A 72089-nucleotide genomic window follows, 5' to 3' on the forward strand; every position below is an offset into this window, starting at 1 on the left:
GGCAAATTGGCAAGGAAAAGAAGTACTGCATCAAACATTTTAATTCCCATTTTCAAAATTGGAGGATGAATAGGTGATTTGGGATTGATTAATTACAATTTTTAGCCACTATCAATAAGGATAGATCCTTGGTAGAAATTTTCTTTTCTACTTCATTATTGGACTAGGGTTTGGGATTAGGATTCTTCTAGGAGGATCCACTTTCAATAAATGTTGGATGAGATGATAAAATGGGGAGAAGGATACAAGAGGAGGCTTGCAATTTTATGTCATTTGTGAGCTCCACAATAGGACATAAAGCTGAGTTTTTTTAGAGAGGAATCATAGAGGGGACTTGCATGTTTTTCTAAGAATGACCATTTGTAGACCTCAAAGAGAGTGAGGGTGAAGGTGAGACATATTTGTTGGGTATCTCAAGGGGTGATGGGGGCCTTTGAGGAGGTAGAAATATGGGGGTTAACTATCTGTGACACCGCCATTTTTTGTTCCATGTTTTTGTTACCCACCATGATTAGACAAAACACTCTGATGTGGATGTGAATGCTAGGGGATTGGATAATAAATGTCAGGGGGCAGGTTTTGTAGTTAATGATAGGATGAGCTTCTTAATCTTCTAGGTACTCATCTTCCAAGTGAATCAAACTATTCTAGCCATATAAAACTTCACGAGTTGGAAAATTCCAGTGTTTAGGATTCCAAGGATTTTGTAATTCCATGAAACAAATAGGTCTTAAGGAATTACAAAAAAGCATTCTCTATAAATTCTAATGCTTGTCAAAATTTCTTTAGGATGATTAGAAACCATGATTTAGGTGATAGGGTTTAGAAGAGTTTAGAAAGTGGCACAAAAGAAGGGTTTTGATAGATTGTGTGTTATTGAGGTCCCATTGTGCAGTTTTGGAGGTCTCAATTGTAAACACATTTTGGGTTTTTTTAACTTTAGACATCAATCAAAACTTCATAGGATTTGAAGTCTAATAAATACCTTCTTGCCACATGGCCCCACTTTTCCTCTTTCTAATATTATCTTGTTCCTAAAATCTTTCTACTTGAGCTTGCACCTCTCACACAACTTTAGGCAGGGATGTGTGCACACAAAGAAACATATTGGCCAAGGATATGGGCTATGCAAATCTTTTAGCAATTAATGTCTCTTCCATTATGTTTGACTTTGCAATAATAATAGACTACCTCCTCTATCGCTATCACCATGAATGTCATGCTTATAACTTGGGTCTTTTTATTGTGGTTCACACTAGGGCAGTTTTCCACTATCATAATATAAATGGGGGGGAAAAGTTAAAGATAGGAAGTATTTTAGAAAATCCAAAAAAGGAAAATTGAACATTAAAAAAAGAGGGAAGAAACTGAAAGGTGGATATTTGAGATTAAAGATAAAGAGATAATTAAATGGAACTAGAAAAGGAGGGAAAACTTAAGAGGATAGTAAGAGATTTTATTCTCATCTCCATGTTTTCCACATTTTTTCTCTTGTTCTATACATGTTATTTTTAATTAGATAAAAATAAAATTGAAAAGATGTATGGAGAGCCAGTCAAAATGGAGAAAGAGGAAAGAAAAGGAAAAGAAATAACAAGTGTAACATTTCCTACCAAATCTCCATTGTGGTGCTTGCAGATCCTTTTGAAGAAATTTAAAATCTTTCAAATATGTTGCTTGATGCCATTTTTACTTTTTAGTGAGTGCTTTTTGTGTAGTGAATCTTGAAATTTGGAGTCACACATCTATGTGGAATTGGTAAGAAGAACAGATTCACAAGTTTGGGACAAAAAACATCGAGTCGGGTGAATAAGCTAGCAAGCTTCATTTTGTTTTGCTTGGATTCAAACTCTTATGTGAGGTATTTGTTGAATACTTGGTGAGTGCAGTAAAATGTTCTAAGTAGGCCTTCATTGCATGTTCTAGGCATTCTATAGCACATATAGCTAATGAATATGATCATTTACAAGTATAATTTGTCTAAATTGTCTTCAGCATTACAAATCCTACAATATTATAATCTTATGCATTTTTGGCCATACCACATATTTTGAATGGATCCCCAATATATTGAGTGTGTTGTTGGATTAGAGTTTTTCATGCAAAATTTTTAGGCATTGGCCTTACTGTCCATTTTTCTCTATGACTTCCCTTGTTTTCAAATATCTATGATACTGAGACAATATTTTTCCTTTGGAACATGCCAAATGTTCTATGCAATCAAAGGAAACTCATTCAATCTCCACATATGTTTTCCATGTAGAAGTTTTCTTAGAACATCTCATCTATTTCAGACTATTTGAGAGGAGAATAGACAACATATTTGTTAATCCAAACTATCCTCTCTAAAACAACAAGAATGCAAACTTTTTTATAATCTGAAAATAGTTGTGAGCACAATTTGTTCTTAATCAATTGTCAGTGATATCATTGACCATGTGTAACTTTATGTCATATTGTTTTGTATCTTATTCTTGAAGATAAATGATATTGATAATCTCAGAACAAGAAAATTTTGAGCCACATTTTTCTATTAGACTATAAATTGCATTTGTCCTTCTCTCTTGTTGATGGATTTTGGATATTTCTAAATCCTAATTTAGAGTTACTTAATTCTTATTCATTTAAGTCATTTTAAATAGTCTTCAAATAATATTGAACTGTAGATTTTAGCTTTTTGGATTCCTAAATGTTGTTTCCTATCTATGTAGATTTGAGTAAACTTGGAGGCCTTTTTGTTGTTATTGAAGAACTCAATAGAGAAGAACAAGAACTACAAATAATTGCTACATGGGTTCTTGGAAAAGCTAGTCATTATAATCCCATTGTTAAAAAAAAAGGATTATTTTAGTTTCCTTCTCTTTAATTTTAATAATGTTAATGATGTTGTAGTTGAGAACTTTAGGGAATGATCTTGTTGGTTTTCTTGGATATATTAAAGAAGTTAGTCTGGAAAGGGAATCATTCTTTGAATATTTTATATCTTCAGTTTATATTTTTTGCATCTATTCTCTGAAGCTTTAGCTAATAAATCTGAATTGATTTTAGATATTTGAGCTAAAGGCATTACCCAAATTCATTTAGCTAGTGAACTCAAGCTTTTCTGAAGAAGCAGTTAAAACTCTTATCTAGTTTTAGCTTTAATTAGAAGCAATCTAGATGCATAGGCAGTGTTTTACTTTGAAGGTTGAGCTCATATAATTAAGGTAAAAAATAATAGTTTTGAAGTTTTCCTACAAATAAATGAGATTGCATAGTGAGTGCCTTTCTTTGTTGATAGGTTATCATGAGCAATGTTAGTAGTGATATGAAGCTATGTAATAAGCCTATTTTCTTGGTGGGTGACTTAGCAGAAGAATAGTTGCAATCTAATTTGTCTCTAGTTACTGTTCAAGTTGATAAAGAATATCTAAAAGTAGTGGTAGATCTCATAGCAATGCTTGACTTAGATACAAAAGAGACATTTTGTTCACTAATCTTACCTTATTTAAGATTTTTTGAGTATTCTATATTTTGTCTAACTTTTTAAGGTTATAATTGTTAGATATTCTTTTGTTAGTTGACAAGTTAACATTCTCATAGGGGGAAATTTCCTGCACCTATTAATGTTTCTTTTTAGCTATTTAGATTTGTATTGTTGATTTGATATACCTGAAAGTCTAATTTTTTGATGGAAATTAAAACTACAAATAACAAAATTTCTTCCCTATGGGAATGACAGGAATTTTGTATTTCTCTCACTTGGGGTCTTTTGGAATTTTGGGACATCTTGGATTCACTAAATGGTGTTAAAAAAACCATGCACCAATCTTATTATGTGTCCTGGAATAGCAAACAATCAAGAAGCTCAACACTGGAGCCTATACAACATCTTTGCATAGTCCTTTGTATGGAGAAACATATGGACCATGCAATGCAAATTGTAGAAAGTGACACAACATGCAATCACTATCATGCACCTAACTATTAGATAAGCTTTAATTGAAATCAAAATGTGTTGAACTCATTTTACTTGCATTTCAATATTATGTATAGTCAGTAAAAAATGGACCCTAGTTACAAGATCACTTTTTCTATGTCTATATTTCTTTAGGCTTTTCTCTAATTTTGTTGACTTGCACAGGCTTAGGCCTACATACAAAAACCATTTATTTCAATGCTTTACATGTACAAGTCAATAATAGTACAATGCTAGGTTTTTTGGATCATTTTACAACAAAATCAGAGGACCTTTACTCAAAAATTCTTCTTAGCATGAGTAAGAACTACACACCAAAAGACCAAGTTTCTAAATTCATGTCCTCTTTGAAATTGTTTTGTGCTGGGAAGAATCACCATTGTAAATCCATAACATCCTACTCTCATTTTTAGATTGTGGATATTTTCTAGGATATTTTTAGATTGTGGATATATATATATATATAACATTTTGGTCTAATTGGCATCTTGTGTTTTTCTTATAGCTTGTGTTTGAAGAAGTTTTTGAATGGACAAGGGAGAAAGAAGAAAAGCAAGCAAAAAAGAGGCAAAGACTAGCGGATGATGTCATGGATTTACTTTATTCCTTAAAGGTTTTGATTCTTACTTTGAAAAAAAATACTCTAACAAATATATTCTATTTTTATTTTACTCTTTGTACATCTAAGGTACATTTTTGTGTTGTCCTATACATAAAAAAAGTGTCTTGACTAAATTTTTATTTACTTCTTTGATGATTGATTATATAATTTTTTTATTTCAAGAAATTGATGCTTCCTCAAAATAGGAGGAATTATACTTTTTCTTGAAGATTTCCAAGAGTACAAGTAAAAGAGCACCCATTTAAGGAATAATCTAGTGCAAGTGATAAAATCTAGTTCTTATGTGTATCCACTATAAGTAGTTATAAATAAATTTGGGCATGAATATTTAGGGAAATTAGTGATGAAAGCTTTCATCGGGAGATATTTGATGAGTACATTGCACACCTTCAAGAAAAGGTCAAGAAAAAGGAACACAAATGGGATGAAGAAAAGGTATCTAACAATAAACAACCTTATACTATACTTTCCTTTGTTTATTATTTCATGTTACATGTCTAAATTTATCAAGATCTCATTCATTAAATGCTTCAGACCATGTAGGCCAGTCAGATTATTCTTATTTTTACAACAAATTAAATCTTGGTCCCACTAGCTTAGCTTTGCATTTCCCAAAAGTCACAAGGTTTGAATTCAAGTGTGTTCTTGATAAATTTATATGAAGCTAAGCAAGGAAAAAAAAATTGACAAAAAAATTAATGACACCAACTCTTTATATAATTAAATTATTTACAAATATAATATTGTATCCACATAATTATTAGATTGCTAAACAACCTTTTAAGTTTCCAAACACTCAACAATTACAACTTCTGAGCACAAAGCTTACAAGCATAATGGCCCAATGGCATCTTGGCAGTTGCCTCATCAATGAAAGTATTTTACAATTATTGCTTTAGATGGGTTACCCCAAATTTTTAAAATATATAAATAGTAAACAAAAATAAAATAATTTGTAATGTTTGTTTTTAAACAAAAATTGATTAAAAATAATTTAATGTTTTTATTAAAATTAATGTTGGTAAACTTTGTAATGTGACTGTTGGCATTAACATTAGATGTGCTTTGGCTCTACATGAAAAGATTTTCACATGGAGCTATGAGTGGGTGATGCTAAAAATAGGGGATCTCATCCCCAAGTTTCACATGTTTGAACCCAAAAGCTCACATGTGTGCAAACTTTTGTTACCTTGAAGTTGGTAGGATTATTGGCCAGTTCTTAGAATGATATAAAATATCGACAACAAAGGGGAAAACCAAGTCAAATAAGTTGTGAATGAGATTTTCAACTTTAATATATAATCATTTGTGCATATATAGAAAATAATAAGAAACTAGAGTTCCTCAAACACAATGGGGATGCTTCGATTATAAAGAAAGTTGAAAAGAGTATAAACTTAGGCCCAATGAATACAAAAACAAATCAAATGTACAATACAACCTCTTAAGAAAAAATATATAAGGGCACTGCCAATTAGGTCACAAAAGAGATTTAAACAAGGTGGTCATGCAAAAAATGATGAAAGACCAAAGCATTTTGTGATGTAAAACTTTCGACATTTTCTTTCCCAATTTTAACTCTACTATTTAAAAAAATGTATTCCATTGGAGCAATCAACTAGGAGTAAATGAATACTAGAATTCTATTATATTTATGATTTTTACTTGATGTTGGACCTCATCTCTTATATATAAATGTTTTATTGTTGAGTTGGTGCTCAATTTTAGTTTTGTGTCTTAGTAGATTGGATTTGGTGTTCACTTATGTGATCTAAGTTGGTGACCATTTCCTTAATGAAAGGTATTATACGTTGTGGTTTTCTAAAAGAAAGGGTTCTCCACAAGTTTGGTGTTTACATCTTGGTGGTTTCTCTAAGCTATTTTTGTTTAAAGTTATTTTCTAATGTAGCAACTTTGAAATATGAATTTAAATAAAATTTAAACAATAGATTTTTAAATTTAAAATCCATTACTCAAGTTCCCTTTTCCTTTGGTTGATTTAAGTTTGACAAACTAGAATTATTTTTTGAAATAAAAGGAGCCTTTAAACTATCAACTTGATTAGATTTTGCCATGTTGCCTCTATTTCAAGAAATATAGGTCCATAACCTTTGGTACTATATTGAAAATCAAATTAAACAAATAATAATTTATTATATTTTCTTTTAAGGGTGCTAGCTCAAAGGAAGAGTGCCTGCTTTAGAAGTAGGAGGATGGTGGTTCAATTCCATTGTGCTCTAGTATGAACAAATACACTACCAAATATGTGACTAAATATGCTATTGAATATGCTACTAAATACACTACCAAATATGTGATTAAATATGGTATTGAATATGCTACTAAATATGTGACCAAATATACTATTTAATATGCTACTAAGTACACTACCAAATATGTGACTAAATATGCTATTGAGTATGCTATGAAATATCTAGCCAAATATACTATTAAATATGCTACTAAATACACTACTAAATATGTCAGTAAATATACTAAATATGTGATTAAATATCCTACTAAATATACCACTATATATGTGACTAAATCAACTGTCAAATATATGACTAAATATGTGATTAAATATACTAATAAATATACCATTAAATATGTGACTAAATCGGTGATCAAAATCAGGGATCAAATAAATGACTAAAATTGTTTAGTAGTAAATTTAGTAGTGTTATAAATGACTGGATATTAACTACTATTAATCACGTGACTGATTTTAGTCACATATATACAAATTTTAGTGGTTTTTTTAGTCACATATTGTTGCTTTTGTACTAGTGTCAGTGTTTGTTCAGTGTATCCATTTCCTTCAACATCTTAGGATGCAATCAATCAAAAGTTTCAGACAACTTGGAAACAATCTCCCACCACTTACAGTCCATTCATCAAAAAGCTTAATGAAAGTTGTTTATCAATCCCTTGTCTGACTAGATGAGAAAATCAGTTCTAAGGGCTCCTAATGGGTTATCACTTTTCATTTGAAGTCCTAGGTATTCTTATGAATATTTTCCTCATGTAGCTCACAATGTCACCATTTGATTCTTCGATAAAGCAATTGTTTTGATACCAGATAGCTTATTTGGAATGCATATCCTTAGATTACCTTTCTCAAACTTTGTAGAATCTTTCATCCTTAACACCATTTTTCTTCTTTTTTTTTTTTTTTTGTACCCTAACCATGCTTAGACTATGTGGCCAAGGCATTGGTGTCATTTCTTAGATTTAAACTTTAGTGAATACCACTTACATTTCTCTTTTAAAGCTTATTTTAAGAAAAAAATATCCTCAATCAAAATGAGGTGCACTATTGTGCACCTCACTAGGTGTGTTACTGTGCATCTCATTTTGTAGTCTTAACATTATTTTTTTCTTATGTCTGTTTGTTTAGGATGCAAAAAGGGTGAATATACACACCTAGTCTGCCTCTTGGAGCTAGGAAACTACTTTTCTATGCACTTGCAAGAGTTAAGTGCTTTTCCTCTTTGACATAGTGCACTAGCACTCCTAGTGAGGTGCACTAGGCCCACTAATGCACATCTTAGATATGTAAATATGACTTTCTCTTCTATAATCCTGGCTTCCAGGATCTAGGTTCTTAGGTAGAGACCTAGATTAGCTAAAGACATTAGGAAAAACCCCTAAAATGGACTCAAACCCTAAACTAGGGATCCAAAAAGATGAAAAATAAAGTAGGGGGTCCCCATTTCTAAGCAAAATGGGGCAGCATTATGAAACCACAATAGGATTCTATTGTTCATAATGTGCATGATAGTTCTGAGCTATGTGTCTAGAGTTGTTATACTTATAACACATGATCTATCTTTTTTCCTCATAAGGTCTTCATTCTCTTGATGTGATCTCATTAGATCTTCTTCTATTTGCAGAACTAGTATTTTTAGACATTCTACTATTCCTTCTATCATTATCATACTTAGATTTCCTACAATCAATTGCTTTATGACCCATACCATGAAAATTATGACAATAAAAATCTTTAACATGGTTAAATGACTTGTTTGTACAATCTCTTTTCATATGACCTATTTTATTATATAAAAAACACTTACATCTAAATTCATACTGGGTTTCCTTAGGAGACTCCACTTGCTTTGGTTCATCCAAAATTTCAACTTCCTTCTGTTGTCCAACTTCTTTAGGTTTATCATAAGATTAACTAGATTCAATTTTATCATCATATTTATCTTTTTCTTTTAGATCTGATCTAATCTAATCTCAAGTTTCTTCTCAGAAATGTTAAATAGATAACCAAGACTAGTATTATCATAAGTAGGTCTCTGTATTGATATTGAATCATCAAGCTTTTCTTTTCTAGAATAAAGCTTCTAAACTTTTTGCTTGGGGTGAGTTAATTCACCTTTCACAATAGTATTGTACTTATGAAGTTCTTCATGATCTTCTTTCAATGTTTCAAATTCAGATGTCTTCTTTGCTAGACTTGCTCTAAGATCTACATTCTTAGTCTTCAAAGCAGTTTCAACTTTTCTAGGATCACTCCTCAAAGTCAACTTCAGATTGGTAATCTAACATTCATGCTTCAAGATCTTATACTCTATCTTCATCTTTGAACAATCATCATCACTAGTTTTATATTCAGTAGATTTAGGCTTGGATTTGAGATGTTCAATCTTTTCCTTCAATTGTCCAATATATACATTAGAGACTTCATAATTGTCCTTCAGCTCATCTCTTTCTTTAGTAAGTAGATAAATTTGTTCAAGAGCCTCTTCAATACTCTTCATCAACTATTTCATATCCATAAGGATCTTACTCAAGCTATTAAGCCTCTTCTAAGTAATTGTGCTCTGATACCAATTATTAAAAATAGGAATTACTAACAGGGGGGGTGAATTAGTAATCTACAAACTTTTTCCACCAACTGGATATTATTTTATACTTTAAACTATATATAATAAAGTAATAAATTAATGTTGAATAGTAACAATAACCATGCACAAAGATAAATCATAACACCATATTTTGTTAACTAGTGAAACCTTGGCCAAGGGAAAACCCCAGTGGGAATGATACCCACTAGATAATATACTAATATATAAGTTCCTTGTTAGAGGATGGGACCTGTTAGGATTCTATAAGAAAAATTACTACAAGGAGTCCTTGTTAGGAGATTTTGAATCCCTATTAGAAGATTTTGACCTTGTTACGAGTTGTAGTATAGTAAATGCAAGATGAGCCCACTGGCCAAACATGCACTTCCAATTATAAGAAGAGCTCACTACCCAAATAATTAATCAAATTTCTAGAATATAGATTCTTTCTTAGTTTGATCTCGGATCACAAAATAGCTTCACAAACTTTGCATATATCACTTTCACTATAAGTTCACATATCACAATACTCACACAACTTACATCACAATTACACTTCAATATTGCACACTTGAATTCACAAGATGTTATTTTCGTAAATACTATGCCTTTACAAAAAAATTTGCTAGGCTATCTAAGACCATAATAACTTTTTGAACTTAGAGTAAACATATAGGATGTTGGCCCTAATTGGACAAGTAATTATTTTGTGAACAAAATAATTCCTTTCCTTTAATTTTGTTGCCATGTTTCATTGAAACATGAATATCTCTTTTCTATACAGTCTATACCATCTTCCAAGGTTATACACATCATTGTCAACATTTATAATATCTCCATCTAACTTCTCTAGTCATAATATGATGTCAACAATAGGTTACAATACACTTTGTATACCAAGTTCATACTTAGATAATTTTATGTGCCAAAAGCTAAGTATCTTTATTTATGAGGTTTCTTGTAAGCATGTACATCATGTGTTTCCATAAATGAAAACAAGTACATATCCTCATTAGCCAATTGTCAACAATTTTATGTGCAGGTATAACTTATTTAATCATCTGTGTTATCTACTTATATGTAGGTGTTAACATTTTCATCTTCATCTTTTTTCCATCACAAACCTTAATTCCTACAATGATCTCTAATATTCTATCAAAGTAACTTCTTATAGATTCATGTTCCATCATTTTATCTTCTTGAAATAATCATATCCAATTTTTCAATCTAAACTTCTTATCATTCTTATCACCCTCATAAATAGATTCCAAATCTTTCCAAATTTCATGTGACAAATTAAAAGATTTTACTTGACTATACTCATTTTTAGGAAGGGATTAAAAAAGTGCTTCCCTTGCAAGAATATTGCACATAAACAATTTTCTCTAATGTTTAGTAACACTCCTTAGGCTTTTCTTGTTCAACTAGTTCTTTATTTCTCTTAGTGATTAGCCAATATCATGTACCCATGCATAGCAAATGTGTTTTCATCTTCTCTTACCAACTATCATAGTTGGTTCCATCAAAATTCACACTATCTTTTCTAAAATGACTCGCCATAGATATCCTTAACTTGTTAAGATTTTCTTTCAAGGACTTGATGCTCTAATACTAATTTTTAGAAAGTAATGTCCACTAAGATAACTAATATAGGTAGGTGAATTAGTTATCCAAATAAAATAAATTTTATCAACCTTATTAAATCTAAAACATGTAGTCAATAAGTGCAACAACCACAAAAAGATCACCATGCATAATAACACCATATTTTTTAACTACAAAAACCATTGATTAGAGGGAAAACTAGCATGGAGATGGTACCCACAAAATGATATACTAATATATAAGTTATTTGCAAGACAATGGACCATGTTAAGAGTCAATAAAATATATTCAATACATGTTAGTCCCTTAGGAGACTTTGAATCCTAGTGAGAAGATTTCAACCTTTTTAGGAGTTTTAGAAGGAAGAATGACCCACTATCCAAACAACTTCAGGGGCAAGACTACCGAACTCACTGTCCAACTAGTATTTGTACTATTCTTTGCAGAATAATACCAAAACAACTATTCACTATAACTCTTTTGGAAATATAGTCTCATTTAGCTCATCATGCCTTATACAAAACACTTCTCTAATCTCAATATATTCAATATCAAGTTCATTATATCGTACATCCAAGTTTCCTCACTCACATCACACATACTTCTCTTACAACCAAAATCACTTTCATAATTAGTATCACACTTACAACCAAGAACACAACTTTCCTTTATATCAATCCCTTAAAATAATTATTGATTTAGCATTGTGACTTTCTCAATTTAAAATTAATATAGGACCATGCTAAGATAATACAATCCACATTACATTATTGTTGTCACTTAGATTGCATCCTTGTGTTGCAATTTAACATTCAGTGATCTAGTGAAACATGGGACGATCCAAGGCTCGTGTGTATGCCATAAAGAGTATCAAACTTTGGTATAAAGGGTTGGATTCCCTTGAATTGCCTATTAAAATTGGACTTGGACTTGGTAGGAAAAGGGGAAGAGAGGAAAAAAATAACATAAATTAAACTTGAAATGAAGTTGATTCACTAAAACTATGAGGGTGATGCAAATTTTAATAAAAAACTCACAACTTGGAATTATTCTAATAGTTTGATTGTAGAAAACCTTATTAACCTCAAGTGCATGAGATACAACAAGGTGTGGGATTCAAAAGGAAGAAATTTTTTCACAACTTTTAAAAATAGGTTACACACAAGTCACACTTAATCTTCTCATAAAACTATCTTGCAAATGTCTCTCAAACACTTAACTTTGAAGCCAACGATTCATAGAAACCACACTAACTCCAAGCTAGAAATGCTAAAAGAAAATGAAAAACTAACAATAGGACCAAAGAGAATCACTATAATATTACTTTTAGAATGAGAAAAGGCTCAAAAATTACATCACAATATAGGACATGAGCTACAAAAAATATTATCTTTTCAAGGAGATAGAACAAACCCTCCTTCAATAAGATAGGGTGCATGAACTAACTAGAATAATTCCAAGGAATAAGGTATAAATAGGTCCAAAACTGATGCAAGAGCATCCAAAGGTATAAGGGAAATCCTGTGTCACCCAAAAAAATGTACTTAGACTTAGTTTTTGTTTCAAGTGTTTTCATTTTTGGACACCCATTTGGGTCAAACAAAGGTTCCAACTCTCACAGTTCAACTATCAGTGTGCTAGAAAATCTTGAAAAAAATAGGAGCATGCAATTTAGCCATCATTTTGGTGACCTAGAAGGTGTGAATTGGTCAGATGAATGTAATTGTGATTTAGAGCATTCCAAAAAAAGAATCAGGTCAAAAGGCCCCACGGTTTGAAAGTTATTGCAATTTTTTGGGTTTTGGAGGCCTCCTAAGAATGCTTCAAAGTTAGGTTAGGAGCATTAAATGACCTCAAAAAGGGCCAAAAAATGGGGGACGAGAAAAGCTTATCCATAGGGCTATAGAGTGCTTCAAGAGCATTCCAGAAATGTAAACGGTTCGTCAATCAAAGCTACGGTTCAAAAGTTATGCCTCCCGAAAGTTCATTTACCATTTCTGGATTCTTCTAGATTTGCACCAACTTCTAATGTAGCTTTTGGAACCTTCTATTTGGTCAGTGGGTGCCTACTAGCACTTTCTAGAATGTGCTCCTAGTCCTTAACCCTCTGGGGTCTATTTAAGGAGATTTATGGTATTGTAAAAGGCAGTTCGGAGTGGAGTTTGAGAGGAGGTACTAAAAGGAGAAATTATCTCCATATTTATGCTATTGTAAGCCCTTAGGGCATGTTTTGAAGATTATTTTCTTGTACTGTTTGTACTAGCTTATTTTTTGAGTTAATATAATTTTCCCTTTTCTGTTGTGTCCATTTTGTTCTTGGGTTGTGTCGCCATCAAAAACCCACAATCTTTACTATCCCCTAAATTGAAAATCAATATGTGGTTTCCATCAAATTAGCTAAAAACTAAAAACTGACATCTCCCCAAAATTAATTAGTAAATGAATATAACCTTGGGAATGTTAGGTTGGGGAAGGGGTGTTAGGATGGGGAGAGGGGGGGGTTGGTTACTAAATGTAGTAAGCCCATCAAACTTATTCAATCATCAAAGCTTTAAATTCCCTGTTCAGCAAGTTATTGTAAATCGACATGCAAGCATAACACATAAAATATCAACACATAACACAATGATTTACGTGTAAATCCAATTTGGGAAAAACCACCATTAACATGCTACTCAATTCTCACTCTTCTAAAGTGATGTCATGTGAAAGGCCTACCCTATTAAAGGCTTACAAAACACTATTAATGTGACCTAGTTAAAGGATTTAACCACCATGTTAGAAGTGGGACTAGTTAGAGGACTTTAGAACATTCACTCAGAATGTCACCCTATTAAATGATTTACAAATGGCTATTAGACCAACCTAAGTCCATAGGATTTCCTTCTACCCTAATTGATACAATTTCTAGAGAGTAACAATCAGGGGTTTTGACCTAATTATAGAATACAACACAACTTGCAGATCTCAGATCACTTCTTAGCTCATAACATTGCCTAGCTTTCAATCTCTATAACCCTGATAGCTTATCCTCCTTTCAAGCTTGGTCTCCCTGAGTCTCCATGCTCATTGTACCAACATAATCATCTCTCTCTAACCACTTATTAAAGAAGAGTCTCTATGCTCTATTCTTCCTTCTTCTAGATGTCTTCTCCTTGACACCTTTTTAACTACTTCACAATTTTGGCACACCATCAACTCTTGCTTCTTGGTCTATGACTCCTTAAATACAATTCTTGGAGTTCCTTTTCCACTCAATTCTTCCAACTTTTAATTTCAATTTGTATGGATTAGGTAGGATTCATTAAATCTAACCCATATTTTGTTTCTTCTAGAAACATCATGAGGAATCCTCTTGAATTTTCTCAAAAATGGTTTACATAAAATTCTGTGCCACCAGCTCATCATCCTTATCTTCCAACTAGTTCAAAAAATTCAAGGTAACAACTTTTTCAGCTTAGATTGGGAAAATCCTTGACATTTCCAATAATTTAAGAGCTTGGCACTATTGAAATCCTGATGCTCGGCACATACTGTGTTACTCGATGTCAACTATGTTTTACTGATGCTCGGCACCTGGAGTTCACTTGGCACCTACTAAGATTTTCTGATGCTTGGCACTTGAACTTCACTTAGCACTTGAAGTTCACTCAGCACACACTAGATTTTGCATCTGCTTGGCTCCAACTAAGAATTTTCTTGGCACCCACTGATGAACTTAGTTAAGCTTTGCAATCAAGCTTGTTCTAAATTATACTTCTAATATTTCTAGGTGTGGCCAACCTCTGCATCTTTGAGTATATTATTAATACATCATTTACCCATTGTCTTAGTTGATCCTTGCACTTTAGTACAATATCATAACTCAACCTTTCCCTTAGGTGTTTTTGTTACATCTTGTTGATCAAATCCTCTTTATCAATCAACTAAGTGATAGTACTCAAATTTTATAAGAAATTTCCATTCATACAAATAGAAGGTTTGAAATCAATGAAAAAATAATGATTGAAAAACATTCTTTTAAAACATTTTGATTAGCTTCTTCACCTTCTCCCTCAACTATTGATCAGTTTATTATTACTTCTCCCTCAATCTTCATTTGATCAGTTTCTACATTTTCTCCCTCTTTCTTTGTTCTTTATCTTCTCATCAGTTGTTGATTATTTTTATGTTTTTTCTATTTCTCCCTCTTTGAAAATAATGCCAAAGACATACTATTTCAGCATCTTAATATGTAAGTGTAGCTTTTGCAGGTTCTTTCACTTTCTCCCTCTATCACCTTCCTTGTGACTAATTTATAACTTCATCACTACAATTACTTCAAGCATGATCCTAAAGTAAACATCCTCTACATCAATGTGTAAAATCTCAACAATCAGCTCATTCTTCAGGTAGCCTTGGCAAGGGGTATCACCCCTAACTTACCTCTAAGATACTCAAAAGAATCTTTAGGTAGTGCTTTTGTGAAGATGTCAGCAATCTATTCCTTTGAGCTAACATATTCCATCTTCACTTGTTTGTCTTCTACCAATTCTCTTACATAGTGATACTTGACTACAATATGCTTGGTTTTGGCATGCATTAAAAGATTCTTTGATATATTGATAGCACTTGTTTTATCACAATAAAGTATCTCTAGCTCATTCACTTCTTCCTTCATACCTTGCAACAAATGTTTGATCCATACAATATTGGTGCAATTTATAGAAACTACAACATATTCAGCTTCTGTAATGGACTGTGAGGTACAAATTTTCTTTCTGTTGGTCCATGTAATCAATCTTTTTCCCAAGAAAAGTGCTCCTCCACTGGTGCTTTTTTTGTCATGAATATTACCTCCCCAATCTGCATTAGCATAGGCTCTTAGCTCAAACTTTTTACTTCCCTTGTAATACAAACCAAAGTCATTAATTCCTTTTAGGTACCTCAATATTCTCTTTGCTACCATCAGATGATTTGCTCTTGGATTTGCAAAAAATCTTACCACTATTCCAATAGCTAATGCAATGTCTAGTCTACTATGTACAACATATTGCAACTTTCCAATCATTGATCTATACATTGTCTGATTCACTTTAGCTGACTCATCATTCTTGGATAACTTGTGTCCTATTGCCATTGATGTGCTTAGTAGTTTTGAGTCTTTCAATCAACATGTTTTGAGTATCTCCTTGATGTATTTTTATTGGGTCACAAATATGCCATGCTTCAATTGATGTACTTGCAATCCAACAAAGAATTTGATTTCTCCAAACATTGACATCTCAAACTCATGCTTCATTTGATCAAACAAATCTTTGCATAGAGGGTATTTTCCTCCAAATATTATATCATCAACAAATATTTGAGATATCAAAATGTCTTTACCCTTTTTAGCCTTGATATACAGGTTGTTGTTGTCATCTATTCTCTCAAATCCTACCTTCACAAGATATTTTTGCAGTCTCTCATACCATGCTCTAGGTGCTTGCTTCAAACCATAAAGTGCCTTATGCAATTTGTAAACCATATCCTTGTTGTTATCATCAAAAAATGCTTCTAGTTGTTCTATGTAGAGTTCACCTTCCATTATACCATTTAGAAAAGTAGACTTCACATCCATTCGACAGACTTTGAAACCTTTGTAAGTAGCATATGCAAGCAATGTTCTTACTCCTTTCTTTCTTACAACACGTTAAAATGTTTCTCCATAATCTAGTCCTTCTTCTTGTGCATAGCCTTTGCAAACCAATCTAGCTTTGTTTATAGTTACCTCACCATTCTCATCAAGTTTGTTCCTAAACACCCATTTGGTAACAATTACATCCTTATTAGCTGGTCTAGGAACTAGGGTCTAGGTTTTGTTCTTCTCAATATGATCTATCTCCTCTTCCATAGCTTTATACCAATCATCATCTTGTAGTGTATCCTTCACTATTTTTGGTTCAACCTTGCTTAGCAGACATGATTCATTTCTTAGTCTATTTCTTGTCATTGGTCTTGCATCCTTGTCACCAATAATTTGATTAGCAGGATGATATCTTCTTACATATGTTTTATCCTTCTTTCCATGTTTGATCCTTCAACTTCAGAGTCATTTTGTTCTTCTTCATCTAGTACTTCATCATTTCTTTCTAGTATACTATTTTTAGAGTTAGAATGTGCATTTTCTTCATTCTGCAACTTGGCTTTTGAATGCAGCTTGACATTCACTGTCTATGACTCAACTGATACTAAAATTTGTTGCTAATTTCCAATTTGATTGTCAAAATTATCTTCAGCAGTCATTTCTTCAGATCTATAATCCTCTGATTACTTGGATTCATCAACTTGGACTTCTTCATGCTCATCAAAATTTACATTTGCACTTTCTACAATTTTTTTAGTGTTACTATTTAAACACTTATATACTTTGCTTCTAGTGTAGTACCCAAGGAATATGCCTTCATCACTTTTTGCATCAAACTTTCCATTTCTAGTATCTTTAAGAATATAGCATCTACAACCAAAGACTTTGAAATGTTTCACATTAGGTGAGTGATCATACCATAGTTCAAAAGGTGTCACATTTGTACCTTTTTTGACTTGGAATCTATTCAAGGTGTAAACAACAGTACTTACAACTTCTCTCTAGTATTTTAGAGCAACATTTTTCTCCATCATCAAGGTTCTGGCATAGTCTATCACTAACCTATTCCTCCTTTTAGCAATACCATTTTGTTGGGGAGTTCTTGGTGCTGTTGTTTGCCTTTTGATACCTTTGTCATTGTAGAATATCTCAAATTCCTTTGATGTAAACTCACCTCCTCTGTCTAATCTTAGGCATTTCAGACTCTTACCTATTTCCTTCTCAACTCTAGCCAAATACCACTTGAACATTTGAAATGAATCATATTTTTTCTTCAAGAATATATCAGTCATCATCCTGGAGTAGTCATCTACAAATAGCATTATGTATCTATCTCCTAGGTAACTGTGCACTTCTATTGGACCACATAAGTTTGTATGGACTAGCTCTAGTATTTCTTTGGAAGTGTATGTTTTTCTTTTGAAACTAGATTTAGTCATCTTCCCTAGTTGATATTGTTTTCACATTGTGTTTTCAGGCTTCTTCAGTCTAGGAAATCCTCTAACTTTCTTTTTATTGCTGATGTTAATCAGATTATCAAAATTAACATAACACGACCTTTTATGTCATAACCACACATTGTCAAGTCTAACAACAAGACAAGTTACATCTTCCATATCTAGGTAAAAAAAGTTACTCCTAGTTTTCTCACATTTTCCTATCATATTTCCATTAGTGTCATAGATCTTGTCAAATTTGTTTCTAGATTCTACTTTGCAACCTACATTTCCTAATTGTGATATGCTCAACAAATTGTAGTTCAATCCTTCAACATAGTATGCATTATCACATGAGATTTTATCTGTAAGTTTAATTGAACCTTTTTCCTTTAATTTGACATGGAGCATCATTACCAAATCTAACACTATTTCCATCATACTGAGTAAAGGTAATGAACTTAATTTTATCTCCTATCATTACCAAATCTAACACAAGTTACCAGTTTTGTTGCTTTATCTTCATCTGATTCATCCTTCATGGCTACATAAACTACTTCATCATCATTCTCATCAGAATCTTCTTCAACAATGTAGCATCTTTTCCCTTTGTCCTTGTAATCTCTGCTATCATCTTCTCTTTTGTTCTTCTACTTGTTTCCTTCTTTTTAGTTCTTTTTCTATGTACATCTTGCAGCAATGTGACCTACTTTATTGCAGTAAAAAAAAATGATAGGCAACTTACATTTGCCTCTATGGAATCTCCTAGCTAGTAGTGCTTCCAACTATTCCACATCTTCCTCATATGTGTTGCTATCACTGGATGCATGTTTTCCTTTTCTTCTCTTCTTGTTTGATGTCACCTCCTTAGTGTCCTTCAATTTTAACTTGTCTTTGAAAGTAGATTCAAGGTTCTCAGGTTTGTAGTTGTCAAAATTTGATAGTTCAAATGCATTAAGTCTTCCTACTATTCCTTCAAATGTTATCGTGTTTCCTTGTACACACCTTAGTTCTTAGATGGCCAAAATTCTAATAGCATAGATAGGGAGTAGGGTTCTCAAGTATTTGCTATTTACAATATCTTCTTCCAATTGACCACCTAGACTTCTTATTGCACTTACCACTTCTTTCATTCTAGATCCATATTTACTAGCATTCTCACCTTCCTCTATTTTCATGTCATTAAAATTTCCTCTAAGATTTTCTCTTGTTGCTGTTTGAACATTCTGATCTCCTCCATAAATATCTATTAGAGCTTTCCACATCTTGAATGCAGTGTCACATTCCTTGATATCATCAAATTCATCATAACTAAGTACAGAGGCAATCTTCAGCATTGCCTGATTGTGCTCCTTCATTTTGTTCAAATCATTTGCAACAAGTGGTCTAGTTGGGTCTACATGTTCTATTCCAATTGAGGTTTTTGCATAATCACCTATTGATCCAAGGTGCAATTTCATCAAACTTTGGAATGCAAGGAAGTTGTCTTTGTTTAGCTTGGGAACTTCTCTCGTGGACATCTTGATCTTCTTGCTTCTAGTACCTAGAAACTATATCAGTAGATGGCTCTGATACCAATTGTTAGAAATGCTTTAGAATAACTGAGAAGGGCAGGTGGTGAAGGGTGAATCAATTATCCAAGGTCCATATGTCTAATTCAAAACATTTTAGTAAGTGTAATAAGCCCATCAAACTTATTCAATCATCCAAGCTTTAACTTCCCTATTCATAAAGTTACTATAAATCAACATGCAAGCATAACACATAAAAGATCAACACATAACATAGTGATTTACGTGGAAACCCAATTTGGGAAAACCACCAGTAACATGCTACTCAATTTAACTTCCCTATTCAACAAGTTACCATAAATCAACATGCAAGCATAACACATAAAAGATCAACACATAACATAGTGATTTACGTGGAAAACCAATTTGAGAAAAACCATGAGTAACATGCTACTCAATTCTCACTCTTCTAAGTGATGCCCTATGAAAGGCCTACCCTTTTAAAGGCTTACAACACACTATTAAATGTGACCTGGTTAAAGGATTTAACCACCCTATTAGAAGTGGGCCTAGTTAGAGGATTTTAGAACATTCACTTGGAATGTCACCCTATTAAAGGATTTTAAAATGGTTGTTAGACCAACCTAAGTCCATAGGATTTCCTTCTACCCTCATTGATACAATTGCTAGAGAGTAACAATAAGGAGTTTTGACCTGATTACAGAATACAACTCAACTTGCATATCTATAAATCACTTCTTAGCTCATAACATTGCCTAGCTTTCAGTCTTTGCAATTCTAAAAACTTTCCCTCCTTTTAAGGTTGGTATCCTTGAGTTTCCATGCTCAATGTACTAGTGTAATCATCTCTCTTTGACCACTTATCAAATCAAAGTCTCTGTGCTCTATTCTTCTTTCTCCTAGATGTCTTCTCCTTGACACTCTTCTAACCACTTCACAATTTTGCAACACCAGTAGCTCTTGCTTCTTGGTATGTGACTCTTTAAATAGAAGTCCTGGAGTTCCTTTCCTTCTTGATTCTTCCCTCTTTTGATTTCAATTCGTATGGATTAGGTAGGATTCATTGAATCCAACCCATATTTTGTTTCTTCTAGAAACATCATGAAGAATCCTCTTCAATTTTCTCAAAAATGGTTTACATAAAATTTTGTGCCACCAGCTCATCATCCTTATCCTCCAGTTGGTTCACAAAATTCAAGGTAACAACTTTGTCGGCTCAGATTTGGAAAATCTTTGATATTTCCAATAATGCAAAAGCTCAGCACTATTGAAATCCCTATGCTCAACACATACTGTGTTACTTAGTATCAACTATGTTTTATTGATGCTCAGCACTTGGAGTTCACTTGGCACCTATTACTTTGCTTGGAACTTGAACTTCACTCAACACTTGAAGTTCACTTGGCACACACTAGATTTTGCATCTACTTGGCTCCAATTTATAATTTGCTCAACTTCAACTAACTTTCTTGACACCCACTGATGAACTTAGTTAAGCTTTGCAATCAACCTTGTTCTAACTTATACTTCTCATATTTCTAGGTGTGGCCAACCTCTGTATCTATGAGTATGTTATTAGTACATCATTTAACCATTGTCTTAGTTGATCCTTGCACTTCATTACAATATCATAACTCAACCTTTCCCTTAGGTGCTTTTGTTACATCTTATTGATCAAATTCTTCATCAATCAACTAAGTGATAGTACTTGGATCTTATAAGTAATTGTCATTCTTACAAATAGGAGGTTTGACATCAATGACAAAATAATGATTGAAAAACATTCTTTTAACAAAAATCAATCTTCCTTCTTCATCAATGATCTTTTCAATCAGATTTCCAATAGGGAACTCATCATAAAGGCCCCATGAATTGAGCACAAACCAAATCTAATAAATTCCACAATATTTTCAATTTTAAATCATGTTTAAATAAAATGATTTATAATGACATCATCCATTTAAATATTTTCATTTAATATCAAATGAAAAATTAAACCCTTCCATACACATACTTAGACCTTGACTTATTAAAACACCCACCTTCCATACAAATAATCCCCCTTTCTAACACTAACAAAAAATAAAACTCTCTGCATTATGCACACTAAAAATGTCTCCTCCTCTCTTAATACATCAATGCATTATTCATACATTAATATTGAAAATATGAAACCCGATCCATGAATTTGAAAAACATAATATTTGAAGAACTCGTGCCCTAGCTTAAGTTGTATGCTAGAACTCAAAGATTTGGGAGATGTTTCCATTTTGTACTAGGATTAATCATCTTTCTATAGCATCACTTTTGGAAATAGCAGGAACTTTGAATGCATAGATGTAGGCCTCTAATTGTCCTTCTCTCCATTTGACCAATCAGCCAAAAAGCAAGGGTTTTATTTATTTTTCTCTATGGTTGAATATTCACATCAAGTTGTTTATTGCTTTCATTATCATGAATTATTTCTATCACTTCTTTGACTAGAAGCTACAAGATGCATGATCTATTATGGTTTTTCTTTTAAGTTCCATTATGTTCAACCTTTTATTTGATAAGGGTCGTAGCCTCCAATATATTTTCATGTATTTTCTTCATTTCTTGTTGTGATCGGATCTTGATAAATTTGTAGCTACATATCCATTCATTTTAGACTCTATGCTTAAGGAAGAAATGTGTTTTATCATTTTTGTCACTTTCCTTAATATCAATGAATGAGGGTTTGAATATTAGAGCCTGCAAGTGCATAATATGGGTAGGGCATCATGTTTGAAATGGTTCTTCTATCTTTATTGCAAAGCTATGCAATTGTTGCTTTCATGTAGGTTGTAACTATAGATGTCTTACTTTCTTGCATAATAGTGTTCTACTATTATTACCCTCCTCCATGTTGTAGTGAAAATGGAAGATTATGCCCTTATTGTCTCAAGAACCAACTTCTTTGAATTTTTTATGTAGGCATATTAAATCTTCAAAGTAATCTGATTATAGTTTATTATATGCGTACCTCTTATTGATTATCTTATATGATTACCATAACTACATCCTAGAACTTGTATGATGCATAATTCTAATGTGTTGCTTCCATTGTGATGGTTGCATCTTTACTTTTTTTTTTTCATGTAGTAGTCTTCTTATGATGCCAAAGCTCCTATCACACTTACCTTATATGTTTTTTTATATTCATTCTTCTTCTTATAGCATTTCCCTTATACAATTTTCAGCCTTTTAAGTAGCTCTTGTCTCCATGGAAATTCCTTTAGCTTTGTGTGTGCTGGAGCAATACTTTTAAGTGCATGATGAAATAATTTCTCACTATAATAGTGATCACTTTAGGCATGCTTCTCTACCTCTAGTGTGATTGTCTCTTTGTTGCAACATTAAAACCTCTATAAGTATTCATTTCCATAATATCCTAACACAAAGAGAGCTCAAAAGAGCTGCCCTCCCATGTTGATAGATACTCTAAATGAGGTCATTTATTACATTAGAAACAATAACCATTATCTTATACCTACTCATGGAACAAACATTGTTAGATAAAAAAATATTATACTTATTTCTCCTTTTGCACATGTCTTGGGTATAGCCAGCTAGATATTGCATACTGTAGGAATAAATATATGTGTGTATGACTATAGGATTAAATTTTATGATACCAAGCTTGCGTAGATATTTTCAAGATCTAACCCACCCCCCTCCCCCCTACTCTTCTAAAACCCATGCAAGTTTTATAGCACTTGGACACTAGAAAGATGTAGGGAACAAAAAAAAAGGGTCAAATTGTTCAAGATCTACACAAGCAATCTCTAGTACCCTACACTTCTCCTATTTTTATGTATGCATGTACTAGATCTTACGATATTCAATATATGATTGGCTATGCTCATGGCCTTTGTGAGCCCATGAATTCTCTTGATGATCATTTTATGCACTTTACATTATGTATACTATTGGCATTAAGTTGTGTTTTTTATTAGTGACAACACTTATTAAAATTTTCTATGGTTACTAATTTCATCATTTAGCATCCCATATTTGTCAAGCATTCCAGTGATTACCAAGTTTCACAGTTCATACTGAGCATTCTAGTGGTTACCAAGTGAATACATGTACTGTGAAATCTAGTTGTTCAGACTGAGCAGTCTATGGTTACTGAGCTTCATAGTGTCTACTAAGTCATTAGTTCCTATGATGTGAATCTAGTGTCAACCGAGTGATGGGATGAGTAGTGTTTACTGAGTACAAGCAAGGTAAACATGGAATTTAGTTTCTACCAAGTGACACTATATCTATTGAGTCTCTAGTGCACATAGAGTTTGAAGCTACATTGAGTGATTAGTATGGGCTAAGACTCTACTTCTACCCTATGCATGCTGATGCTAAGTAATGCAATGGACATTGGGTATTAGAAGTTCACCAAGTCAGCTTTCAAAACCTGAGTTTCTACATTTGGGCCGACTCAGTAATATTAGTGTTAACTTGTGTTTTGATTGACCTTATAATCATGAGAATTGGGATGATATATATGCAATGTATTGTATCATTCCCAAGGATGATGTAGTAATTTTTTGAGAAGAGTAATAAGTGAATGTGATGATCAAAATGCCAATGTGAATCAACAGCAGAGCAAAGTGTATAGCAAGGTCAAATCAGGAATAGTCAAATTTCATCTATCACAAAGAGGTGATCAATACTTCAAGGATCTAAATCAGCAATTTAGTTGTAAGTTAGATCTACTATTTCATCCTAATAGGTGAATCAGCTTCAAATACTTTAACAAGGTAGACTTAATAGTCTTTTCTTAAATCTCTTTACCGAGTGCATACTTCATTGTATGTTTGTAAAATCTCTAACAAAGTGGATCTGGCAGTCTTAATTTCTCCTAAGAGGGAAAATTATCAGGAGTGATCATCGTAAGCCTTAACGAGCCAACTTTATACTATAGTATTGAAGTTTTGTGGGTATCATCCCCACCCCAATTTTATTTTCTATTTGGAAGGTTTTTGGGTCACCAAATATTATGTTCAAAGTGTTTTGTGCTTTTAGTTTCTCATGCATGTAGTAGATTAGATCTATTAATGGTGAATGGATTATTTAGTTAAGTGTTGAATTTTTCAAAAAGTTTTAAGGTTACTTATTCACCCCTCCCCTCTTAGTAACCTAGCTAGTCTTGATTATTTCCAACAATTGGTATTACAGATTTGTGGTTCTCAAGATAAAGTTTGATAGTTTAAGCAAAGATCAAGGACAATGGAGATATTCCAACTTGATGAAGCTATTGACAATGAGAAGGTAGATCTAGAGATAGCCATAGCTCAACTCAAGGAGGCAAAAGAGCTTCTTTCCCAATCCCTAAAAAGAAGGAAGGAACTTGCAAAATAGATGAATGACCACCAGTATGTTGAAGAGAAGATTGAAGACTTTTTCCTTTCAAGAAATTTAGATGAAGCAAGTGATGCAATCAAAGAACTCTTACAAAAGAATGGCTCCCTACAAGAAGAGGTAAGAAATTTGAAAAGAGAATAGGAAATTTAGAAAATAAGATTGTGTGAAATTTTGAAACAGAGAAATAAGGCAAATGAAGACTTGGAGGCAAGGAACAATGAAGCTCAAAATTAATCCCTTTAGAAAGAAAGTCTTATTAATCATCTCTCTAATGCAAATAAGGAAATCATGAGTTTGAGATCTGAAAATGAAAGGTTAAGGAATGATTTAAGCACTGAAAGGAAAATCAATGAAAGGTTGAAAGTGGATCTAAATTCTGAGAAGCAACTAAATGAAAGAATAATGAAATCCCAAGTAGACATGGACTAATTGAATCAAAAAAATGAATAGAATCTTTATAGGAAAAAGGGCAAAGTAGGACTTGAATACAAAGAAGAAGGTGAATCCTCCAAACAATGTGCTCAAAGGAATTAAAGAACTACTTTCAATTACTGTGGTAAGATAGGCCATACATCAAATAAATTTTGGAGTAATGGAAAGGCAAAATTCAATGGAAAATGCTATAATTGTAGTCAGCATAGTCATAAAGCCAATGAATGCAAGGAGAAACCAAAATTTGAAGGTAAATGTCACAAATTCAAGAAAAATGGTCACAAGGCATCTAAATATAGATCTAAACCATTCAATCTAGCTAAACAATTTATAAAGGAAATATTTGGTTGGGACTACAATACTTGGTGTAGATGTCATTATTGTGGAGAATATAGACACATTGGCATAAATTGTGCTAGGCATCACTTGAGAAGAAAGGATACTACAATAAGATGTTACACATGTGCTAAACTTGGTCATATAGCTAAGAATTGCATCAATATAGGTAGATTTGAAGATGAAAAGAAAGAAAAAGCTGATAACATCAAGAAGTAGATGAGACAGTAGTGGATTCCCAAATCTACCAAGCAAGCTAGTTCAAGTGATGATGGTCTAGTCACTCAAGATGTGGGTGAGTCCACCATTTCTCTTTAAGTTCTTGAGAAAGAACTAGAACTGTATTCTCAAAGTCACATCTTAAATAGTTCCAATTGAAAGTAAGGAAAGATCCAAATCAGTATTTTAGATATAGAAGGATCATAGAAGGTCAACATCAATATTCATGGAGCAAGGTTAGGTCATACCAAGCTAGGTCGGGAGTAACAAAGTTTTGGTTGCTAAGTTACAAGGTTCTACCAAGTAATCTACATAGATAGTGGATGATAGCCTATCGCGCACTATGTCATTATGGCTCTCATTGTACTAAGCATTGATGGGGAAATTTTCATCAAAAAGTTGAATTTTCACTTCATTTTCACCATGATTTTAGTATATTTAGAGCAGAGAAATTTGTAGAGCATTCCAGTGATCTTCAACATAATTTTCAGCCAAAGTTTTTGAGAAATTTTCTCAATCTATCAAGTGATCATAGCATCCACCAGGAACAATAGCAAGGAAAAGAAAGGATTAGAGATGTTGGTGTGAGGTGTTGAATGGAAAGCTCTAAATTTCAAATTGGTGCTAGCAATTACAAAATCCCTCGACCCCTACAGAGCTCAATCACAAATTCCACCAAAGGTACTCCTTATCAATGATATTCAAACTCATTTCAAATGTGTTATATAAGAGATAGGAACCCTAGAAATGGATAGTGCCCTGGGTGAGCTATATGTGGGTGGAACTCTTAAGCCCAAGCATAAACACCTAGAGGAGAAAGGCTTAACCCATATTCCACACCTACTAGGAAACTTCCAAATCAAATGGATTAGGTATATCTTTAGTTGAGTCCATAATGGTCAATTACGAATAGAGCAACCAGTTTTGATTATGAAGAAGATGATTCATCATATTACAGGTCTCCCTATGATCAACAAGGTTAAAGTTACAAAAGCCCTAGGTCGAGATGAGCTTTAGAAGAAAACCCTATCCGAGTGGGATGGTAGAGGATTGAAAATTAGCAATGTATCTAATGTGGAACTCATATTTGGCATTCATATTATTCAGCATGAGATATATACCTCTAGTGGACTAAATAGTCTATCGTGTGAAGTTTTTGACCTAGCATACAAAGTTGTTAAGACAAATTTGGAATATGGCAAAAAATTTAGTGTTGAAACAATTGAATAAGAACATGGAAAGCATAAGGACTTTGAAGAATAACCCATGTAAATTTGGTTCTCTATTGAATTGTTTGTTCTTTTATGTTCAAAAAAATTTCCCCTCCAAAGGCATAGTGGTATGGAGAAAGGACACTCCAATTTTGTATCAGATTAATGAGTTCATAGCTGAAATGGGTGAGAATTTTGACAATATCACGGAGAACAATTTTGAAGCTTTTAAGGAAAAGATGAATAACAGATTTTGGATTCCCCAAAAATTGGTTGAAGACTATAAGGATGATGTCTATTTCATGGTTGATTGAGACAAAGTATACATTTAGGTAGTAAGGCCTAGAATAGTATGGGTGAAACCTCTTCCTTATGAGGTTAATATTGATGAAACAAAGGAAATAATTGAAGCTCTATTAAATGAGCCTATAGATCCAAAGGCACCTATCTTTGGAACATATGATGAAGCAAAAGCTAGAATAGAACTTGAAATTAAGCTTCCACAAGTAGTGAATAAAGGTAAGAGGAGGATATCCAAACTAAAAATAGCAAGTGCCCCTCTTTTGATTATAGAGGGAAAAGGTGAAGATGAAGAATATGAGAATGAAGAAGAAGAATTAGAAAAAGAACAAGAGCCTATGAGAAAGAAAGGCAAGGTAATCATCACCAAGCCACCCAAGCCCTCCACAGCTGTATTCACTAGAAGATCCAAGAAGAAAGGAGGTAGTGAATTTTTATTTAGTAAGCCCCCTCTCACCTTCTAGGAAAGATTGAAGAAATTGGAAGAAGGTTCAGGTATTACAAATTTAAAAGCATTGAAATATGAAACCAAAAAAAGATGTAGAGAAGATGCAGATTGAGGAGTTGGTTCTGACAAAGATAGGAAAATGGAAATATTCCCCTAATCAAATTGCACCTTAGATTTCTAATGATTTATTAGTAAGGCTAAATCCAAGATTGGAATTAGCCATGCAAATTTCCAAGGACATAATTTAACAATCTTTGAGACGGTTGTTACTAAGCCTTACCAATGCTGAGGTAAAGGAAGCAATGAAGAAAAATGAAGATAAGATGACCATTAGATTTCATACTTATTTAATTTTGGTAAAAGATATTGAGCATGTAGTCAAGGATGCTACATCTATGTGGAAAAATGTTTATCATATGCACAGACCTAGTAGAAATCAATGATGATGATGATGATGATAGTGACAATGATGAGACAATGAAGAAGATAATACTCCTTGTGTCACCATTGATGCTGAAGAATATCAAGAGTTGATAAAGGATGGTAAAGAAGAAAAAGAGGAAGAAGCTAAAGAGGAAGATAAGGAAGAAGAAGAAGAAGAAGAAAATGATCCAGTCAGGATAGGAGTGCCTATCATAGCCTCCCTTCCTCACTCTCTAGTAATAACAACAACATCATCAGGCATGGAGACAGCTTCAACAAGTGTGATTGTGAACACAATAGATATATCATCTTCCCAATCACTTTTTACTCCCTCTTAGCTCCAAGTATCTTTAATGGAAGTGTCTACCACTTCATCCACCAAGCTATAGCCCTCCTCTTCTTCAGCTCCTAAGTCAGGGACATCAATAGTAAGTGCAACATCTAGTTCTACAGTTTTGTCTACTTCAGTTTTGGATGCTCCAATAAGTGCTTCTATTGTAAGTACTTCTATTATCATTCCACCTGTAATTGTCTAAATTTTGGGTAGTACATCAATTTTGGATTCTTTTAGTGCTCCAGTTAGCATTCCATCAGTAGACACCATACAAGTTTTTACTGCAAGCCCTACTATTTTTGCTATTGTTTCTATTTCCAAATCCAAAGTAGTAATGTCAAAAGTTGAAAGACACCACTTAAAATTTTGATTAGTGTAAAATAAATTGAGGAAGATATAGATTTAGACAAGGTGATTGAAATTCCAAAGTTAGATTTTGATAATGCCACTATAGAGTAGATGAGATTAGTAAGTCAACTACTTGAGAAGAAGACTAAGCAAAAGCAGCTTAGAGAAAAAAGAGATAGAGAATTCAAAATCATAGAGAGTGCCAAAAATATCTTGATAGAGGCCATAGGTGTGGATGTTGATTCCTCTCAACATATTTTTTTATAGTTAGAAGAAGTAGTAAATAAATTAAATTAGGATTCCAATGGCTAGGACAAGCTTATAGAAAAAGAAAAGAAAAATTTTGACAATAAAGTGCTTGAGCACATTGCTTAGCATATTTCCATACATCAGGTAGAGCTCTCCTCAATTTTGGAAAATCTTGAAAATTCTTTCACAAATGTAACATCTCCTTTTGCTAAGCTATGTGATGTTACCAAGTACACAAAAGAAATAAAGGGAAAATTGAGTAAGATTGATGAGGATCTAAAGGCCAATGCCCAAAAGTTGTAGCTTGACCTCAGTTCAAGCTCTACACATCACATGAAAGTCAAATTCCTATCAGATATGTAGGCAGAGTTGTTAAGAGAGGAAGCAAGGATCTGGTCTGCACTTATAGTCATCCAGAATATGATCCTTCCAATCATGGATACAATGTAGAAGCATATTGCTTATTCAAAAACATTGATCCATGACAATAATTTTTCAATTGCAGATCATATGGTTGAACTCTCTATAGAATTCCAAGTTGCACTTCAAACCTACAAAATTTTGCAAGAAAACTGGGACAAGACATTAGCTCTTATTCTTAAGCTACATTTTTAGTTTCTCTCACATTTTGGTGTTTCTATATAATTAGTTTGTATAAATCTTTGGCATTATTGTCAAAAAGGGGGACAAAGAGATATTTGTGGAGAGAGACATATATATAAAGAGGAAGAAATATGCATATACAGTATGATATAATATGTACATTGTATGGGGGAGATATGTGCAAATGTATATATAGTAGAATTACAAAGACAATTTTTGAAAAATCAAAAATCAATCATCATGACACTGTACATAAGTTTTGGCTAATAATTATTTTTTTCACTAATGCTAAAGGGGGAGATTGTTGGCATTAAGTTGTGTTTGTTATTAGTGACAACACTTATTTAGATTTTGTATGGTTATCGATTTCATTATTCAATCTCCAGTGTTTGTTGAGCATTCCAGTGGTAAGTTTCACAGTTGATGCCGAGCATTCTAGTGGTTACCAAGTGAATATAGGCAGTACGAAGTCTAGTAGTTCAAATGAAGTAGTCAGTGGTTACCGAGCTTCATAGTGTCTACTGAGTCATTAGTTCTCATGATGTGAAGCCAATGTCAATCAAGTGATGGGATGAGTAGTTTTTACCAAGTGCAAGCAAGGTAAACATGGAATTTAGTTTCTACCGAGTCTCTAGTATACACCAAGTTTGAAGCTATGTTGAGTGATTAGTATGGATCAAGCCTCTACTTCCATCAAATGCATGATGATTTCAAGTAATGTAGTGGATGTTAGGTATTAGAAGTTCACAAAGTTAGCTTTCAGAACCTGAGTTTTTACATTTGGGCCGACTCAGTAATATTGGTGTTAACTTGTGTTTTGGTCGACCTTGTAGTTATGAGAATTGGGATGGTATATATGTAATGTATTATATCATACCCAAGCATGATGTAGTAATGTTTTGAGAAGAGTAAAAAATGAATGTGATGATCATCATGTGAATGTGAATCAACAACAAAGAAAAGTGTAGAGCAAGGTCAAATTAGGAGCAATCAAGTTTCATCTATCACAAAGAGGTGATCAGTACTTCAAGGATCTAAATCAACAATTTAGTTGTAAGTCTAATCTACTATTTCATCCTAACATGTGAATCAACTTCAAATCCTTTAACAAGGTAGACTTAATAGTCTTTTCTTAAATCTCTTTACTGAGTGCATACTCCATTGTATGTTTGTAAAACCTCTAACAATGTGGACGTAGCAGTCTTAATTGCTCCTAATAGGGTAGATCATCAGAAGTGATCATTGTAAGGCTTGATAGGTCATATTTATATTTTAGTATTGAATTTTTGTGGGTATCATCCCCACCCCAGTTTTACTTTCTATTTGGAAGGTTTTTGGGTCACCAAATATTGTGTTCAAAGTGTTTTGTGCTTTCAATTTCTCATGCATGCAGTAGATTAGATCTATTAATGGTGAATGGATTATGTGGTTAAGTTCTAAATTTGTCAAAAATTTGTAAGGTTACTAATTCACCCCTCCCCTCTCAGTAACCTAGCTAGTCTTGATTATTTCCAACATATACTTGATATTCAAGAAATACATATATACAATATTCTAGTTATATCTTGTTTTCTTCATTCCCCTTCAACATGTCTCTTTACTATAGTTGTTTATACATGCACTTTTTCCATTCCATGCAAAATGAACAACAAATTCTAATCAAGATAAAATAATAATCACAAGATAGGGTATCTTAGACAACCAATACACCTAGTAACTAGGCCTCTAGCTAGCACCAAAATGAATGAACATGAAAAATAGTAACATTTCTAGTGACTTTTAATTAATGCTTTCCTACTAAGCATCATGACCAATTGCCTTAAAGTATCCATTGGGCATGGAATCTTGATAACTTAGTCATTATCTCAAAAGTGGAAACCATGATTTTCTACATGCCTTGTTGATTCTTATCTAATTATAGCATGTTCATTAATTTAGAAATACTTCACTAGATAAGACTAGGAATACATGACCTCAAAACTGGCAACAAAAACAAAATAGATTGAATGGAACTAACCATCTAGGGTTTGTTGATATGATCTGAAGAGTCCAACTAACTATGTGCCACTAATTTGTATGAGTGGGATTCCTCTTATTGATACCAATGACTGACACTAATTTGAGTGTTCTTTGAAAGATGACATCAATAATCCCAAACTTATTACTAATAAAAAACTAATGACAATTGAAACCAAACTCAAATTAAAACTCAAATGTGCTCGAACACTTAGGAAAAACTCAAAACCAAACTAAACTAAAAACTCAACTTGTGTTTCACGCTTATTGTAAACAATAACTAATTAATATTGTACAAGGGTAGAAAAAAACCTCAATAGCAAGGTTTGAGGTGGATCCCATTAATACGGATACAGAAATTTTCTCCTTCTAGATTAGAGAGTTGGAAATTATTGTGTGCTTTACATGCTAAAATCAAAAAAGGGCCACTTCATAGTGATTTAAACTCTATTTGTTTTCCAGGCTTACTCTTACGTTCACCCAACATAAGTACCAAGTCTCCCACATTGAAGGTTCTAGGTGTTTCCTTCTTGTTAAATGTCCTCTTTATTTTTGATTGGTGACCTTCTAAATTCTACAATGATTTATTTTTGGTTTCTTCTAAGTCAACCAGTTCAACAAGTATAACTTCCATAGGTCCTTCCATTCATTCTAACTCTTTAATCAAACTCAAAGTAGGTAACTTAATGGAAATGGATTGTATTGCTTCTCTACCTTACACAAGAGTATAGGGTGAGTTATATGTTGACCTCTTAGGGTTTATTTTTTCATCCCAAAGAGAAAATTTCAGCTTGTTATGCCAAGCTCCCTAATTATCCTCAATTGTTCTTCTTATAATCTAAATCAGATTTTTGTTTGTCAATTTGGCTTGACCATTACCCTGCAGGTAATAGTTAGATGAGTTATTCAAATAAATGTTATTAGTTAAATTCGATTCTAAAATTTTCATATCAACAAAATCCAAATCATTATCAGAGATGATAGAACCTAAAACACTAAACCTAGCTACAATATCTTGATAAAAATTTAGGATTGAAGTTTCATTAGAATCCTTAAGAGAAAAAACTCCTATCCACTTAGTAAAATAATCATTTGTTGTTAAGATTCATTTGTGATGAGAATGAGAAGGATCATTTATAAGACCAATAAACTCTAATCCCCATTTAAGAAATGGTTGCTCAACCTAAATAAAATGTAGGTGAAGGGTTGCTAGCTTTTTCTTACTAGTAAATAGGGCTCATTTCTTGCATTTTCTTAGCCATTTGAATGCATCTTTGCAGAGATCAATCCAAAAGTATCCATCTCTCATGATCTTAAGAGTTGTACTCCTAGGAGAAAAATGTCCACCAGCCACTCCATCATGAAATTCCTTCAATATCATTTCAATTTGTTCTAGTTCTACATATCTCAATAACACTCCATTATAATGTTTTCTATACAAAACCTCATCAATCACTAAAAATGGAATGGCTTGTAACTGGTAATACCTCCCCATTTCATTGTTCAAATCTTGGGGACATTATCTAGTGAACAAATAATGTTTCATTTATGCTAGCCAGCTAGAGGTATTTATTGTCACTTCATTAAGCCATGCATCACCATTAATTAGGAAAACATTCAGATCTTCTAGCTCACCATTAATAGGTTTCCTAACTATTTATTGACGTGAACCTTTTTTCCTCATCATCTTAGTAATCTTAATCTAAACATCATACTTAATAACTTTTGTGATCCAATCAGCGCTTTTATGGTTATGATCCTTGCTCAATAGAAAATCTTTAATACAAGGATGTGCAACCATAAGATGAATAGTATTATGTGAAATCAAATATCCAAATCTTTTCAGACTTCTAATAATAGCCAAAACATGTTTTCAGCAAAAATATACCTTTTTCTCAGACCCGCCCAAACCTTGGTTGTAGAAGGCTATGGGCTGCTCTTGATTTTTTTCATTCTTCTAAACCAACAATGTAGAAATAAAAATTTTAATTACAAAGGCATACAAGATAAAATCCCTAAAAACAATTAGGATTGATAATAGTAAGTATTGTAGATATAGCTTTTTTTATCTCTTCAAAACAATATTAAGCTTCTTTAGTCCATATCAAGGATGCATTCTTCTTAAGCATCTAATTCATAGGCCTTAGTAATGTTACAAAATTAGGAATGAACCTTCTAATAAATTTAATCCTTCCTTGGAAACTCTATAGTACTTTCTTGTTTGCTTGCAAAGGTAATGCTAGAATGGCCTCTACTCTTTCAGGATCAATGGTAGTGCCATATTTGGAAACAACATACCCAAGGAATTTTCCTTCATGAATAGCAAATATACACTTTTTAGAATTTAAGGGTACTCCATACTCCTTGAATGTTTCAAAAATATACCTCAAATGCACAAGATGCTCATTATTACCCATAGCAAAAATAGTAATTTTATCCAAATAAACAAGTACAAAGTTTTTTACTAAACCATTAAAGGCCATATCCATTGACTTTTGGAATGTTGTTCCATCATTGGATAACCCAAAAGGTAGTTTTCTCTGTACCATAGTTCCCCACTTAGTGGTGAATTCAGTCTTATGTCAATCCTCTTATGTCATTCCTCCTCCTTGACTTAGATCAAGTAACAAAGACGTATCAGATCTTGAAACTATTTGAAAAAAAAATTCCATGGTGGTGATCCTTAAGAGAAGCCCTATTAAGGTCTCTAAATTATACACAAAGTCTTAGCTTCCCATTCTTGTTTCTAACTATAAATAAGTTAGATATCTAAGAAGTGTGATTCATGGTAAATATAATGTTATCTCTAATCATCTTACTTAGTTCATCTTTCATGAGTGCTTCTAGCTTACAATAGATAGGCCTTTGCTTCTATAAGATTGGTTTTACATGAAGTAGAAACTCTATAGTGTGTTGTGCTAGTTGAGGGTATAATCTTTTAAAATCATGATACTCCAATGAAAAAACATTAGAAAACTAATGACACAAGGAAATGAATGCTTGTTTTCATCTTGTGAGCATACCTTGCCAAGCTTCAGAAAATTATCTCAAAGTACCTTAACTGAGTGATAGTGTTCTTCCTTCACTATCATGTTTTCTTTATCCCTCCTAAAATAATAATCATCATTAAAAATAGATTCAAGGGTAACCAAGCCCTTGGGTAACTTGTTAGATTTCATGTGTAATAGTTGATCACCATATTATTGGTCTAATTTCTTCTAATTTCCTCTATAAAATTCAACTTCTTTGACTAAAAAATTCAAAGTTTTCTCCTCACTTTCAAAGACTTGTCAACTAAACTAGTTATCCAAAATTGAATGGCTTACAACCACCTTAGCATATTGTTGTGCCTCCACATTTTTGACCTCCTTAGGAATGTCAAACTCAAATCCCATTGTAGCCAACTTATCTGCATGTTTATTATAATTTATAAGCATAGAAATAAGATTAAAAGCATCAAAAGATTCTACCAAGTCCCACACCCTATACTTATGCATCTTAAGTACATCATTTCTCATATTATTCATTTTGTGAACTTGACTAACAATCAATTCACTATCTCTAAAAACTTGCAAACACTTTCCATCTTTCTCCCTAGCCCATTCTAAGCCATGAATAAGGGCCTTGTACTCTTTTGTATTATTTGTACAGCTCAAAGTAAGAAAAATAGTAGAGTAATACCTTTTCCCTTAGGGTGAAATTAGCATTGCACCACCACTAGAACCTACCTTTCTTCTTGCACCATCAAAGAATAATTTCCACAAACCACTATGCTGATTTTCAAACTCTTGTATCTCTCCTCTGACTAAATTAGGAATGAAAGGTTGTTTCTCATGCATGATATAAATGCCCATCCCAACCACTTCCATATTCCTAAAGAGATCTTCTTCTTTATTCTCATCTATCCAGTCATCCAAATCCATGTCTAGTATATTTTTTGTATGGATATTAGGATCTAGGATAACAAGATCTCGCTCATGGAATACCAAGTTAGCATTGATGGTGTTGGGTGTGAAGGGCTCAAGATGGTATTTAGAAAGTGCTTCAAATTTGATTTTAACTCTTGTGTCATACCTAGTTCTAAAGTTCAAATGGGACCAATATGTAGAAAAATACACATCAATCTCAGTGGTAAAGTCTTTATTTATACATATGGCAAAGAAAGGAAGTGAGTCAATGTAACAGACCAATTTTACTAAGCTAAAAATAGATAACATGCCCTAGGGTTAGGTAAAATATCATTTTTACAAATATAAAAATAACCCTAGGGTTATAACCAAATATTAATAACAAAATGACATAAAGTAACAACATTTTGAAATGAGCAACTGAGATTTGCATATATTCATAATTAAAACAATGGTTATTTCTAAATCATATGAAAGATAGCAAATTAATGTTCATAACTAGCTTATATCATACACTAAGATAAGAACTAGTAATGAAATCTACATTGACAACTATACATTTCATATATCATAAAAGTAAAGAAGAAGTTATAATTCATACATGTTTCTAGACTAATTACTATCGACATGTTGTGCAAGCCTCAACATCTAGAGAAAAGGAGAAGCATTGTCATTGGCTTAAACTCCCAACTATAGACCTTATTTTATCCCCACACAATCTCTTATGAGAAAGGCCCTCCCTATCCTAGGCTAGGTTTGGTGCATTATAGTCCATCCATCTAATCATACTACTATTAGAGTGTTAGATCAGCAGTAGACAAGGTTGAGGATATACCTCCACCAACCTTCTCTCTATCAGTTGACACCATTGACCTCTTTATAATCCATTTAGGTAATCATGAATCTAATCTACCTTGGACAAGGATTTATATGGGAAAATGAACAACCCAATGACCACTGCTCAACTTGAGAACAAAGTATAATTTAGACAATCAGGAGATGACTTGGATTTAGAAACTCCTTTTTAAGATGTTCATGCATTTGAATACTGATAGTAGCTATTTTTCCCTTGCAGGATTCCTCTCCTCTTCACCCATTCACATTGGCTTCACTAACCTTGAGTGCATCCTAGGAGACTACAATTAATAATGAGATCTTTATCATATGTTTTCTTCGAACACCTTTCTGATTCTTACCACAATTGGTATACAACAAATACTAGTGTGTAAGTCAGAATGTCATAAGTTTTGATTCAAATTCTAAACAAGAATACACATGAAAAATATAACCAAGAATATGTGGTAAGGGAACTATAATCCATCCCTATGATTATGTGATCATCATATAGAGAGATGAGATTCATATATAAATAAAATAATAGAGCTTGAAACATATTTGAATTGCTTATATACTAAAATATGGTTGTGTTTCATTTATATATGAAACTTCAACATGACTATCTTCATACCTGATAGAATAGATTCTTAATGGAACTAATAAGAACATAGAATGGAAAGAAGATTTAATCATGAAGATATAATTATACCAATTTTTTGGTGGCAATCAATTTAGCAGTAAGGCTCCACCAATGTGACAAAGTAGATAAACCAAGATGTCAATAGAAAGAGGAAGAAAAATTGGTAAGCTTGTGGTTCAAGAATTATGCTCATAAGAGGGTGATTGTGCTTTGATTTTAATGCCCTCCTTCTATGGTCATGGGAGATTATATGGTCACGCATGTGTGGTTACAAGATGGCTTCACAGATTTGACAACTTTTAAAAGATGATGTCATTATTGAGGTGGTCACTACTCACCAATGTGGAATTTTAAAAAACATATTTCTATGCTTTAAGAAAATATTTATACGTATGTATATAAATATATAATTAATGTGCTATTTTTTTATATCTATAATTGTACCTATATGTATAAATATATCTATATACATGTGCAATTTAGAGAGTACATATGATTTATTTCTAACATCATATTATCTCTATATATGCACACATCTGTATATATATATATATATATATATATATATATCTATGTGTGTGTGTTGTGTGTGTTTTATGTGTGTGTGTGTGTATATGTATGTATGTATACACATGTATAAGTGTAATTCATAGATATAATTAGAGTATCATGGTGACATCATGTGTGTGTGTGTGTGTGTGTGTGTAAAAATTCATAATGTTGATCACTTTTGAGGTCTCAAAACAAGAGAGAGTTAATTTTTAGTATCATGATTATTAAATATTTAGCGGTATAAGAGATTGACCAAGTAGCTCATGAATGTCCACAGTGTACTTAGTTTCCTAGCTATTAAATCCTTCGTCATGGTAGTTAGATTCCATACCTCATGGTGTGATGATGGACTAAAGTATGACCCCATTCCTTGAATCATATTTAGTAATGCTTTCTCCCCTTTGTCTACTCTTGCAACCACAATTGAAACATTTACATAATAATAAGATGTTCCTCCATTTAAATCAAAATATCAAGAACATAATAACTGATAATTATAACCACGGCTAACTACCATTAACAAGTGAATAGGTATACATAATGAATCAGTTGACAAATAATTTTCACATGAAATAAAAATTCATCATATTTCCAAGAATCAAACTAACAAGTCCTTTTTACACAAGATAAATGGTTAACCATAACTTCCATTTCACAAGATCATGACATTCAAAAGTTTGAACTAACCATTGCAATGGCTATGATATTATTTTTAAATGGGTCAAAATTTGGGATGTAATAGTCAATAACATAGATATCTTATGGATAGAAAAAATGAGACACTCATGCAAGGTTGAATGAGTGTATTATTGAGAATTGAGAAAATTTGACTTATCCAATGTTGAATGAACTTAAACTCAAAATCAGTGATGTAATAGTCAATAACATAGATATCTTGTGGATAGAAAAATTGAGACACTCATGAAAGGTCTTCATTTTATCTACAATGTTGAACAAACTCTAACTCACCCTCAGTTGACCTTACTAACAATGACATCTACTTGAGTTAGCAATGATATTGCTACTATTTTTACAGGCTCTTTGGTCGGAAAAGATTGATCCCTAGACATAATTTGGTCATTCTTAGTCTTCGGAATTACAATAGGGTCTTCTTGGCTTGTAGAAGTTGGTTATTCTACTTCAATGGCCCTCGTCTTTGATATTGTATTAGCTAAAACAAGGGTATAGTTTAGATTATTCACAACTAGTGAGTTCACACCAATAAATTCTTCTTGTTGCCAACTCACAAAAGTTGTACTAGGTGCACTTTGTTCTCTTGGAACAATGGATTGTTCTTGTTTTACTTGATCATCTAGATCTACATTTGGTTGATTCATCTCACTACTTTGCACCATTAGAGCTTGACCCAATAGCCCTCTTTGACAAGCATTCTAATTATGTTATTGCTTATATAGAAAGAACCATTCATAATCCTTATCCATATTATTGGATATAGGAACTAAATCCTTAGAGGAACTAGGTATGTTGGGGTTATACGGTTAATAATCTTTAGCATTAAAGTTTCTTCCTTGACCTTGCCAGCCTACTAGGTAAGAGGGTTTATAATATTGAAAGGGGGCTTGATAGAAATGTTTCTTTTTAAGGATAAAAAAATCAATCCTAACTTTTTGTAAAGCCCTTTCGATCTCTCTTGGCTCTTGGGACTGATTTGATTCTTGAGAGGTAAAGTTAGCAGCTGGGGTTGCGAGTGTTGGGATAGGTGGAATAGTTGTCAAACCTAGAATTGCTTCAGGAACTAGTTATAATTATAGAAAAATTGGAATACGAGGACTTGTGGCTATTTTCTCATCTTGAATGATGATATTTTCATGTCTTATATAAATCTCAAAGGCTACCAGTAAAGTATTAAATGCCATAGATTAAATCATGACTGAAATGCCACTATTGAGGGTCCTTAGGTAGTACAAGAATGTGTTGATTAGAGGATCTTACTACAGCTGGAATGCTATTCCAGGTCCTCTGGAATCTAAGATTAAATTTCATCATATACTCATGAAATTCCCTTTGAATGGTACTCAGAAGCTCAACTAGAGGAAGATGATCAAAGTTATCTCCAAACTAGCTATTCAAGCCTATTCCCAATTCATCCCATAAAACTATAGAATTAACTTGTAATCCCCTAAACCATTAAATCTCTTTTCCTTTTAATTATTCTTCTAAAAACCTCATGACCACATTATTCTAGACCTAATAAGATGAAGACCACAAAGGAAGGCAATATCTTGTATATGCTCAACAGGAGTAGTTTGATCTTATCAGATAAAAATAGTTAATCTTTTAAGGGATACAAATAGAATATAATCAAGCTCCTATAAATTTAATTGGATTCATTTATTAAAGGCCACAAAAGGATGATTCTTATCCATTAGAGGGTTTAAGGGTGCTTGGGCCACTTGGGATGTGGTAGTCGTGGACTAGAAAGTATTGTGTGTGTAGGGGTATGATTGGAAGTAGAAGTAGAAGTATGATTAGAAGTAATAAACTAAGGTATAGAACATTGAGTATTTTTGGGTGTCATAGGCTTTCTTCTTGGAGGTGATAGCTCTCTAGGTGCAAAAGGATCCTTACTCTACTTGGTTTGGTTCTTTCTCACAAGCTAAAAACTTTGATTTGCACAAAACCACAAAGAGAGTCACCAAGTATGATGAAATTCACTATTAAAATATGTCATTGTTTCTCACACTAAATAATGAGACTATGTGCCACCCTTTGGCTTAAGAGAGTCCCACCAAGAATTGCAAAAACTATTGTCACTTAGATTTCACCCTTTTGCTAAAGTTTAGCTTATCAGTAATCTAGAGAAACATGGGATTATCTTTAGCTTGTGGGTATGCCATAAAGAAGATCAACCTTTGGTATAAGGGTCAACTTCCCATGAATTGCCTATTAAAATTGGACTTGAACTTGATAGGAAAAAGGGAAGAAAGGAAACAAATAACATAAGCTAAACTTGAAATGAAGGTTATTCATTGAAATTGTGAGGGTGATGCAACTTTGAATAAACAACTCACAACTTGAAATTATTATAACAATTTGATCATAGGAAAATCCTACTAACCTCAAGTGCATGAAATATAACAGGGCATGGGATTCAAAAGGAGGAAACTTGTTCACAACTTTTAAACCAAATTAAACACAAGTTATACTTAATCTTCTCATACAACTACCTCTTAAATGTCTCTCAAAAACTTAACTTTTAAACCAAGGATTCATAAAAACCACTCTAACTCAAAGATGGAAATGCTTAAAGACAATGAAAAACTAAAAATATGACCAAAGAGAATCACTATTATATTACTTTCTAAATGAGCAAAGGTTCAAAAACTGCATCACAATATAGGACATGAGCTAGAAACAATACTATATTTGTAAAGAGAAAGAAAAAACCCTCCTTCAATAAGATAGGATGCAAGAACTAACTAGAATAATGCCCAAGAATGAGGTATAAATAGGTCTAAAATGCACAATCAACACTATTCCCTAAATTGGAAATCAATTTGTGACTTCCATTAAATCGGCTAAAAACTGAAAAACTAAGATCTCCCCAAAATTAATTGGTAGGTGAATATAATCTCAAAAACTTATCATCAAAGCCTCATGAATTAAGCACAACCAAATCTAGTCAATTCAATAATCTTTTCAATTTTAAATCATATTTAAATGGAATGATTTATAATTACATCATCCATTTAAATATTTACATTTAATATCAAATGCAAAATTAAGCCCTTCCATACACATACTTAGACCTTGACGTATTAAAACACACACCTTGCATACAAATAACTCCCCTTTATAACACTTGAAAAATAAAACTCTCCTCATTATGCACACTAAAAAGGTTTCCCCTTCTCTTAATAAGTTAATGCATTATTCATACATTAATATTGAAAATATGAAACCCAACCCATGAATTTGAAAAACATAAGCTTTGAAGAACTAATGGTTTGGATCAAGTTGTACACTATAACTCAAAAATTTAGGGGAATTTCCCATTGTTGAAGTGGGATGACTTAGTTTTTTTCTATCTCGTCACTTTGGGAAATGGCAGGAACTTCGAATGCATAAAGGTAGACCTCTTTTTTTCCTTCTCTCCATTTGATTGAATAAAAAAATTGTAAGGGTTTTATTGTTTTTATCTATGGTTTGACTTGCATATCAAGCTATTTATTTCTTTCATTCTCATGAATTATTTTTATGTTCATGTCACTGCTTTGAATGCAGGCCATGGGTTGCATGATCTATTCTAATTTTTCTTTTAGTTCCAATTATGTTTGACCATGCATTTCATAAGGGTCATGGCTTGCAAGTTATTTTCATGTATTTTCTTCATTTCTTTTTGTGAACAGATCTTGATAAAGTTGTGGCTACATATCCATTTATTTTAGATTGTATGACTCAGGAAGAAATACATTTTATCATTTAGGTGACTTTCTTAAATATCTAGAAATGAGGGTTTGAATGCTAGAGCTTGTGGCTTCATAATATGGGTAGGGCATCATGTTTGATATGGTTTTTCTATCTTTATTATGTGTATGTCGGGGCTATATATGTAACTTTCCTTCCTTGAATCCATATTCAAAGGGGTTTGCATAACCTATGATGTCTATTGTAGAGCTATACAAATATTGCTTACATGTAGGTCATAATTATAGATGTCTTACTTTCATGCTACTTTAATTTTAGTTAATGGAGTGGAGGTGTGGCCTATATAATAGTGCTCTACTTTTATTACCATCCTCCATGTTGCATTGAAAATGGAAGATCATGCTTTCATTGTCTTAGGCACTACCCTCTTTGTTTTTTTTGATATAGGCATATCAGATCTTCATATTAATCTAATTCTATTTTAGTATATACATACCTCTCATTGATTGTCTTATGTGATTACCATAATTGCATGTTGAAACTTGTATGGTCCATACTTCTAATGTGTTGGTTCCATGGTAATGGTTGCATTTTTGTATTATTTTCTTCCTGTAGCAGTTTTCTTATAATGCCAATGTTTCTCTTGCACTTAGCTTGTCTATATTTGTATGATTCATTTTTCTTCCTATAGCATCTCCCTTGTGTAGTTTTCATCTTGTTAAGTAGTTCCTATTGTCATAAAAGTTCTTGTAGCTATGTGTGTGATTGTGTACTACTTCTAAAATGCATTATGAAATAATTCTTTTCTATAAAAGTGATCCCCTTAGGCCTAATTTTTTGCCTCTGGTGTGACTATCTCTTGGCTATAACAATGAAACCTTTGTAAGTGCTCTTTCTCAGAATATCCCAACACAAAGGAGAGTTCAAAAGAGCTACCCTCTCACGCTATTGGATATTATAGGAAAGGGCATTTATTTCATTAGAAAAAATAATGAGCATCTTGTACATGTACATGTAACAAACATTGTAAGATAAAAACAAGGTACATATTTCTCATTTTGCATGGTTTCTTTGATCATTTTACACCTATCTTGAGTATAGCTAGATAGATATTGCATATTGTAGAAATTAATATCTATGTGCATGATTGTGTAGGACTAAATTGTATGATATCAAGAATTTCTTAGATATTTTCAAGATCTAGCCCCCCCTTCTCTTTTGAAACTCATATAGGTTTTGTAGCATTTGGACACTAAAAAGATGTAGGGAACAAAACAAAGGGTCAAATTCTTCAAGGGCTCACAAGAAATATCTAATACTCTACACTTCTCCTATTTTATGTATGCATGTACTTGTTCTTATGATATTCAATTATGGTTGGTTATTCTCATGACCTATGTGAGCCCATGCATTTTATTGATGATTATATTATGTACTTTACTTATACTTAATATTTCATAAATATATACACATTTTTCTAGTTAAATATCTCTTGTTCATCATTCCTTGTTAGCATTTTTCTTTTACTTCAGTTGGTTATACATGTAGCTTTTCCATTCCATGCAAAATGAACAAAAAAATCTAATCAAGATCACACAACATCACAAATTAGGGTATCATAGACAACCAATACACCTAGTAACTTAGCCTCTAACTGGCACCATAAAGAATGAACATGAAAAATGTTAACAATTACATCTTTTCACAATTACATAACATTGTTAGCTTATAGTCTTCATAATCCTTTACACGTGCAACCTTAGACTTGGCATGACCAACCACACCATTATCGTAAAGTCAAATTCCTTTGTCCAGTTATGCTTAACTACATTCTATCTTTGTTGGAAGATATAATCCAATTAATAGAAACTACTTCTCTATAACTCTTCTAGAACATTGTCTTTAATAAATCTCAAATGACTAGAAAATGTTTGCATATTTTCACATGTGTTCTTAGCCACATAATCATGACATTCTATAGAACATGTCCTTAATTGTGCTTATGCTCATCTTCAATCCTTGAACCTCACAATTTCAATCTCTATATGTTGCTTTGTCAATCTACACACAATCATTTGTATGTAGACATTAATGAAAAACATAGTCATGAATGTAACACATGGTCATACTAAAAATCTCCAAAAATCTCTAGTAATGCTAGGATACTCCCCCATAGGAATATGATGTAGTGCAAGGTAGGAGAATCCCCAAAGGAGATGTCCTAGCCCCCAAAAAATAACCACATAGTAGAAGAATAAATAATAACATGGATATTTAGATCTAGAATAATGTCAATTCTCATAATATAATCATAAGATTTACATCCAACATGCCTAGTTGTAAGGCCTTCTAGGTTATGACCAAATACATAAGCAATTACAATAGTAATTCTACAAGATCCCTTAGGATCCAATCCCAACTCTAGCTAGTCTAGATCCACACTTTGGTAGAAACCTCCAAGGAAGATCTCAACTTGTGGTCGCAATCCCACTAAGAAATCTCCTTATTTCCTAAGCCACAGCTACTAGCCCTTCTCAAACTTTATCCAAGATCTAAGTGTAAACTTCCACACATTTGACACTCTATCTACACACTTTGGAAATCTTGTCTCACTCAGCTACTCCATCTTCCATGCTCTTCTTCAAGCTGGATGATCAATGACAATGTTGTTGTAAATTGCTTCACATTCAGTGCTCTATCCATAGACTCAGGAAAAACTAGCTCACTTAGCTACTCCATCTTCCATTCTCTTCTCCAAGATGGATGATGAATAATGACAAGATAAGGCCCTCTACTTATACCAAACCAAGCCACAAGTTGGCCACTAGCAAGTTATATTAAATAAACCCTCAAGCCACAAGTCGGCTTAGCAAGTTATATTAAATAAACCCTCTAGCCACAAGTTACATTCAATAATGCCACATATTAAATTCCTTTTAGCACTTTTCTCCATTTTTAAATTTTTTTTTTTAAATTCTTCTAATTTTTGTCATTTTCTCTTTCCTCCACAAAAAAAAAAAAAAAATTCTGATGTAAGAGCATCTTGCATTAGAAAATAAAGTGGAAAAATAGTTTTGGTTTTTGTTTGTTTTTCAAAAAAAAAGAGAAAAAAATTGTGGAAGAGAGAGAAAGTGACAAAAATTAGAAGGAAAAAATAAAATAAATTTTTAAAATGGAGAAAAGAGAAAAAGGAGTTTAATAGGTGGCATTATTAAATGCAACTTGTGGCTAGATGGTTTGTTTAATGTGAGGGTTTATTTAATAAACTTGCTAAGACGACTTGTGGCTTGAGTGTTTATTTAATGTAACTTGCTAGTGGTCAACTTATGGCTTGGTTTGGTATAAGTAGAGGACCTTTTCTTGTCATTATTCATCATCCATCTTGGAGAAGAGCATGGAAGATAGAGTATGTAAGTGAGCGAGTTTTTCCTAAGTTTGTGGATAGAATGCCAAATGTGAGGCAGTTTGCAACAAGATTTTTATTGATCATCCAGCTTGGAGAAGGCCATGGAAGATGGAGTAGCTGAGTGAGATGAGATTTTTAGAGTGTGTGGATAGAGCACAAAATGTGAGGCAATTTACACTTGGATCTTACATAAATTTTGAGAAGGGCTAGTAGTTGGGGCTTGGAAAACAAGGAGATTGCTTGGTTGGTTTGCGACCACAAGTTGAGATCTTCCATGGAGGTTTCTACCAAAGTGTAGATCTAGACTAGCTAGAGTTGGGATTGGATCTTGAGAATCTTGCAGAATTACTATTGTAATTGCTTATGTTTGGCCATAACCCAAAAGGCCTTACAGTCGGGCATGTTGGATGCAAATCTTATGATTATATTATGAAAATTGACTTTATTTTGGATCTAAATATATGTGTTATTATTTATTCTTTCATTGTGCAGTCATTTGACAAGAGCTAGGACATCTCCTATAAGGATTCTCCTACCTTGTACTACATTAGAATATAATCAACATTCATGCTAATAATAATTTCTTAGTCTTGGTCAACTTAGGCACATGACTCGTTCGATGTCCTTAATTCTGTATTGTGTATCTTCTATCGAATTGTGATCTTTTCTTTGTTGATGGTAAGTAATGATGAACTTTTGATAGTTTTGTTGTAATAATCCCATCCCCTATAAATAAGGTGACATGGATATGGTAAACCACATCCCTTCGGTTACTTGACCCAAGGAAGCATCATGTCTTTATCTGACTTGGTACCTATATCATATTCACCCTATGGTATTTTGATTATATTTTTTTTAGATAATGCTTTTTGCCTTATACCATTTTATTAATTACAAATAACATAATGTGTTCTCTTACTGGTATCTTTTATATTAAATTTTCTATAATTAGCTTTATTGATTTATAATTGATTTGGCTAGAAACAATATTATTATTTGGTTTGTATAGTTTTGGCTTTTAAATAATAATATTTAACTCTCATTTTGAAATCAATAATTAATAACATAAATTCAATCAAATACATTTTATTCTTATAAGAATAAAATACATCTAATATTAAATTGTATACAATGATTATGTTAATACAATACGTTATATGACTAAAATGAATTATAGATCAAATACAATAATCATTTTTGGGGACACTAAAATAATTAATATAAGAATCAAATGCATGTAGTCTCAAATTATATATATATATATATATATATATATATATATATATATATATATAATTCAAGGTGTACAATAGTCCACCCCTTTTGAATTTTCTTGTCCTCAAGCAACTTTGGATGAGACATTATTTCTTTGTTCATCCATGTAGCATCCTCTTCTAGTAAATTTTTCCATTTTATCAAGTACTCTAGAATATTTATTGTCCTTAATCTCTATTTTATTCTATCAAGGATAGCTTCAGGCTCTAGCATGAGTTTCCCTTCATCATCAAGTGGTGACAACTCAGCACAAGGTCTAATTATTCTCTCAAAACCTTCTTAAGTATAAACACATGAAAAATGTTTTGAATTCTTCTAGCCTCATGTAGGTCTATCTCATAAGATACTTCTCATATCTTCCTTAATATTTTGTAGGGTCCATAGAAATGTGGCTTTAAACTTTATGCTCAATTTTCTTTAAGAGTTGATTGCTTATGAGGTCATAATATTAAGATTACTAAATCATCAACCTCAAATGATCTTTCCACATTTTCCCAATCAACATGCATCTTTTTTTTATTATGAACATGGTGTAAATTATCTTTAAGGGTATTGATGATATCAACATGTTGCTTAATTAAATCTTTGTCTCTAGGTGCCCTACTTTCTTGAGTGACCAAGTCTCCAAATGTAGTATCCTCGTATCCATAAAATGCTCTAAATGAGCTCATTCTATTGGAAATTTGATTATTTGTATTATAATAATATTCTCCTAGATGTAACCATTTGAATCATACCTTATGTCATCATGTTACATAGATTCTAAGATATTCCTCTATCCACTTGTTGACAATCTCAGTTTGACTATCTGTCTAAGGGTGATAACTTGTTCTAGGAGTTAAATTAGTTCTATTTAATCAAAAAATATCTATCCAAAATAAGCTAAGAAAACTATTATCCCTATCACTAACAATGTCTTTTGGTAATCCATGCAACTTGAAGATCTTCTTGAAGAATACATCTGTTGTTTCAGGTGCTTTATGGTGGGTGGATATGGAAATAAAATGTGCATATTTAGTTAACCTATCCACTACCACAAAGATACAATCTTTTTCTTGTACTTTTGGTAGACCTATAATGAATTCTATTGAGATTCTTTCCCATTTTTAATTTGGAATGGGTAATGGTTGTAATAATCTTGATAAGTGGTTTTGTTTTGTCTTGTTCTTCTAGCAAGTCATACACTCTTGGACATACTTTATTCTAAAGACCTTTCCAAGAATGTCTTTCTTATATCTTGTTACAAGTCTTGTAAGATCCTAGATGTTTGTATAAGGGGCTACATGATACTCCTTCACAATTTCACTTTTAACCTTCAAATTTACTACAAGAAGTATCATGTCCCTGTATAGAATGAGTTTTTAACTATCTTATATTCATTGCTTGGTAATTTTCCTTCCATGATTTCCTTAGTTTTTGGGACTTTAGTGTATTTAGTCACAATGTCTCTCTTCCAAACTTAATTAAGGATTGTTATTGTGCTTATGTGATATTGTTGTGACAAGGCATCTGCAACAACATTATTTGTTCCCTTGACATATTCAATATCAAAGTCGTAAGATTGAGTTCTACTAAACCAATGAGATCTTTCTGGTTCATAAAGAACCTTAAGCTATTATAATTGGTTTTGATGTTGAATTTCCCACACACTAAGTGTTGTCCAAACTTTGATAAAGAATCCATGATTGATAATACATCATTATCATAAATAGCACAGTGTCTTTCAATTTCATTCAATTTTTGGCTTTCAAAGGCAATTGGATGTTTTTTTTGCATAAGTATTACTTCAATTCCTTCTCCCAGTGCATCACATTATATCTCAAATAGTTAAGAAAAATCTAGAATGGCTAGAACTATGCATGAGCTCATAGCTTCATTTTTCAAATGATTTATGGCTCACTTCATTTCATCAAATAATTCCCTTTTTGTTAGGTCTGTAAGTGGGTTTGTTATCTTTGAGACCCCTTTAATAAAGCATATGTAGTAACTACACTAACCTACAAAACCTCGAAGTTATGTTAGGGCTTTAGATGTTTGCCATTCTTTTATTTCCTTGATTTTCTCTTCATCTACACTGACTCCTACATTTATCTTGTGACCTAAATAGAGAATCTCCTCTAGTCCAAATCCACATTTTGAAGCCTTCACAAATATGGATTTTGACTCTAAAATGCTTAGAAATTTCTTGATGTGTTGTAGATTCTCTTCCCATGTCTTGATAAAAATCAAGATCAAGATGTTATCAAAGAATATAAGTAAAAAAATTCTTAGTTTCTTCTGGAAAGTATGATTCATGCATGTCAAAAAGTGGTTGGTGCATAAGTAAGGTTGACTGGTAAGACTAGGAACTCAAAATGCTCGTAGTGACACCTGAGAGTTTTTTTTGGTATATCTTGATCTCTCATTCTTATTTGGTGATAACCCAATCTTAGATCAATTTTAGAGAAGTACTTAGCCCTATGAAGTTCATCAATAAACTTATCCACTCTTAGAATGGGGTAGTGATTTTTATGCTTTTCTTATTCAATTCTATGTAGTCTATACACATTCACATTGTTCCATCCTTCCTTTTGACTAGTACCACTGATAAGGCAAATGGGCTAGAGCTAGGTTGGTCATGGTCCATAACAAGGAATTCTTTAATTATTTTTTAATTTATCTTTACATTTTTTAGAGTGTCTATATGGGGAAGTAATTACTAGTTCTACTCCTTCTAGTTCAATGATATGTTCAAAACCCCGTTTGGGGGGTAAAGTTGGTGGATTATCATCAAATACATTTCTATGATTTTTTATGATGGGTTGAAAATCAATATGTGTAGAGGGTTCCTTTGTAGTAGATTTATGCAAGACTAAACATTGAGAAGCTCATTCTCCTCACCCATGCCTAATGATTCTTTCAACATTTATACATGAAACTCTTGTGGGGATCCATCAAGATTTCCTTCAAAAGTTATCTCTTGGCCTTCATGCATAAGTTAGATTTTGAATTAAAGAGACCAAATTTGAAGCATTCCAGGTAGAAAATCCAAGGGGATCCTAAGATTATGTCTCTATTTATTGGTACCACATGCAAGTTGTCTTTAACGTGATGTTTACCCAACAGAAATTCCTATTGAGGAATTATTTTCATGTATTTGAATAGGGATCATGTGGCTTGGAGATTTGTAAACCCCTTAAAAATCTTGATTCTCAAATCCTTTTTTTACAAGCTTCTTATCAATAAAATTATGAGAGGTTCCACTGTCGATTAAAGTTATATCTTTTTTTCCCTTGGAGTGTGCGCTTAATACTCATCACTCAGTGCCTAGATGTTTTAGTGAAAGTATATATCACCCCAAATTATCCCTCCTCTTCTCCCATTTCTTTCCTTAATCTCTTGTTTTTTTTTTCTTCATCTTCATCATAGATGGTTTCTATATTATGTATCCTTCTTCTTTTTCCACAATTATGCCCAAGTGTCCAATCTTCTTTACATGTAAAGCATGTTCTTTTTTACTATAATCATGTCCCTTCTCCCATAGTCCTTTACATTTGTAGAATTAATTTTTCCTTATTAGCATTTCCTTTTCTTTTTCTAAAAGTGAACCTTTGTGGAATTCCTCTCTTTTACCAAAGTTATCTCTTTCATAGAATTTTCCTCTTTTGTAGGATGGCCTGGTGTGCTCACTAGTTATTTTATTATTTGATGAGGTTTCTAAATTCAAGGCTATTTCAAAAGCATCTTCAAGATATTCTTGTTTTAGAGTGGGTACTAGTTCTTTAAGTAGGTCCTTCAATTCCTCTATAAATGGATAGGTGAGTTTATCTTAGTCTAGTCTTGTCAGTCGCATTGATATGCTTCCAAACTCATTAATGAAACTCTTGACTATCCCATGTTGTTTAATATGTGTTAGTCTTTTGAAATCTTCTTGGAGATATTTTCTATCAAAACTTGTCATAAATTTGTGTGTGAATTCCTTATATAAGGTCATGTTGTGGTGACCACAAGTGTTTATCCCATGGTACGACTCGTGTGCTATACCTACTAGATGGAGAATAGAAAATTGGAATGTGTCTTCTTCAATTATGGATTTAAAGATCAAGTAATTTTTTGAAGTTTGTAGCAAATCATATGTTGTGATAATTTATGTTCTATCAAATTTTGGAATATCCACCTTATTTTCTTTATGCTTAAGATCTTTATTTACATGTTTCCTGGATATCTCCCTTATCTTATCTTCACAAAATTCCCTAAGTGATACCACCTCCCTAATATGAGGCTCTAATTCTACATAGGCTCTTTCTATGTCTTTAGTTTGGCTTATGGGTTGTTCTATCCACTCTTTCTCTTTGGGTATCTTGCCCCTAGGTAAGAATTGGGCTTGGATTATTCTAACTATAGAAGACACATTATTATTCTTGAATTGGTTTTAGCTAGTATCCCTTATGTTTGTAGATTGACCTTTTTATATTATTACTAATTGATATAGGGAGAAACAATGGAAACTAGGGCCAAAGGCATACCCAACTACCAAATTCACCTACAAGAGTAAATGCAGCAGAAAAAAACACAAAAAATGGAAACCAAAGAGATTTAAGACAAAAATACTTTACTAATTTAACAAGTCATCAACATACATGCCTAGTTGTAAGGCCTTTTGGGTTACCGCCAACATTACAATTTAAACTTGTATCTTCAATGATGATCTTCACATTCCAACCTTTACTAACTCTTCCTTATAAAACTACTACCTCTATTATAATGCCTAAGACTCTACCCAAGACCCCTTTAAATACATGCACAGCCACAAGTTGGTTCTTAGAAAATATTAAATGAAAACATGAAATTAAATACATGCAAGGTCAACTCAAACTAGAACTAGACACAAACATCTCAGCTAAAGAAGGGCCAAAAAAATACTATCACTCAACAACACTCAACATATACATGAACTCTATACTAACAAGAACTTGGCACCAACACAAACTCGACACCAACAAGCACTTGACAATAACTAAGAACTTGGCACCAACTATGAGCTCAATAACAACAAAGAACTTGGGACCAACCAAGAGCTCAAAAACAAAAAAGAGCTTAGCAACAACAATGAAATAATAAAAACATGCAAGATAGGAATGCAACCCGAGATGCTCCTACATTAGACAACCTGATTCTGTTAAATCATGTGAGTGTCACAACCTGAGTTGAATCCAAATCAGATTGAGATATCCATGTAGTATCTTCAATTGGTCTGTTCTTCCACTTCACCAAATACTTGTAATAATCTTTTCCTCTTGTTCTTTTACCAACTCGTTGATTCACTACTTGTTCAACATTATCAATCTACTTGTTAGGATAATCATCTGATACAACAACTTCATCATCTAACTCATGATACTTATACAAATTAGAAACATTGAATATAGGAGATATATCCATGTCATTAGTTAACTCGACTTCATGAGGATTACCACTATCAAAATTCCCTCAAGATCTTACTGTAGAAACCCAAAATTTTGCAAAGACTTAAATCGTGCAATCTCAATCAATTAGGATTAAATTAAAGAGAAGCAGAAGAAACACAATAGACTTTTAAATCAAAAACCACATCAGGTCAATAATCACCTATCAAATCAACAAGACCTAAATCAACTTTAAAAGAGGAAGAAAATAATTCAAAATCACAAAATAAAATTCAAAAAGGGAGGAAAGAAAAAGACAAAGTGTTGAAAATAAATCATTTAGTAAATCAATGAAATCATTTTATCCTCACAAGATGGAAATCTCCCTTTTACCATTTAAAAGAATTTGAAAATCTTCATATTATCCTCAAAACCAAGTCTATTGGACTCTTCCTCTTCGTCTCTTGTGAGATTTTTGAGTTTCACTTTCACCCCTAGTCAAAAGTGAAAATCCCAGCTCTTACCTCAACCCCTTCTGAAATCCTATAAATAGGAGGGAAATCTAAGAGACAAGGGACCCAAGTTTTTATGCATCTACACTATAGGCATATTTAGACTCATTATTTAGCATTTTCATTGTAGCAATTTCATAGCATTGTTGGCATCATCTTGTGTCATTTATTGCACATTTAGTTCATAGCATGATCATTTCAAGAGCATTTCTAGGAGTTGTATTTCACATATAATTTACATTTTAGTCATAGATCTTGAATGTTTCATTATAGATCTGCATTTTTTGTAATATCCCATTCTAGAACTGTCACTAAGATGTTGGTCTGAGAGCTATTTTAGCGGTTGTAGTTAGGGAGACATGAGACACTTGTAGAGATTACTTGTTGCTGATGATATATTGGGTCTAGTATAGTTTGTCATCAGTCTGTTTTCTTTCTATGTTAAAGTTTCATGAATAAGCATTCTTACCATGTACAAAATGGCACCCATCATGGGGTTGAACTAAAAGCCTCTCTACTTTCAATTTTTTCAATCTAATCCTTCATTTTTAGTATAGATCTATGTTTTCCTTGCTATTCTTTTGTGCAGATCTAATCAAATATAGGTTCTACTACGTCTAGGAGGCCTCATATCAACAAGAACAACATTCCAAAGTCTTTCCCAAGCATAGAAGAGCTGGATCTGGGTCTTTTGATGCTTATGCACTTCATTTCAACACTTCTAAGCAATATTCTAATACTTATGAACTCTATTTTTGCACATCCAATCTTGTTGTAGCACTTATACATCATTCTATAACACATTTGCATTATCTTGTAATGCATCTGCATATTCTTATAACACTTTTGAAGAGTTCTATAACACATTTAATCATTTCTGTAGAGCATATGAAGCATATCATAGCACAATTGACTTTCTTTTAGCACAGCTTCATGATAGAATAGTGCATTTGAGGTTTCCTGTGACGCATACAAGCATTTTTGTAGCGCATTTGATGAAAATTGCAGTTTCCTAAATCTAACTCCCAGATCCAAAAAAAAAATTCTTACAAGTCCCTTCTACATCAACAAATAAGCTTTCAAATTATAGACAACACACAACAGGAATGAAGACCCTCATAAATGCTCATAGCCCTTTCTAGCTTTCAATCAAGTAGGTGGACCACTGCTCTTGTCAATTTAAAGTGTCGCATTTCTAAGCTTTCAAACATAGTTTAATTAAAACATTCAATCTCACTGATATGATAAAGAAGTAGGCCTATGCTCTCAAATCCTTTGAGTTGATTAGAATGTCTGACCTTCTATAAAGATCAGTTATAGTTGAACAAGGAAAAGAACCCACACATAGTCTAATTAGGAGACCCCCTATTTTCAATAGTATAAGGGTTGGAAATAAATCCTTTCTGTCTGACATGTTTGGAGAACAAAAGTAGCAGGGATATGCTCTCACTCTCTCAAGTGATCATATTTGTAGACCTATCTATTGACTTCCATTTCTCACTTTTCACTAGGTAGGGTAATCTAGCCATAGAAGTGCTACCTCTCGAGTTGCCCTAGTAGGGCTAGTGAGAGGGATTGCCCCCAATCTTGTATTCTTAATCAAATGCAAGCCACCCATGTTCAGCAGATAGCCTTCCTCTAGTAGTCCTACAAGGCATTGCACCAAACCTCCCTGGTGGTTGTGGGAAGCTCTCTATTATAGGAGAGGTAAATCTAAATGCAGTTGGAACACTAAGACCCACTAGTCACCGGCCTTAGATAACCTTGCTAGGAAGCCATTTTTTCTGGTTTCTAGGTGCGTGTGATTTTTCATTTTATTCTGATCTCACTACTATTGTGCTTTCAAATGCTTTCAAACTTAATAATGAACACCAATGCGGATCACAAACCTTCCAAAAACACAAACCTCAAATCAGTATTGAGGAATCAAGTGTGAAACAAAGACATTGTTGAACAATCCTTGAAATTGCACATACACTGCATAAAACAATGCTTCTAAACATTCCTATAATGCTTCTAACTACTTTTATAATACATATACCTTTGAAACGGTGCATCTAAGACTTAAAACAATACATCTAAGTCAAAAAATAGTGCACATGAAAGTTAAAATAGTGCATCTAAAAATTGAAATAGCAAATCTAAACAAAGAAATAGTGCATTTGACTTTTAAAAGAGTGCATCTGAACATTCTTGTGATGCATCTAAGAAAAAACATGAAGCAAAAACTATCTATGAACATGATGCTTATGAACAAACAATAAATTTGGATACCCTTCTTTGTGCTCATATTTTACAAAGCCTAAAAATTTCTTAATCTGGCTAAAAAGATCTTTTGAAACAAGCAAAGCTACATCATCATCAACCCAACAATTACCATTACCTCACTTTGCACATCAAGCTAGGAACATTCAAAAACACACATCTATACCTAACTTCACAAAAGTGGACCTCATCCTATCAACATTGGCAAACACCTTATACAAATTAGCTTGTTGTTATGAACAATCATGATCAATGAAAACTTTCACTTCTTGACAAATGCTTAAAAACTAAAAGGATCCAACTCACTTTCCATGCCACTACACAAAAAAAATGTACCAACAAAATTGAAACTATCACCCATATGAGTAAGTGTCAGGATAGCAAGTAGAACAGTCAAATGCATAGAATCTCTAAACCTCCCAAAATCTACTACAACAATGGATTGTGCGCAAAATGAAGTTACTCTTGAGTCACCCTTATTTGATCAAAATTTAGAATCATTAGCCACAATGGGCTCATTTCACATGTGGGATGATAGAAGCATTGAATCTAAGATCAAATATTTTTAGCAAAATCTCAAACTTGTTCACATCATGGACAAGATTCTGGAAAAACAGAAAGAATGATACATACTTGCATTAGCACAACAAGGTGCAAAATTGCCATCCAACTTTGATGTGACCAATTTGAAATGAGATGAAGAAGAATAACCTTTAGATGTTGTCACACAAAAATTTCAAGACCTACAATTAGAAATGGAAAAGATGAAAAGATGAAAAACACAACCCGCGGAGTTTAGCCTTGAAAAGGTGTGTCCCCTACTGTTTGATACAAACATTACCTTCACATCTTTTCTTTCCAATGTGCAGATACCAAAGTATGACAAATATTTTGGCACATCAAACCCATAGGATCACTTGAGGCAATTCTATATGCTAAGCATGGAGTTTTTCCATGACACAACATACTTGATGAATCTATTTCCTAGGAGCCTTGGGGGGCAACCCATGGAGTGGTTCTCCAAGCTACCCTCCAATATTAAAACCTTATATCAATTGGCCTCCATCTTTATCACCCAATATTTTTATAAAATTGAAAGAGAGGTTACGATGATTGATGTTTGTAACATGATACAACTCCCAAGTGAGTCATTCAAGACCTTCCTACAACGGTGGAGACACATGTTTGCTAAATACATAGAGACATAACAAATAAGGAGAAGACAGATATCTTCATCAACAGTCTCTCCAAACCAATGAATTATTGGCTCAAACTCCAAGGGCCCAAATATTTTTAAACCACTTTAGAAAATGCAGCTAAGATGGAAGAAACCTTGGTAAACAATGACATAATCAAATTATCTAAAGATGGTAAAGGTTTCTCCAACAATTCCACCAAATGCACAATTCCTCTGATCGATCCACAGACAAACAAAAATTGTGGTGGAGAAACAATAATAAAAATGTCTCAAATGATGGGGTAGTTGAAGCCAATCATGTGAAAACTCAAACTCAACCCCCTTTAAATCAACCGGGTCCTAGCATCACATCTCAACAAAATAATGCCTGTCCATTTTACCAACATAACACAAAAACTCCCTCTATATCTAACCAACAAGTTGCCTACATTCAAGCTCCTCCACCACGAAGGTAGCAATCTTTTGATATACCAAAGGAGTATACACCCATAGGGGAATCCTACAAAAGTTCTTTACAAACATTCTTGGCTGATGACCTCATCATGTTACCGGAGGCTAAACCATATGAACTCCAAGTCAAGCCAAAATGGTGGAATGAGAAACACACTTGTGCTTATCATCGTAATCAAGAACATTTGACAAATAATTGTTTCGCCCTTAAGGGGGTCATCCAAAAATTAATAAATGATAGAACCATTGAAGTAAAAAATCTTAGTAATAATGAGAATCATATAACCTTTAAAAACCCTTCATAAGTCATGAAAAGGGGGAGTCTTCCAAGGCCAATCAAAATGCACCTCCACAAACCAAGGTTAATTATGCGCACCACAATGATAATACCATCGACATGATTTTTGGATTTCATGACACCATAAATGTCATCATAATTAAAGATAAAAAAAATTTAAAGTCCTCAAATGTCATCACCTGAGGTCAAGCCTCCAAAATTATCCTACCAAAACTAGTAACAAATCCTAACCAAGTAGCTCCAAGTTCCTCCATGCCCAAATATAACTTGGTTAACCAATTGCTCAAGACTCTAACCCACATCTCCATTTTCAAACTACTGCAAATATCCCTAGAGCACAAAGAGATACTCACTAAAGCCTTAGTGCCAAATGATCTAGATGTGAGTATATTCCAAAACATGTTCAGTAATTTAGTTGCTCCTCACTACGTGTCTTTTTCAGCTCAAGATGACATGTTTGTCATACATGCACAAAACTCTCCTTTGCACATAGAAGTATTCATCCATAGGAACCGAGTTAAGAGGGCATTGGTTGATGGTGGGGCTAAACCCTTGGGTATGTAGAGGATGTTGTTGACCCAAGAAAAAAGATACCATCAAGGCCTATGATGATGAAGAAAGGTCATCCAAAGGCATGGTCATATTACCAATAAGAGTAGGGCAGGTCATGAAAGAAATTATTAGTCAAGTCTTAGACCTAAAATTAACCTATAACATCCTACTAGGAAGACCATGGATACATGACATGCAAGTCATTCCCTCCACCTAACACCAGTGCCTCAAATTTCCATACATGGGTCGAGAGATAACCATACCTAGAGATCAACACTTTGCATAGTATTGTAACTCACTTGCCCCTCATAATAGAGAAGAAGTTGATACACTGACAAATGCCAGTAGTCAGTTCACAATTATAGGCACTTCACACTCAACTAACCAAATGAGTAACCACTTAACAACATCAACTAAGGGTAAAGAGAAAATGGCTTGTTTGGGTCCTTCTGTTACTTCCCCGTCATCATCATCAAAAGATCCCAAACAACTACACTATAAAGAAATGGATAAATTGATGAAGGAATTTGATAGAAAATGTAAGTTGCACCATAAAGGGGTAGAAAAGTACTCAGTCTCCCTATTTGATCTCCCACTTTCTCTAAGGTCTCATGCAAAACTAACTTCCACCAAACCATATCACGCACATTTTGTCAAAGCAAGTGGCACATCTCCAAAATTAGTGGTAGACATAAGTCAAAAGAACATTGACATCTCCTCCCACCTACATAGGAAAGGCTTTGATCTAATGAAAAAGATGGGATACATGAGAGATGGTCCCTTAGGGAAAGGGAAAGGAATCATTGAACCTTTGATGGAATAGTTTAGGTCCAATAAATCTAAAATAGGGATAGGGTATGATGGACAAGACAAGACATAAACCTCTTCTACCTTGGTGTGGGTACCCAAAGCAAAGCACAATTATACCTCAGTAACAACTAATGACATAAATAAGACTTTGGTTCTCTCAAGTTCACATTCTAAGATACCTCCAATAATGAAGACAATGATGATTCTACTAAATGGGAATTTGAGTCATTATTTGAGAAATCTCTCCATGACAAAGAATGTGATGTTGTTCACATACCCACCCCTGATAGTTTGGCTACACAAAGAACAACTCAAAGTCTAAGAACCACTTCACCAAGAAATAGAACACATTAGGGTGGCTTAGAAGATGACAAACACATTGAAGGGTTTCACTTTCAAACTTTATTCCCTAACTTCTTTCTAGTAGAAGTCAAAGATGATTACTATGAGCCTCTCACAAGCTCTACTTTCTCCAACACTCTAGAAGAAGCCCATGTCATAGATCTGACGTATACAGTGTATGAACCATCTAATGAAGTTATGTCTCTAAACCCTGTCAAACCCTTCCCATACTATGAATCACTTTCCCTAGTCCATCCCGAGCTCATTAACTGGGATACAACTAAACCCCATAACCTCCCTCATTTTGACACTGACCATTAATTTTTCATCTACCTTAGTGTAGTTGAACCATTTCATCGACAAAGAATAGAAGAACATATGGTCATGTCGGGTATCAATCACCTTAGTCACACTAGAGCAAGGCAAGCATCCTAAAACCTTATTGACCACCACCAAGTTGTGGCTAATCTTGATTAAAAAATGGAAACAAATAGAAGTGACATATATCAAGGTGAAAACCAACTATGGCACCTGTGGATGGGGTAATTGATACCTTACCTGAACATTCTGAGGAGTGATCTTCTATTTTGATTGAGCCTACAAAATCGGTCAACATCAGCATAAAACAAGAACCAAAGGTCATTTATAGAGCACAATCTTTGAGTCTAGAAGAAAGGAAGGAAATAATCAAATTCTTTGAAGGAAGACAAATTGTAAGAATTTTCCAAAGGGAAAAATTCACCCAAGAACTAAGAACTCAAACTCAAGCACAACTGTAGACCCAAATGAAGAGAGTATGATCAGAATAATAATGTATTCAATAACTTGATGCTAAGAGTACACTAGGAGTGCCTAATTATAAAGGCTACAAGAGAGCTTCTAGAATGCATAGAAGTTAGCACCATGAAGTGTCATACAACCAAGCACATGTCCACTAGATATGGATTATCCTCCATTAAGCATGAAAGTAAGTGCGGTGATGAGAGGATAAGCCTACAAGGGTGGGACATGCAAAATATTATTGTAGACACCATGTGCTCAAATAGAGGTGCGTACTCCTGTGTTGTCAACATGACAACTCACAAGGTTGCACAAACTCCTAAGTGTCTCATAAATAAAAATAATAAAATAATGCAATATAATTAAATAATGCATTAACCTAAGTAAACTTAAGTAAGTGTAAATAGTAAAGTACTAATTTACACCAACACACCCCCTTAAGTGCAAGTTAGGGGAATACGCTTAAGCTTATGAACTAGGATGAAGATGCAAAATGGGTCCTGGCTACTTGGCCATGTTAGGTACCCAAGTACATAATGAAATGCATTCTCTCATAAAGCAGGGAAAGAGAGAAAACCTCATGGGAAAAACCCTCCCCCAAAAAGAGAGATAAGGAAGGATGCATCGATGGATGGAGTAATCAAGACCCCCCCATGACGACATACATCCTATATATACAAAAGAGAATAAGTGAAGGAAGAGAGACAGAAGAGGATCCCCCCCCTAAAAGAAGAATGCCAACAAGTGAAAGCTACTCCAATGAAGAACTTGGTCCAAGAATGCAGAATGGTGTTCCTCCCCTTAGGAAGAAACAATGGCAAAGGTACACTCCTGAAGATGTATGGTGGCCCTGAAACCTGCTCAAGTATCCCTGTACTAATGCTGAAGTTTACCCCTTCCAACTATGCTAAAAAGAATGAATGCAAATTTAGCAAGGATGTATGTTAAACCTATTCCACTGAACCATCTGTCTCCTCTACTAACAAAGAGCCCTCCACTAATTGTTATTCATAAAGATCCACAATCACGCCAACCTGTGCAGATTGATCATGTAGAGAATGGACATGAGGATCAGAGTGAGACCTTGCAACAACTCTAGAAGAATCATCATCAATGAGAAGATGTAAGTCCTCAAGTCTGTCTCCCAAGTCAACTGAAGCTGGAGCTGGAAGATGAGATGTACCATGATGATATGGACCTTTTACTATGGCAATATAAGCATGTGGAATGGACTGATGTGACCTCTCACTGCAACTGTCGACAGAACCCCACATATCTGAACCTATTGAAGCACTATCGCTGGTGTCACTATCAGTTTCCACTGTGTATGATGTGTGGAGAGGAGTAGAGGATAAGCTTGGTGAACTTTCCTCAAAGTGAACATTCTTCTCCACAAAAATCGTGTGTGTCTCTGGATCCATAAGTCTGTAAGCCTTAACATCATCTTCATAACCAATGAAAGTACAAGGCTGAGATGTCTATACCTTGCAACCCCTAGAAGATTTGTTTGCCCATGCTGGACAACTGAAGACTCTAAGGTTACTCACAACTAGTTGTTTGTTGCACCATGCCTCAAAAGGAGTCTTTCCATCTAAGGTTCGATGAGGAGACCTATTAATTATGTGAGTAGCACTGCTAATGGCTTCAACTTCAAGTGTAGGATCGAGAGACTTGGCCTTTATCATGCAACTTTCCATGTTCTTGAGAGTCCTAATCCTCATAGTTACAACATCTGTCTTGTGCAGACTGAATGTTGGTGAGTTCTAAAGATCAATTCCCTCAATTTTGCAAAAGTTCTTAAGTCTCCTATCAACATATCTATTCTCATTGTCCACTCTTAATATTTTGATGGCTTTCCTTGACTTGTGTTCAGCATGAGCCTTGAATTCTTGAAGTTTATGAACTACTTCATTCATGTGATGAAGGAAGAAGACCCAACTGAATCTTGAAAAGTCATCAACAAATGTGAGTATGTAGCGGCCTTGGCTGACTGAAGTCACTGCAAATGGTCCTGCTAATACCATGTGAACAAGCTGAAGAACAACTGGAGCTCAAGAAGACTTCCCTTTATCATACTTCTCCTTGAGATGCATATCCACTAAACAAGATGAATACTCCCCCTTAGAAAAGATGATGTTGGGTAGACCTTTGACCATGTGTTGTGTGCAAATTTGCTGAAGAGAGCGAGAGTCAAGGTGACCAAACTGCTCATGCCATAAGTTGTTGTTTGAATGTGAGTGAGTTAACAAGGCTTGAGAAGAACTCTTAGGCACAAAATGGGAAAAGGAATAAAGCCTCCTGTTATCATTGACTTTCCCAACTGCTACCAATGAATCATCTTTTAGACTGCGCACCATCACTGAATTAGGAAGGAACTCAACCTTATGACCATCTCCTAGGTGAGTGATTTGGTAGACTGATAGTAGATTGGAGCTTAGATTTGGAACATAGAGAACATCTTTGAATTCCCCATCTTCCATTTCTACATGTCCTTTCCCTTCAACTTCCATTTTTGCATCATCTCCCACAAAGATGTGTGGTACCTTTGACTACTTCAATGAATAAAAGTCTTCCCTTGAAGAACCCATGTGGTAAGAGGCACTTGAGTCAAGTATCCATTCCGAAGAAGAATTTGAGTTTGCCATAAGTGGTTGACCTTTACCCTTTGAAGAGTTAGGAGTAGAATCCTTGGAAGTACCTGGCACTTGAATCTTATTCTTCTTGAGTAGATTTTCTAACTCATCGATTATTTTTGTTTTGCAATGATGCTCATCATGATTTGGCTTTTTGCAATATGCACAAAAGAGTTTGTCCTTCTTTTCATTAGTTCCTTTCTTATTTGAAGAAGAACTACCTTGTTGAGAGGAGTCATGTTGTGTCTCAGATTGTGTTTTTTGCTTCCACTGCTTCTTCTTCTTGTTTCTTTTTTCCCCTTGACTTGATTTGCAATCATCACTAGCCACCAAGGCTTTGTTCTTAGATGACTTGAGAAGGAAAAAATCCACCAAGTGAGATTGTTCAACAATCAGCATGTCTACAAATCCATCAAAGGAAGGTTTCTGGTAAGAAGATCCCATGGTTAATCTGTGAGTATTAAAACTCGAAACAAAATTGGCATACTTAGAAGGTAGCTTCTTGAGGATGTGATGAATTAACCTGTCATCCTTCATGGGATTTCCACAATCTTTAAGAAGTGCCCTATAATCATTGACTTTGATGATATAATCCTGAATTATGTCATAATTTTTAGGATCCAAGAGAAGTAGATCATCTTCAATCTAAAATCCCTTTTCTTCATCCACTTTACCATACAACTGTTCAAGTTTGTCCCAAGCTTCTTTAGATTCTGAACAATTTTTAATGTGAAAGAGAAGATCCCCATGTACACAACTCCTAATTACACCTAAAGCTTGTCAGTCTTGACATGTCCAATCAATGAGTTCTTTAGCATCAGTAGGTTTGGTAATTGTACCATCAACATACAAACTATATCCTTTTTCCATTAATCTACTCCATGCAATATATTTCCATGTAGAATAGTTGCGTGAAGTTAAAGGAGGACATTTAAAACCCATGATGCAGAAAGAAAAAGAGCACAAAATAGAGACACAAAAACACAGTACACTCCCCCCCTTTTCACTCAATCAAAAGGCCCCCCCAAAAAAGATGCTTTGGCACTTTATAAGTAGTACGTTTACAATGAGCCACTTGTCAAAATGAACAAAGTGGACTTTCTAATTTTTCTTTTACAACTACCTTATGAAGCTAAAATCTGTCACTTAAGCACTATAGCTTAGTTTTACAATAATTCTAAAAAAGAATCAAAGCTTTACAATGCCAAAGAAGGCCTAATTCTGAAAGTGAGAAATTGGTCCACACAACTCTAGAATCTAACTTTAGATCTAGAAAGTAGATGAAAAAAAATGCACTTTCAAAAAAATAGAACCTGAAAAAGTGACCAAATGTGCCTATACGGAGCTTCTGAAGTTGCAAAAGGTAGGATTATGCAGGTACAGTCACCAAAAAATGAAAATTCTACAAAATCTGTGCACCAAAACTAGAAAACACCACCACCACTAGAAAATTCAAGAAATTCTACCTAATTTCAAAAAAAAATTGCACCTGAATCGGAGTTTGAATGTCTAAGATAGGAGCTCGCAAAGTTAGGCTGCTAAACTGAAAAGCAATCTAGAGAGGGGTCTAGAGGAGAAACTGTGAAGTTAAATTTGACGGTCAAATAGCCGTCAATGTAGTTGTAAAATGCCTGGGAATGACATTCAGACGGGCATCAATTTTAGGCCCGTAAAATGACGACATCAACAAAAAAAGAGCCACAAGATGACATGGCAGCTGATTCGAAGTTTTGTACTATACGGATCGTACGAAAAAAATCTACATGGATTGCTAGTTGGGCAAATTGTATGCTTTCGGTAGATGGTGACATTTCAATGAGTGATTCGGTAGTCAATGCTGACTGTGTGACCACAAGAGGGTTGACGGGGTGCTAAGTTGGTGCTGAGTTAAGGACTGTCGCGTGGCGCTATCACAATGGGCGAGCAGTTTAACAGCGGTCGACAAAATCTGTTGTAGCCAAGCTGGAAAGGGTGGTTGAATGGTGTAAACAAAATCTCACACGCATGGGGTATTGAAACTCTGCAGAGTTTAAAACAAACTTGCTGCTCGATCAAAGCAGATCGTAAAGATAGGTGCCGCCAATGAATGAAAATGAAGCTTGTCGGTCGAGACTGTGGATTGCTTCCATGTTTGGCCGATCGGTGGTATAAATATTCACTAGTGGATGATGATGTGGCCTCCGTCGATGGATTTTGCAGACTGAAAAAGGTTGCCAGAATTATGTGCAGTGGGCTAGCCGGTCGGATAATGACTGTCCGTCGATATTTGAAATCACGTCATATTTAAATAATGAAGCCCACAGATTAAAAATAAACTTGTGAATTAAAATACCACCAAATGTGTAGTACAGGATCTGATAGCCCGTACTGCAAAAAAAATTTCTCAGACAAATAGACTAATTTTGAAATTTCTAAAAATATTGACGAAAAATATGAGAGAGAAAATAAAAATGATAGATCTAAAAATAATTAATAAGATCTGCAAGAGATCATACCCGTACCGCAAATTGGGCCTTCAGGTTTCGATTTGCAAAAACAATTTGCCTCACGGTTGACTATGGGCCAAGGTAAGCGTGCCTATAGTCAAATTTCATCAGTTCAACATTTTGAACACAATGGAGAGGTCAGATCTGATGCTGGATGCTCCCAATTTCTACAGCACTCTAAATTTAGGCTGAGGTGATGAAGCATGCAAGAGATCTCAAATGACTTGTGAAGAGAAAGTCTCCAAGCACTAATACCATGTAAGAATTTGCCTAAGGGAAAAATTCACCCAAGAACTAAGAACTCAAACACAAGCACAATTGTAGACCAAAATGAAGAGAGTATGATTAGAATAACAATGTATTCAATAACTTTATGCTAAGAGTACACTAGGAGTGCCTGATTATAAGGGCTACAGGAGAGCTTCTAGAATGCATAGAAGTTAGCACCATGAAGTGTCATACAACCAAGCACATGTCCACCAGATATGGATTATCCTCCATTAAGCATGAAAGTAAGTGCAGTGATGAGAGGATAAGCCTGCAAGGGTGGGACATGCAAAACAGTGTTGTAGACACCATGTGCTCAAATAGAGGTGCATACTCATGTGTTGTCAACATGACAACTCACAAGGTTGCACAAACTCCTAAGTGTCTCATAAATAAAAATAATAAAATAATGCAATATAATTAAATAATGCATTAACCTAAGTAAACTTAAGTAAGTGTAAATAGTAAAGTATTAATTTACACCAACACAAATAAACTTCACATGGTCTTATGTGAACATGCCCGACTTAGACCCAACCTTAATCCTCCAGCATCTTAACATCTTTCTAGAGGTTAAGCCAATAAAATAGAAACTCATAAATATGCATCTGCATATAGCCCTGTTAGTGAAAGCAAAATTAGAAAAATTAATTAATACCAATTTCATTTGGCCCCTAGCATATGCATCATGGATCTCCAACATTGTCCCAATATCAAAGAAGAATGGTAGCATACACATCTGTATCGACTTCCATGATTTAAACAAACCATGCCCTAAAGATGACTTTCCTCTCCCTAACATTGACACCATAGTCAATCTCATGGTAGGCCAGTCCATGTTTTCACTTATGGATGGGTTTTCAAGATACAATCAAATCAAAATAGCACCAGAAGATCAAGAGAAAATAGCTTTTACTTGTGCATGTGGCACATTTTGATGGAATGTAATGCCCTTTGGGTCAAGGAATGCTAGGGCAACCTATCGACAAGCCATGACCACTATTTTTCATGATATGATTCATATCTTCATGGAAGATTACATGGATGGCATTCTTGAAAAATCCCATAGTTAGGAAGAGCATCTTCCCATATTGGCCAAAATATTCACCTACCTAGAAGCGTTCAAGGTCAGGTTCAATCCCAAGAAATGCAATTTTGGCATCAAATCAAGCAAGCTCCTAGGATATATTATCTCAGCTAAAGGGATAGAAGTTGAACTTGAGAAGGTACAAGCCATAGTTAGTATGTAACCTCCAAAGAACCTAAATCAGCTATGCTCTCTTCAAGGTAGGCTTCAATCAGTACGCTAGTTCATTTCTTAGTTGGTGGAAAATTTTATACCTTTCATACACTTGCTACATAAAGACATAAATTTTAAGTGGGATGATCAATGTCAGAAGGATTTTGAAATATTTAGAACCTATTTGATGAATCTTCTTGTGTTGGTACCTCTAGTATTACAAAAACCATTTCTATTGCATATTTCTATAATAGATAAGTCAATTAGAGCCATCTTGGTGCAAGAAAATGACCAAGGAAAAGAACAAGCCATTTACTACATCAGTCGCACCTTAGTCAAATATGAGCTTAATTATTCCTTCATTGAAAAGGCTTGCCTGGCCATAGTTTTTGCTTCCTAAAGCTACATCATTATCTCTTGCTACACAAAGTCAGGCTCATCTCCAAGATTGATCCTCTCAAATACCTTCTTAGCAAGATAGCATTAACGGGTAGACTAGCTAAATGGGTAATGATCCTAAGTGAGTTTGACATTGAGTATGTAGACAGGAAGGCAATAAAAGGATAGGCCATCACTGATAAATTAGTAGATGCACCTATAGAAAGTTCCAATTCTATCTTAACTAACTTCCCTGATATGCACATCCTTCAAGTAGAGCTAGTGAGATGGAAATTTTACTTTGATGGTTCCTACACACACCATAGGTCGAGCGCCGATATTTTTTCATCATGCCACTTGGTGTTACCATCCCCAAATCTTACAAATTACTCTTCCCTTGCACCAACAACATGGCCGAATATGAAGCTTTGGTCTTGGGTCTCAAGCTAGCTTTGGAATGGAAATTGACAGTGCTAGAAGTTTATGGAGATTCCCAATTAGTCATCAATTAACTTACAGATGCTTATCAGACAAAAGATGAAAAATTATTACCTTATAAACATATAGTCGATGCACTTAAGGCATGTTTTGTTCACATTACTTTCAAAAAAATTCCCATGCTATGGCCATCTTGGCTTCCTTACTTCAGTTCTTGGATCAACACAAGTGGTCTGAGTTCCTAGTGGAAGAGGTGGTTCAACCTGCATTTACTCAACCTAATTCCCTTATCATTTTCCATCTAAACACCCTTGATTCCCTTTGGTATTGTCTCATTACCACTTACCTCCATGATAACACCATCTTGTCTAACCTCTCACATAACCAAAAATGAAATTTCATTTGCCAAGCCTCCCGTTACACCTTAGTGGCTGATACGATGTATAGGAAAGGTCTTAATAGTACTTTACTTAGCTATCTTGAAAAGGATGAGTCTAGAGTTGCTCTGTAAGAAGTCCATGCAAGGATTTGTGGGTCACACTCCAGTGGGTTCACATTAGCTAAAGAAGATTCTTAGAATGGGCTAGTTTTGGTCAACCATGGAAAAGAATTCTATTGATTTTGTCAAAACTTATAAAAAATGCCAAATCCATGGTAACCTTGTTCATGTGCCAGCCCAAGAGCTTAATCTGTTGGCCATGTCATGGCCTTTTTATCAATGGGGTTTTGATTTGATTGGAGCCATCCATTCACCCTCCTCCAGTGGGAATAAATGGATTATCACCGCCATTGAATACTTCACCAAGTGGGTCGAAGTGGCACCACTTGCAGACTCTATGGAAAAATAGATTTCCTCTTTCATTCTCAACCATATCATTTGTTAGTTTGGCATATCTCATGCAATTCTAATAGATAATTCCTTGTATTTTAAAAACCAAATAATTGATGAATTATGTTAAAAAATCACATTATACACCATTCTTCATCTATTTATTATCCCCAAGGCAATGGCCAAGCCAAAGCTACCAACAAAACTATCATCAACATCCTCAAGAAAAAAGTCAATGATACTAGTAAGGATTGGCATTTACAATTGAACTCCACGCTTTGGGCCTACAAGACAAGTGTTAGGATGCCTACTAGCATGACACCCTTCTCACTTGTTTATGGCTATGAGGCTATTCTCCATATAGAAGTTGAGATCCCATCCTTGAGAGTTACTCTTCAAGATGTCCTATCATATGAGGATTAAAAAGTGGCCCATCTAGAATAGCTAGCATTTTTAGAGGAACATTAGTGTATAGCCCATGACCATCTCAAAGTGAATCAAAATATATTATTAAAGCATTATAACAAAAAGTTCAAACCTCATGTTTTTAGACTGGTGACCTAGTGCTTAGAGAAAACCCCAAGAACCAAGCAATAAGATAAAAGAAAGGGAAATGGGAGGCCAATTGGATTGGTCCTTACCTTATCACAGAATCCCTTGGGAGTGATACTTACCGAATTTTAGATTGTGATGGTACAAAATTAGCAGAACCTATCAATAGCATCCATCTGAAATGATTTTATGTCTAAAAGATTTGAGAAAAACATCAAAAATACCAAAAAATAAAAAAAACAAAAAAAATTGGTACAAAAGAAGTGAGAATGTCACTTTTGGTTTGAAAAGGGGCAAGAGATAGCACTTTTAGACTTTCCTAAGCAACACAAGGCCTTCAATGCTGAAAAGGGTTGTAGTTGAATGGTTGATTTACTATCTCTAAGACAAATTTTGGTTCTTTGTAGTTTCCCATTGCAATTAATAGAAGATGAGAATAAGAGAAAGAGGTAGCATTTACAATTGAATTATTTGGAGGTATTTGGTAGAAAATTAATTGCTTATCTGAGGGTTAGAAGCTAGCATAATCTATTAGGCTAGTATTCGATCTAGAATTAATTTCACACATACCCCCTTGAGAAATAGTTGTGGGTTATAGTTCTGAGATCTTTTGGCATCAAGAGTGGATTCATTGTAGCAAAAATAATCAGTATGGTAGCAACAGTAAGGCAAGGGAAACCAAGCTCATAACAACAATAATAATAACAATAACAAGAGCAAATCAAAGCCCTTTTTCTTGAGTGAATGTACATGTCAGTGGAAATAGCTAGTATGATAGCAACAATGGGGAGCGCCACAAATTTAGTAACACAAAGAGTTTGATCACGTATTAAGATACCATAGACATGAATTGCAAGAAAATCAATGTACATCTCTACAATCAACCTTGCCCAATGATCTCCCATACTTGTCATAGCCCTCAGTCAAGCCATTCAGCATCATAAACTCCTTCACTGCCTCTTTAGGTACCTCACATGGTCCTGGTCACCCCCCATATTCCACCAAATCTCACTCACATCCTTTGCTTCACCCCCACAATCCCAAAAATCATCCAAAAACACCTAAAATTTTCAAAAATTGTCCAAAAATGTCAAAAAAAAAAATTGAAAAATTATCCAAAATGTTCAAAAAAAAAATTCAAAAATTATTTGAAAATTCACAACTAGCCCAAGGCATTCAAAATGGGGGCCAATTCCTACCCCAAAATTTCTATCAATTTCTCAATCTGGCTATATAAAAAGGCATCAACTCCTAACATGCCCCATTAATATTAAGAAGCGTTATAATGTCCTAAAACATTATGTTGGACTTTGGAAAATCTGGCACAACTCAGATAGCGCAAGAGGTGCCCTTGTTTTCCTCCTCTTGTCAAGAGCTACAATTCCCCATGAATCATTAGTCTTATTTAAGTTGTAGTGGCCACGATTAGTCTAGTCTACTTCAACAAATATGTCAATCCTATCTTGAAAGCCTATATATCCATCAGACTCTTTCATCCTCGCTCAACCAGAGGCACAGAATAAGTAGGCGTAAGTCTGTGAGCTCAGCTTCCCCCTCTAGTGCCTTTTTCAAGGCCCAAGCATCCTTTTTCGACCCCTCCAGTGCCTTTTTTTAGGCCCAAAGTTCCTATTTTAGGCCCTTCTAGCTCCTTTTTCAAGGCCCAAGCATCCTTTTAGACCCCTCTTAACACCTTTTTCAAGGCCCAAGCATCATTTTGGACCCCTCCAACACCTTTTTAGGCCCTTCTAGTGCCTTTTTCAAGGCCCAAGCATCCTTTTGGACCCATCCAACACCTTTTTAGGACCAAAGCGCCTTTTTTAAGCCCTTCTAGTGCCTTTTCCAAGGCCCAAGTGTCCTTTTTGGACCCCTCCAGTGCCTATTTAGGACCAAAGCACCTTTTTTAAGCCCCTCTAGCACCTTTTTCAAAGCCCAAGCATCCTTTTTGGACTCTTCCAATGCCTTTTTAGGCCCAAAGTGCTTTTTTTTAAGGCCCCTCAAATGGCTTTTTGACCCAAATGCCTTTCTATAGGCCTTGTTTTGCCATTTTTCAAGACCCTCGATGTCTTCTAGGCCCCCAGCATGCCTTTCTCTGGATAAAAATGTCTTTTCAAGGCCCTATTTTGCATACTTGAGACCCACGTGTCCTCTTTTGGGCCCCAAACACCTTTTCATAGGCCTTCAGAATGCCTATCTTGTCACACACCTAGAGAAACATCTTCCTATTGGCATTATTACTGTTTGTACTCCTTCTTCATATACACAAAAATATTCCTACTAACTCATCATGGTTATCCTCACTCTATAGATGGTATTGTTCCTATTTTTATGAGAGTTAAACCATTCCAATATTTATCCAAAAAACACAAAAACATCCAAATATTTGCCAAATAATTACAAAAACATTTCAATATTTGAGAATATCACAAGAACATTTAAATATTTGAGAAAAACAAAAAAATATTTAAATATCCAAGAAAATCACAAAAACATCCAACTATATTTCAAAAATATCAAAAATACACATGACAATGCATTAGAATCAACATCAACCTTTTATTCCCCTATGATAGCATTAACTAAGTTACATCCCAATAATGTCTAGTGGACTATTTATTTTGGCCTCCTAGGGGAGGTGACATAATAGGGTGTCTAATTAATGGTGTCTCTTCTAGCCTAGCTCCAGATGAAGAGGCTCCCAATGTCAACCCTCGACGTGTCCATACTGCTTCCATAGGAATTGGAAACCTTCTGCCATGTAATTGCACATTTAACAAAGTTGTAAATTCTTTATCTATAAACTACATCTCTTGTCGATCTTCAGGTGGGAATGCCTGATAGTAATGTCTCATTCAATAAGCGGCTTCCCAGTGTACCTTGGCCATCCGGTGCATTTCCACAAACACATTCTCCACTAGCGTACTTACCCCCTATGCACTGATAGCTCATTAAGCCGCATCCTGCTCCTATTGCATTTGATCGATCATCATTCACCAATGCTTCAAATCCACTTTTGCCTTGCCCAAACACTATTGTAGTTGCCTCACCTTCCCCTCACTTAATGCTAACTACTTCCAAAACTTTAATGCTAAGGAGTTTGACTTCACAATTGCCTCCCTAAATGACTCAGACTACAATTTTGCGCACTCTCCAAACCTACTTGTGCCATCTTCATTGATTCTTGCAATTTTTGGGACTTTGATTATTTGGCCAACATTCCTACATCGCTCCCCTCCACTTATGCATCTTCCACATGCAACTCCATCTCTAGCAATTGCACCCACACCTACTCTATGTCTATCATTGCTTCTAGTTGCTTTGCCTTTGTTTGTGCTCCCTCCTCCCAAGCCTTGTCCATCAATCCTAGAAAAAATGTGACCTCCTATTTTGCATTCTCCGCTTGCACTCTCTTTATCACCAACATTTTTTTGTAATCCTTCCATGTCCCATGATGCTTGATCACTATCTCCTACCTCTAGCTATAGCTCACCCACATTTACAATGCTTACTCCCTCTTTTGTTGAACCTCATCTAGGTGTCTCGAGGCTAATCCACTGTCATGTTCCACTTAGTACTTCACCACCACTAACACCCCCCACATCCTTCACAATTTCTCCCACAAACTTTTTAGGAGACTTTATTTCCCCCACTTCCTCCTTCACTCCCAAAATACTCTTCATCTTTTCAAACAGTCTATCCTCCACCTACATCATTAGCCCATCATCTACTGCCTCCTGCAATGCCTGT

The sequence above is a fragment of the Cupressus sempervirens genome, chromosome 9 (genome assembly GCF_028749045.1).
Source record: "Cupressus sempervirens isolate cs-2001-9-10 chromosome 9, ASM2874904v1, whole genome shotgun sequence".
Lineage (NCBI taxonomy): Eukaryota > Viridiplantae > Streptophyta > Pinopsida > Cupressales > Cupressaceae > Cupressus > Cupressus sempervirens.